This window comes from Pan troglodytes, chromosome 4, assembly GCF_028858775.2.
Source record: "Pan troglodytes isolate AG18354 chromosome 4, NHGRI_mPanTro3-v2.0_pri, whole genome shotgun sequence".
NCBI lineage: Eukaryota > Metazoa > Chordata > Mammalia > Primates > Hominidae > Pan > Pan troglodytes.
In genome coordinates, this window is record NC_072402.2 from 18286427 (window position 1) to 18356995 (window position 70569).

Sequence of the window (70569 nt, forward strand, 5' to 3'; positions counted from 1 at the left end):
GCGCTGGTACCTGACAGCAATGATGGTGGGGCTGTGGACAGGATTCAGCTGCAGGCTCTCCCCTCTCCTTGGGCTGAGCCTGGTCAGCTGCAGGCTACCCTAGCGTCAGAGAGCGAGGGCAGTGGGGCTATGGACAGGATTCAGAGAGCCTGTGAGTTGAGATCCATGAAGAAGATGCACCCACACGCTTAGCCCTTTCCAACCCAGCCCTGGACTTACCAGCTCCCAGGTCTGTGGGTCAGAGGCCCCACTGTTCCTTCTCCCCTGTGGGTTTCAGGCTTCCAAGGTCTACACAGCAGCAGCCAGGAATCTCCCTTCCAAGCTGTCTGGCTCTGGCTGAAGATCTCTGTGGTCTCAGCCAAGTGCAGCCTCTTATAAGGGGTCAGATGATTGCATTAGAACCACCCAGCTACCTTCCATTGTTCTCACTGCTTCACTAGACCCTCAACCTCATCAGGGCTGTGAAAACCTAATCAAATCCTTGGGTTCTGCTCACACCCAATGGAGGGAGGAACCTCTGGACTGTGCCTCATGAGAGGGATGGTAGGTGTGAGTTAGCTGGAATCTGGGTGCGAAAATGATTCTGAAAGTTTACATCTCATGATCATCATGGAAATAGTTACAATGAAAACGACATTTGAATAAAGTCACATGTTCGATGACTTTCATGACTGCTGCAGAACTCCACTGGGTGCCACCATGAGGTGTCTCTCAGATTCTCTGAGGATGAGGTGAAACAGGGAGGGAAAGATGGAAAACCGAAATGGTCACTCCTCTATCAGGGACCCCCCCAGGGACATTTTTCTCCCCAAAAGTGACATTCATGAAAATCTGCCTTGGGGAGAAAGCTGAAGTCTTTTTGATAAAAGTCTTTTTGATAAAAGTCTTTTTGATAAAATGGTCACATGTGCCCGTCACATCATATCATAGAAAAACTTTAGGTTTATGGCAAAATTGGGCAGAAGAAACAGAGGTCCCCTATATCCTCTACCCACTTACACTATCAACTTTCTGCCCTAGTCATTATTCTGACTCCAAGACCATTGCTCTCCTTAGGATTCACTTGTGTGTTGTACATTCTATTGGTTCAAGTAAAGGCATAATTACATGTATCCACCAGTATCGTATCCCAAGGAAGAGTCTTGTGGAGCAGTTTCACTTCCGTCCAAATCCACGGTGTCTTGTCTCTTCACTGCTCCTTCACCTTCCATCCTTTGCAACCACTCAACTATTGATTTATTTATTCATATTTAAATAAACACATCTCATTGTACCTATTTCTTATGTACAAAGTGATGTTTTAAATTATGTACACATTGCCTGATGTCTAAATCTAGGTAACTGAGAGCCATATGACCTCACATATGTACTATACTGGTGAGAACACCGCACATCCATGCTTTTAACATTTTTCAAGAATACGATCTATTGTTAACTAAGTTACCATGTTGTACAATGCTTCTTGAGATTTTTTCCCCTGTGTAACTGAAATGTTGTGTGTTTTGACAAACATCTTCTCAAATCATGCACCTGCAGCCACCCCATCCCCTGACAACCACCATTCTTCTTTTTGACATCTAGTAGATTAACTTTGTGAGACTGCACATACCATTGAGATCATATAGTATTTATATTCCTCTGCCTGGCTTACTTCACTTAGCATGATGCTCTCCAGGTGCACTCATGTGTCATAAATGACAAGATTCCCTTCTTCTTTAAGGCTGCATAGTATTCCCTTATATATATATATATATAAAATATATGATACATATATTATATGATATATAATATATATCGTATATAAATAATATATATCTCATATATACATAATTTTTTCCTCATCTTGTCTTCCACTTTGGACATTTAGGTAAATTCCACATCTTATCTATTGTAAATAGTGCTGCAATCAATGTGGGAGTGCAGATATCTTTTCAATAAAATGATTTCATTTCCTTTGGATATATACCTAGCAGTGTGAGACTGCTGGATCATATGATAGCTCTATTTTTTCACTTTCTGGAGAAATATCTGTAATGTTTTCTTTAATGGCTGTCCTAATTTATGTTCCCAGGAATAGTGCAAGGGTTTCCTTTTCCTTCACATCCTCATCAACAAGTGTTGTTCTTTGGCTTTTTGATCATAACCATTCTAATGAGTGTGAAGTGATACATTATTTCAGTTTCAATTTGTGTTTTGCTGATGATTAGTGATGTTGATATATATATATCAACAGATATATGATGTTTATATATATCAACATATATATGATGTTTATATATATATCAACAGATATATGATGTTTATATATATCAACATACATATGATGTTTATATATATATCAACATATATGATGTTTATATATATCAACATACATATGATGTTTATATATATCAACATATATATGATGTTTATATATATACATATATATATATGTTGGGCACTTGTATATCTTATTGTCAGAAATGTCTATTATTTAGATTCTTTGCCCAGTCTTTAAATTGTGTTGTTTCTTGCTATTGAGTCGTTTGTATTCCTAGTATATTTTGGACAGTAATTAATCCCTTATATAACGTAGGGTTTGCAAATATTTTCTCCATTATGATTTTGTCTCTTCATGATGTTGATTTTTTCCTTTGCTGTGCAGATTTTTCTTTTCCAGTTGGATGCGAGCCACGTGTCTGTTTTCCCTTTTATTGTCTGTGCTTTTGGGTCATAGTCCAAAAATCATTGGCTTTACCAATGGCAGGGAGGATGTTCCCTGTTTTCTTCTATAGGTTCACAGTTTGAAGTTTTTAATATATTATGGTCTATTCTTGTGTATAGTGAAAGATAAGAGTCTAATTTTGTTTTTCTTCATGTAGATACCTAGTTTTCCTATCAGCATTGATGGAAGAGACTGTCCTTTTGTCGTGTGTTGTTTGCACCTTTGTAAACAATCAGTTGGCTGTACGTGTATGGATTGATTTCTGGGTTCTCTGCTCTGTTCCAGTGGCTTAGGAGTCTGTTTTTATGCAAGTGTTATGCCGTTTTGGTTCCTACAACTTGATAGCATACTTTCAAGATAGGAATGTTTTATTTTCTCTACAGTTTGCCCTGTGACATCACCACTCAGTGAGATGTCCAAATAGATATTGATTCTTTACATTTTTAGATTTTACATTTGTTACCATTTGTCTTATATTCAGGGTATTTGATCAATTACATGTCAGTATAATTGCAAATAAGGTTCAATTACACAAAATGCTTAATGCTCCAATTCCACAGTGAGAGGACATTTTATTTTTAACTTCTGTTATTTTGGTACAATAATTTGGAAATAAAGTAAAAATACAATATTATTTAGTATAAAAATACATTATTATTGCATATATTTTTGTTTTAGTAAAGCACAGAATAGTGATCAATATGTTATTTTAGCCATAAACATAGGTTACACTGGAACAAATTCTTTGGAGGTGAAGGCATGGAAATGAATGCAGAGATTGGACAGGGTTTCTGAGGTCCGTGTTTCTCTGACTAGTTTTCCATGCTGCTCCTAGAGTGTGTTACCCTCCTAACATCCTCAAAGATCACTCCCTGACATGAAATAGTCTTGGGAGAAAAGTGAAAAAATAATTTTGTAGGAAAAAGTGGCTTTTAGTTTCATTTTTATGTTTGCAAGCTGGAAAACAGTTTATTGATTCCCTAGGTAAAGTTATGGAAAAATATTAAATGTTTACAAGGGCAACTATTCCAGTGCTCTTAGAAAGCCCAGGGCATTCAGGATAGAGTATTGTAAGGGAAGACTTTTTCTTTATCTCCTAAAAATCACATAGGAGAAAAAACATTGTAAGTCATAGCAACTTCAGGATTCAGTGTGAATGCACAATAGTCTCTTTTAAAAAATTTTTTTCCCATAGGTTATTGGAGTACAGGTGGTATTTGGTTACATGAGTAAGTTCTTTAGTGGTGATCTGTGAGTTTTCGGTGCACCCATTACCTGAACAGTATCTGCTGCACCCTATTTATAGTCTTTCATCCCTTGCCTTCCTCCCACCCTTCCCCTCAAGTCCCCAAAATCCATTGTATCATTCTTATGCCTTTGTGTCTCATAGTTTAGCTCCCACATATCAGTGAGAACATACAATATTTGATTTTCCATTCCTGAGTTACTTCACTTAGAATACTAGTCTCCAATCTCATCCAGGTTGCTGCAAATGATGTTAATTCATTCTTTTTTATGGCGGAGTGGTATTCCATCATATGTATATACCACAGTTTCTTTATCCACTTGTTGAATGATGGACATTTCGATTGGTTCCACGATTTTGCAATTGCGAATTGTGCTGCTATAAACATGTGTGTGCAAATACCTTTTTCATATAATGGCTTCTTTTCCTCTGAGTAGATACCCAGTAGCAGGATTGCTGGATCAAATGGTAGTTCTACTTTTAGTTCTTTAAGGAATCTCCACACTGTTTTCCATAGTGGCTGTACTAGTTTACATTCCCACCAGTGGTGTAGAAGTGTTTCCTGATGACTACATCCACGCCAACATCTACTGTTTTTTGATTTTCTGATTATGACCATTCTTGCAGGAGTAAGGTGGTATCACATTGTGGTTTTGATTTGCATTTCTCTCATTATTAATGATGTTGATCATTTTTTCGTATGTTTGTTGTCCATTTGAATATCTTCTTTTGAGAATTGTTTATTCATATCCTTAGCCCACTTTTTGATGGTATTGTTTGTTTTTTTGTTACTGATTTTTCTGAGTTTATTGTAGATTCTGGATGTTAGTTGTTTGTCAAATTGTATAGATTGTGAAGATTTTCTCCCACTCTGTGAGTTGTCTGTTTACTCTGCTGACTGTTCCTTTTGCTGGCAAAAAAATTAGTTTAATTAAGTCCCAACTAGGTTATCTTTGTTTTCATTGTATTTGCTTTTGGGTTCTTGGTCATGAAATTCTTGCCTAAGCTAATGCCTAGAAGGGTTTTTCCAATGTTATCTTCTAGAATTTTTATAGATTCAGGTCTTAGATTTAAGTCCTTATCCATCTTGAGTTGATTTTTGTAAAAGGTGAGGATCCTCATGTATAAGATAAGGATCCAGCTGGGCGCGGTCACTTATGCCTGTAATCCCAGCACTTTGGGAGGCCGAGGCAGGCGGATCACGAGGTCAGGAGATTGAGACCATCTTGGCTAGCATGGTGAAACCCCTCTCTACTAAAAATACAAAAAATTAGCCAGGTGTGGCGGCAGGCGCCTGTAGTCCCAGCTACTTGGGAGGCTGAGGCAGGAGAATGGCGTGAACCTGAGAGGTGGAGCTTGCGGTGAGCCGAGATATGCCACTGCACTCCAGCCTGGGTGACAGAGCAAGACTCCATCTCAAACATAACAACAACATAGAATTAGTTTTTCTAATTCTATAAATAATGATGGTGGTATTTTGACGGGGATTGCATTGAATTTGTAGATTGCTTTTGGCAGTATGGTCATTTTCACAATATTCTATCCATCCATGAGCATAGATTGTGTTTCCATTTGTTTGTGTCACTTATGATTTCTTTCAGCAGTGTTCTGTAGTTTTCCTTGTAGAGGTCTTTCACTTCCTTGTTTAGGTATATTCCTGAGTATTTAATTTTTTGCAGCTATTGTAAAAGGGGTTGTTATTGATTTGATTCTCTGCTTGGTTGCTGTTGGTGTATAGAAGAGCTGCTGATTTGTGTACATTAATCTTGTATCTGGAAACTTTGCTGAACTATTTTATTAGTTCTAGGAGCTTTCTGAAGGAGTCTTTAGGGTTTTCGAGGTAAATGATCATATCACCTGCAAAGAGTGACAGTGTGACTTCCTGTTTACCAATTTGGATGCCCTTTATTTCTTTCTCTTGACTGATTGCTCTGGCTAGGACTTCCAGTACTATGTTGAAGACGAGTGGTAAGAGTGGGCATCCTTTTCTTGTTCCAGTTCTCAGAGGGAATGCTTTCAACTTTTCCTCATTCAGTATTATGTTGGCTGTTGGCTTGTCATAGATGTCTTTTATTACATTGAAGTGTGTCCCTTGTATGCTGATTTTGCTGACAGTTTTAATCATAAAGGGATGGTGAATTTTGTCAAATGCTTTTTCTGCATCTATTGAGATGATCATGTGATTTTTGTTTTTAATTCTGTTTATGTGGTGTATCACATTTATTGACTTGTGCATAGTAAACCATCTCTGCATCCCTGGTATGAAACTCATTTGATCATGGTGGATTATCTTTTTGATATGTTTATGGATTTGGTTAGCTAATATTTTGTTAAGGATTTTAGCGTCTATGTTCACCAGGGATATCAGTCTGTAGTTTTCTTTTTTGGTTATGTCCTTTCCTGGTATAGTATTAAGGTGATACAAGCTTCATAGAAGGAATTAGGGAGGGTTCCCTCTTTATCCTGTGGAATACTGTCAAAAGGATTGGTACCAATTCTTTTTTGAATGTCTGGTAGAATTCTGCTGTGAATCCATCTGGTCCTGGACTTTTTTTTGGTAATTTTTAAATTACCATTTAAATCTTGCTGCTTGTTATTAGTCTGTTCAGGGCATCTAATTCTTCCTGATTCAAGCTAGGAGGGTTGTATTTTTTCCAGGAATGTATACATTTCTTCTAGGATTTCTAGTTTATGTGCATAAAGGTGTTCATAGTAGCCTTGAATGATCTTTTGTATTTCAGTGGTGTCAGTTGTAATACCTCCTGTTTTGTTTCTTAATGAGGTTATTTGTATTTTCTCTCTTCTTTTCTTGATTAATCTTGTTAATAAGTTTATCAATTTTATTTATCTTTTCAAAGAACCAGCTTTTTATTTCAGTTATCTTTCGTATTTTTTTTTTGTTTCAATTTCATTTAGTTCTGCTCTGATCTTGGTTATTTCCTTTCTTCTTCTGGGTTTGAGTTTAGCTGCTTCTTCTTTCTCTAGTTCCTTGAGGTGTGACATTAGAATGTAAGTTTGTGCTCTTTCAGTCTTTGATGTAGGTGTTTAGGGCTATGAACTTTCCTCTTAGCACCACCTTTGCTGTATCCCAGAGGTTTTGATAGGTTGTTTTATTTTTGTCATTCAGTTCAAAGAATGTTTTAATTTTCATCTTGATTTCGTTTTTGACCCACGGCTGGATTGGGTTAATTCAAGGACCTTGTCTTCAAGCTCTGAATTTCTTTCTTTTACTTGTTGAATTCTATCGCTGAGACTTTCCAGAGCATTTAGCATTTCTATAAGTTTGTTCAATGCTTCCTGAAGTTTTTATTGTTTTTCTGTATGCTATCTATTCCCTTGAATATTTCTCCCCTCACTGCTGGTATCACTTTTTGGATTTCCTTGCATTGGGCTTTGTCTTTCTCTGGTCCCTTGCTGATTAGCTTAATAACTAAACTTCTGAATCTTTTTCAGGTAAATCAGGGATTTCTTCTTGGTTTGGATCCATTGCTGGTGAGCTAGTGTGATTTTTTGCGGGTGTTAAAGAGCCTTGTTTTGTCATATTGCCAGAGTTAGTTTTCTGGTCCCTTCTCATCTGGGTAGGCTCTGCCAGAGGTAACGTATAGGGTTGAAGGCTATTGTTCAGATTATTTTGTCCCACAGGGTGTTCCCTTGATGTAGTACTCTCCTCCTTTTCCTATGGATGTGGCTTCCTGTGAGCCAAGCTGAATTGATTGCTATCTCTCTTCTGGATCCAGCCACCCAGGAAGTCTACCAGGTTCCAGGCTGGTACTGGAAGTTTTCTGCACAAAGTCCTGTGATGTGAACCATCTATAGGTCTCTCAGCTGTGGATACCAGCACAGTATCTGGGGTGTCTTCAGGTCCTGCAGAAGCAGTCCACTTCCTTTAGAGGGTCTGTGGGTCCTCTTGGGATTCCTGGTTTATTTTTGCAGTTGTTCTGGAGCTAAAAATTCCACCATAGTCTCTTAAAAGGGTTTATTTTTTCTCTCTGAAACAGCTCCCTATCCACAGGATGTTCAAGGGCCATACACCTTTCTTCCCTCAACTAGGAAGACCCAGAACAATGCCTGCCCATTCATGGACTTCAGAGATCCAAAGATGATGATGATAATTGTTATTTTTTTTAGACAGAGTCTTGTTCTCTTAGCCTGGTGGGAGGGCAGTGTTGCCATCTCGGCTCACTGCAACCTCCGTCTTCCAAGACTTAAGAAAGATGTTAAATCATGGGTAAATCCAGGATGGGCTGAGGTACTGAAGCTCCAGCCCACAGAGGATCCTGTCATAGAAAGACTGGGATGAGTAATTTCTTCTTTAAGATCAGGCCTTTCTATCTAAGCTGAGGTCCAGAGGGAGATGATTTTTTTTTGTACTCAGTGTTTGGGAAGTGGCCCCTGGGCTGTTGCCTGCTAAAGGCCTCCCTCCAATGCTTGGATTGCAGTGGCGGTATGTCTCCCCACATTGCACACATGTCCACAGTCTTCCCTACCACCTTGATGATCAAAATCTGGGTCATCCCAGCCATTACCTCATTCTAGGGCATCCACCTGCCAGTGATGGACTTCATCAGACTTCTAAAGTGTGCCTCTCTCCCTTTTCCATCCATGAACAGACCTACACTGGGTTTTCTTCCTCCTTTAATGTGATATGACTTTTGGATAGAGACTCTATTCACATTTCAGAAAGTAGAGTTGAATGTATGTTCATAGCCAATTAGCAGGAACAGCCTAGGAAACAGGGAACTTTGAAAACACATAGCTGCATATAGCAAAAGTCAAAGTGTGGATCTCACCTACTGTTTTGTTCAAGTGTAACAAACATTGAGTTGCCATCAAGAAGAAATTTATTTGGTTTGAAGTAGTCTAAATGTAGGCATAGTCCAGTGAAATGGACTATGTGAAAATGAACCGATTTCTTAACAATTGATGTAAACTTCTGAAACTCACTCACTGAGACACATCCACTTGACACTAGTGCCTTACAACCCTGGGGTTTCTTTGCTCCGACATTTAAGTTGTCTAATATGCAACTTCATAAAATATGTAATTTTTGCTGTCAATGTTTTCTTTATTGTTGTGAAATGTAAACTTTGAGATTCTGTGAGGCACACAGAATTCTTAAATGCCCCACACATTTCCTGCCCCTTGGAGACACACCCTACATCTGACCGTCCCTTGAGTGTGGGTGGAATCATGAATTGATGAGCCCACAAATCCCTGATTAGATTAGGGATACCCTGAACCAATGGACATTAAGTGCTGGGCCTGATCCAATCATCTGAGCTCTTTATAAGGAACTGAACCTCCCTAAGATCACAGAGATCTCCAGGCAGAGAGAAATTTTTCCCCACTGGAGAGTCCCCAGCGGTGGCTGTGCAGATCCAGAGATCCCCACAGCCCACACCTGAGTGACACCTCTAGGAGTGAGAATTTATTATGCATTGATCTAAAACTAATATACTCTCCATACACAAGTTTCTTCACATTGTGGAAGTCAGAAAAACCAGTGTGTATTTTTGTATGGGGGAGGGGGAGGCAGGGAGCTGTGCCTAGTTGTGGCTGAACTATGGCTCAGAAGAAACACAGTAGCTAAAATCTTTGAAAGGTTCTCATTGCAGATCCATAATCAAACCACCTTAGCTGGAACTTCTGCCTCTACAGCGCTGCCATGGACTAGATCTGCATCTAGCCCATGGTGACAGGCAGACAAACAGGTGTGTCTGCTGAGATGTTCACCATGCCCCGAGGTCTGAAGGGCAGCAACAAGGATGGAATCCCAGAGGACCTAGATGGGAACTTGGAAGAACCCAGGGATCAGGAAGGTGAGCTCAGGAGTCAGGACATCTTGGTTCTCAGAGCAGGTGACAAAGAAGCCTCAGCCTCAGCTCCTCCTGCAGCCAAAAAATGGAAAACAGATACCAAAGGAAAGAAGGAGAGGAAGCCCACCGTGGATGCAGAGGAGGCTCAGAGGATGACAACCCTGCTTTCTGCCACGTCTGAGGAGCAGCTGGCCCGCTACAAAGTGTGTCGCCGGTCAGCTTTCCCAAAAGCACGCATTGCGGGTCTGATGCAGTCTATCACTGGCAGATCGGTGTCTGAGAACGCGGCCATTGCCATGGCTGGAATAGCCAAGGTCTTGGTTGGAGAGGTGGTGCAAGAGGCCCTGGACATGTGTGAGATGGGGGAGAAATGCCCCCGCTGCATCCCAAGCATTTAAGGGAGGCTGTTCACAGGTTAAAGCCCAAGGGCCTCTTCCCCAATAGCAACTACAAAAAAAAAAATATGTTCTTTTAGGCCCAAGGCCAGAGGGAAAGGTCTGTTTGTGCAGGAATAAGTATTGCATTCGTCTTCCAATGACAGGACTGTGTTTGCTGGAGCTTCTGCATCTCAGTCCACCCTGGATTTACCCACGACTTTAATGTCTTTCTCAAACTCTGACATTGGCCTTCCCTAGATGAAGACAGTGGCTTGTTTCATAATCACTTCGACTCAATATTTGGGCTTCCTAGGGCATATAGAGGCATTTTTCTGGGTCTGCCTAGTTGGAAGAAGATGGGTACATGGGCCTTGAGTTTTTTGTGGGCAGGGAGATGCTTTCAGAGAGGGAAATCTCTTCCAGGGGACTTGTATGGTTTTATACTGAAGCCTGGAGTTGCTGTGTCTTAGCTTTTATGATTATGTCTGGTATCAATAAATGAAGCCTGCAGAGACTTTTCTCTTGTGTTCTTCTGCCCTGAAGGCTGTGTCTGAGCAGGAGCACTGCAATTGTTGTCCTTGTATGTATTTTAAATACTTTTATGGATTTTTTTGGGTCATCATTGAACTGTTTCCAACCTGAGGAAATAAAAACAAAATCACAAAGCATTATTTTCTCTTATTTGACTGTTCTCATAGGTATTCCTCCCTACTTTGCTTTATGTCAGCAAGTTGATTGTCTACATTATTGGAAATTAACATAGTATAGGAGAATCTTATAAGACTAGAGAGAGAGAAACAGATTCCAAAAACCACCTGTCTGTGAACACCCATTTGTAATGATCATCCACAGTTTAAAAGACACATATAGAGAGAGCCTATTGATCCTGCAGGTTTGCTTCACGTGGTAATATTACCAGTGCTTCTATAGGCACCCAAATTTAGTTTAAAACACTGTTACAGAGTATTCTTGATTTTATGCTTTCTAGAGGCAATCTGCTCATAGAATCGAACCTGAGTACAGCAACATAAAAAATAAATTATTGAGATATGGAACAAAGTAGGTTCATCAGGAGTTATAAAGTTATCCCATAGTCTCCTTGTACATACTCTACTTTACCTTTATTATGGCAAAGAAGACTTTTCCATCATAAAATAAAGACCTGAGATTTATTATCAAATCATTGTGAACATTCCCAGCACAACTCGCAGATATTGACGGTGCTAGTTCAGCCTGTTTACCTTTGCCCTGTGCCCCCTAAATCACAGAATATGAGCAAAAAGGATCTAAAACCCCTTCCAGTTCAGTTCTAATATTGAACAGAGAGTAACATCAATTATTTTTTCCTGAAGCCAAATAGACCCCCTCAAAACTGTTACTTTGTTTATTTTTAAACTTAGCTTTTGCTCTTAAAATGGTACTTATGGTACATAGAACCTATCTTTGATTGGGTGAGTATTACAGAAACTTTTAAACTTTAACAAGGATGGGGAAATTCTGTTTCACACCACCATATTTTGACATTACATAGCTTTCATTTTATTTTACCAACTTCCTTGTAAAGGCATATAACAAGTTAGACTACTGGGTCTAAGGGAGGGATATGGAGGGTACAGATTCTTGGAAGAACTCATGGAGTTGGGAGGGCTCTCTCAGAAATTAAAGTGCTTGAGCAACCAAAATAAGGAAGATCCAAGGGTCTCAATATCACCCAGGCTTTATACTGCTGTCAGCTCATTCCTTTTTCCATGGCACTGGGGAGTCTTGGAAGCTGTGTTCTGGCAGATGTGGCAGGCCTAGTGCTCTCTGAACACTAGAAGTAAAGAGAACCTTGCCCAAGCAACCTGAGGTGGGACAAAAATCTACAGATAGCAGTGAGAGTAGTGATTGGACACACAAGGTTAGAATGTTTTTCTGGCCCCCACGTAGAACTCAATGCTTTTCGTGGTCTGAGTAAAGCTGAACTGCTGAAGACAGAAACAAGATCCCATCAAGGTCTCAGAGGTCAGGTCAGTTCAGGAGCAGAAACACAGTGTTGTTTTTTCAAAGAGGAAAAATGGATTCGCTGAGAAGGTTCAGTGCCCCTACACATTCTAAATCTTCTCAATATGTAATATCATATAGCCACAGTTCTCAAGAAGAAAATTTGTAGAAAGTGATATCTTTCCAGGAAAAATCTTTGACAGCTTTCATGGCTGGTTGTATTACATGTTAATAACAATGTAAGTTTTCCTGGAGCTTCACTGCCATTATTAAAGTCTATCTCATAATGTGCATTTGGAGACTGCCTAGAAAAATGTGGCCTCTGGTTGGAACTGGTGAGGTAGTGAGGAGATGACTAACAAATGAAGGGACTGCACTTCACAGCTTCTTTCTCTTTCTTTCCTTTCTTTCTTTCCTTTTCTTTCTTTCTTTCTTTCTTTCTTTCTTTCTTTCTTTCTTTCTTTCTTTCCTTTCTTCTGTCTTTCCTTCTTTCTTTCCTTCCTTTTTCCCTTCCCTTCCCCTCCCCTTCCCTCCCCTCCCCCTTCCTCTCACCTCCCCCTCCCTTCCTCTCCCCTCCCCCTCCCTTCCCCTCCCCTCCCCTTCCCTTCCTTCCCTCCTTTCTTTTTCTTTTTCTTTTTTTTTTTGATGGAGACTTGCTCGGTTGCCCAGGCTGGCATACAGTAGCATGATCTTGGTTCACTGCAACCTCTGCCTTCCAGGTTCAAACAATTCTCCTGCCTCAGCCTCCAGAGTAGCTGGGATTACAGTCATGTGCCACCACACTGGTTAATTTTTGTATTTTTAGTAGAGATGGAGTTTCACCATGTTGGCTAAGCTGGTCTTGAACCCCTGACTTCAAGAGATCCACCCGCCTCGCCTCTCAAAGTGCTGGGATTACAGGTGTGACCCACCGCATATGGCCTACAACTTCACAGTTATTTTCAATAATTTAGGATCACTCTGGAATAACCTTAACATCCGCCCTGCCTGCCTTTGCCCCAGAAAAGTACTTAGTCTGTGCCCAAATAAAGTTTAAACAATCTAGCTGCACTGTTTCCAAGTGTGTAGTATCTAGGGTCTGGTCTTCAAAAGTACAACTAAACAAACTGTTGTACCCCAATTAGACAAGTTTAAATAATAATTTGATGGTGTTATGTTTTCTATGAAGAAGGATACAAAGTAGAGTGGTAACTTTCATATATGGCGGAGAAGGGGGCCATGCTCTCACAAAATGAATGGAGTCAGATCTTTGTAAGAGTTTAATAACTATCATGAATATTGGAGAGACACATCATATAATTTCGAGTTAGTGCCGAGTATAGGAATATCTAGCAGTCTATTTTATAAGAAAATATTTTCTTTTATATGAACCTATTAATGAGATAGATGAAGTTTTTTTGTTTTTAATTCATTTTTCTTAGGCATATATTCAAGGGAGCATACTAGTGTTTGGTAAAACGAGATGATTCTGCATCAGGTTTTTGTTTTTAAAGATGAAAGAGCTAAAAATCCTTGTTTTGTCACAGCAATGCCATCCAGTTATTCAAATTTTTTGAGATCGTAATTCAAAAATTACATTGTGATTTAGCTTCAGATTTTTTTTTTTGTAATGACCTTTGAATTGACAACTCATTAAAATCTTCTGTAGTTTGGATAAAAACAAAACATTTGAAATCATCTAAATTGAAAAAATCGTGTTTGTCAAAATCTACCTCCTACTCCCTCACCTACCATGCCATGTTCAACTCTTGTACTTGAAAAGCATTGAAAAATTTAAGTTCTGTTAATTTCAATCCACTTTCACCAAAGTAATATTTTTTGTGAGAAAGCCATAATCTCATCAATAATGCCTTTAAAAAAATTCAACAGAAAATATGAACTAGTAACTGATCTTGATAAGAAAATAAAACCCAGAAAAAGCAAAGTCCTAAGGCAGAGCAACTTCTGTCTTCAATGTGAAATCACCATAGTCTCTTGGAAGTGGTTTCTCTTTCAAAGCAGTTTGCTGTCCAGAGGGTGCAAAAGGCCCATACAAGTTTATTCTTCCAAATAGGAGGATGTAGAAAAAACTCAGATGTCAGAAACGATCCAAATATTTAGTCAAAGTGATTATGAAATAGGTTGCCTCCTTCATCCAGGTGTGGCCAATTTAAGAGTTTGAGGAAGATATTAAAATTGTGGGTAAATTCAGGGTAGATTGAGACACTGAAGCTCTGGCACACAAAGTCTTCTGTCATAGGGAACATGGAACAAGTACGTTTCCCCCCAGGATTTCTTTTCTGGCCTTGAGTCTAAAATCACATGATTTTTTGGTACTTGTTAAAAATGTGGCCCTCTGTAATCCCAGTACTTTGGGAGGCCGAGGTAGGCAGATCACGAGGTCAGGAGATCGAGACCATCTTGGCCAACATGGTGAAACCCCGTCTTTACTAAAAGTACAAAAATTAGCTGTGCATGGTGGCGCGTGGCTGTAGTCCCAGCTACTCGGGAGGCTGAGGCAGGAGAATCGCTTGAACCAGGGAGTCAGAGATTGCAGTGAGTCGAGATCGCGCCACTGCACTCCAGCCTGGCGACAGAGCGAGAGTCCATCCCAAAAAAAGAAAAAAATTGGTTGAGCATGGTGGCTCACGCCTGTAATCCCAGCACTTTGGGAAGACAAGGTGGGTAGATCTCGAGGTCAGGAGATCGAGATCATCTTGGCTAACATGGTGAAACCCTGTCTCTACTAAAAATACAAAAATTAGCTGTGCATGGTGGCGGGCGCCTGTAGTCCCAGCTACTCAGGAGCCTGAGGCAGGAGAATGGCGTGAACCCGGGAGGCGGAGCTTGCAGTGAGCTGAGATCGCGCCACTGCACTCCAGCCTGGGAGACAGTGAGACTCCATCTCCAAAAAATAAAATAAAATAACATAATAAAAAAAGTAATAATAATAATAATAATAAGTGGCCCTTAAACTTGAACTTGCAGACAGCCTGCCTCAAATGGTTGGGCTGCAGCGGGGGCGTGTCTCCCCACGTCTCATACACTTCCAAGGCCTCTCCTACTACCTCCCCTACTAAGACCTGGGTCACTTCAGTCATGGCCATGGATGCGACCATATTCTAGGACGCTGAACTGCCAGAGATGGACGGTATCAGACTTCTAAAGGCTGCCTCTTTCCCTTTCCTACCCACGAACACACCCACACTGCCTCCCATAATGTGAAGTGACTTGTGGATACAGTCTATTCGTATTTTAGAAAGTGGAGTTGAATGTGTGTTCATAGCGAACTAGTAGAAACAGCCCACGACACAGGGAACATTGCAAACACAGAGGTGCATACAGGAAAAGTCGAAGTGTGGATCTCATCTACTGATCAAGTTAAACAAACATCACTGAGTTGCCATCAGGAAGAGATTTATTTGGTTTGAAGTAGTCTAAACACAGGCATAGTCCAGTGAAAATGAACAGGTTTCTTGAAAATTGATGTAGAGCTGAAGTGCTGAAACTCGCTCACTGAAACATTCCCACCTGACACTAGTGCCTTATGACCCTCAAGGTAGATTAGACATTAACAAACAAAAGCACACAGAAACACCACCAAGACCTGATTTCTGCCTGTTTCCACTCCCAATCCTATGCTTAGCTACCTTCGGGCTCTTAAGGACCCTCTCTGCGGAGGCGGCGGGCCAGCTGCATGTCTCGGGGCATAATTGTGACGCGCCTGGCATGGATGGCACACAGGTTGGTGTCTTCAAAGAGCTGCACCAGGTAGGCCTCGCTGGCCTCCTGCAGGGCGCCAATGGCCGCACTCTGGAAGCGCAGGTCCGGGCTGATGGCCTGGGCGATCTCGCGCACCAGGCGCTGGAAGGGCAGCTTGCGCAGGAGCAGCTGCGTGGACTTCTGGTACTTTCTGATTTCCCGCAGCGCCAGGGTGCCAGGCTTGTAGCGGTGAGGCTTCTTGATCCCTCCTGTAGGCGGCGCCCTTTTTCCAGCGGCTTTGGTGGCCAGGGGCTTCCTGGGGGCCTGCCAGGCGGTGGCTTTGCGGGCGGTCTGCTTGGTGCGCGCCATGTCGCGGGGCCTTAGCCTCTCCCCTGTCCTTGGGCTGAGCCTGGCCGGCTGCAGGCGGTGCTGGCGTCAGAGAGCGAGGGCAGTGGTGCTGTGGACAGGATTCAGAGAGCCTGTGAGTTGAGATCCATGCGCATGACTCTCCCACACACTTAGCCCCTGCCAACCCAGCCCCACACTTACCAGCTCTCAGGTCTGTGGGTCGGAGGCCACGCTGCTTAGTCTTCCCGGAGGGTCCTGGGTTTCCTTGGTCTACAAAGCAGCAGCCAGGAATCTCCCTCGCAGGCAGTCTCTTTCTGACTGGAGATCTCTGTGGTCTCAGTAAAACCCTGCCTCTTATAAGGAGCTCAGATGATTGGATTAGACCCACCCAGCTCCCTTCCATTGTACTTCCTGCTTCACTAGATCCTCAACCTAATCAGGGCTGTGAAAACCCAATCAAGTCCCCGGGTTCTGCACACGCCCAATGGAGAACGAACCTTCTGGAGTGCGCCTTGTGGGAGGGATGGTAGGTGGGTGGGTCACCTAAAGTTCTAGGTGTGAAAGAGAGTCTGAAAGTCTACATTTCTCCATCATCATGGAAATATTGACAGTGAAAAATTTTTTTTAATAAAGTCGAAAGTTAGCCAACTTGCACATCTGCTTCAAAACACCAATGCATGAGATCATGAGATTTTATCAGTTCCTTTGAGAATGAAGTGTTCCGGGAGCGGGGTGGGCGGGGGGCTATGGAAATTTGAAAAATTTGAAATGGTCACTTCTCTGTCAGGGATTCTCCTCTGACATTTTCTCCCCAAAAGTGACACTCGTGAAAATCTCGTAGCCTCCAGCAGGTTTGGCTCCGGATAAGCCAAAGCTTTCCTGAGAAAAGAATCACGTGACTGTCGCTGGTGCTCCCCCTCAGCCCCCTCAAGCTCCTTTTCCCCTATGAAGGTGGAAGGGACACCTGAGCTGAGCTATCCTGCCGTTGCCCATGATGGGAATGCCACGAGGTCCTGAGAAGCCAGCTTTGACCTCACTGACCTGCTGACCCGAGGTCACAGCAGAGCTAAGAAAACATTGAATATATTTTGTTATTTCAATATTTGTAGGGGTACCTGTGGTTTCAGGTTCCATGGATAAATTGTGTAGTTGTGAATTCTATTCAAATATACTGCTAAAAGACTTTAGTGATACCTATAGTAGAAATTAGTGCCCAATTCAATGTAGGTATGGCACACAGAACAATAGTTTCCATGTTATCAGTACTTACAAAATAAGTTCGTATTAGTGTTTTAAGATTCGAGCTTATTATTATTATTATTTTGTTGTTAAATTTTTAAAAATGTGTTTCAATAGCTCTAGGAGTACAAGTTGTCTTTCGTTCCGTAGATGAATTGTATAGTGCTGAAGTCTGGGATTTTAGTGCACTTATCACTCAGTTTACATTTTACTCAACAGGCAGTTTCTTCCTCCATCACCCTCCTCTCACCTTCCCCACTTCTGAGTCTCTAATGTTTAGTATACTACACTGCATGCTTTTGTGGACCCATAGCTTAGCTTTCACTTCTAGGTGAGATGGTGCACTATTTGCTTGTAGATTGCTGAGTTACTTTACGGAGAATAATGGCCTCCAGTTCCATCCAAGTTGCTGAAATGACATAGTTTCATTCCTGTTTATGGCTGAGTAGCAGTCCATGGTGTATATGTTCCTGTTTTCTTTTTGTTTGTTTTCTTTTGTTTTATTATTATTTCAATAGTTTTTGGGGAGCAGGTGGTGCTTGGTTACACGGATAAGTGATTTAATGGTGATTTCTGAAATTTTGGTGTGCCCATCACCTGAGCAGTGTACACTGTACCCAATGTGTAGTCTTTTATTCCTCACCCCTTTCCACCCTTCCATCTAAGTTCCACAAGGTCCACTGTAACATTCTTATGTTTTTGTGTTGTCATAGCTTAGCTCCTGTTTATAAGTGAGAACATATGATGTTTGATTTTCCATTCTTGAGTTACTTCACTTAAAGTAATGGTCTCCAATTCCATCCAGGCTGCTGGGAATACCATTATTTCTTTCCTATTTTTGGCTGAGTTGTATTCAGTGGTATATCTATACACACACACACACACATCTATATAACATTTATATATATATATATAACATTTTCTGTATCAACCCGATGATGGGCATTGGTTGTTTTTTTTTTTTTTTTTTTTTTTTTTGAGATGTAGTCTCACTCTGTCACCCAGGCTGGAGTGCAGTGGCACGATCTTGGCTCACTGCAAGCTCCACCTCCCGGGTTCACGCCATTCTCCTGCCTCAGCCTCCCTAATAGCTGGGACTACAGGTGCCTGCCACCACGCCTGGCTAATTTTTTGTATTTTTAGTAGAGGCAGGGTTTCACCATGTTAGCCAGGATGGTCTCGATCTCCTGACTTCATGATCCACCCACCTCGGCCTCCCAAAGTGCTGGGATTACAGGTGTGAGCCACTGTGCCCAGCCTGGTTTCATATTTTTGCAATTGTGAATTGTGCTGCTATAAACACGTGTGTGCAAGAGTTTTTTTCATATAATGACTTATTTTTCTCTGGGCAGATACCCAGTAGTGGGATTGGTGGATCAAATGATAGACCTCCTTTTAGTCCTTTAAGGAATCTCCACCCTGTTTTCCATAGTGGTTGTGCTAGTTTACATTCCTATCAGCAGTGAAAAAGTGTCCCTCACCTCATCCACCATAACATCTACTATTTTTTGATTTTTTTAATTATGGCGTTCTTGCAGGCGTAAGGTGGCATTGCATTGTGGTTTTGATTTACATTTCCGTGATCATTATTGAACATTTTTTTCATATGTTTGGTGGCCATTTGTATATCTTCTTTTGAAAATTGCCTGTTTATGTTTTAGCCCACTTTTTGATGGGATTGTTTGTTCTTTTCCTTGAGGCTTTGTTTTAGTTCCTTGTAGATTCTGAATATTAGTCCTTTGTAAGATACACAGTATGTGAATATTTTCTCCCACTCTATAGGTTGTTTACTCTGCTGATTCTTACTAAGTTTTTTTGCTGTGCAGAAACTTTTTAGTTTAATTAAGTCCTATCTATTTATATTTGTTTTTCTTGCATTTGCTTTTGGGTTCTTCTTGGTCATGAACTCTTTGCCTAAGCTAATGTCTAGAAGAGTTTTTCTGATGTTATCTTCTAGAATTTTTATGGTTTCAGGTCTTAGATTTAAAGTCTTTCATCCATCTTGAGTTGATTTTTGTATAAGGTGAGAGTTGAGGATCTGCTTTCATCCTTCTATATGAGGCTTGCCAATTATCCTGGCACTATTTGTTGAATAGGGTGTCCTTTCGCTCCTTTATGTTTTTGTTTGCTTTGTCGAAGATCAGTTGGCTGTAAGTATTTGGCTTTATTTCTGGATTATCTATTTTGTTTCATTGGTCTATATGCCTATTTTTATACCAGTAGCATGCTGTTTTGGTAACTATAGCCTTGTAGTATAATTTGAAGTTGGGTAATGTGATGCCTCTATATTCCTTCTTTGTGCTCAGCCTTACTTTGTCTATGCAGGCTCTTTTATACCTCCATATAAATTTTAGAACAGTTTTTTTCTAGTTCTGCGAAGAATGATAATGGAATATTGATGGAAATTGCATTGAATTTGTAGATTGCTTTTGGCAGTATGGTCATTTTTACAATATTGATTCTACCCCTCCATAAGCATGGGATGATTTTATGTTTGTTTCATCTATGATTTCTTTCAGCAGTATTTTGCACTTTTCCTTGTAGAGGTCTTTCACATCCTTGGATAGGTATATTCCTAAGTATTTTACTTTATTTTTTGCAGCTATTATAAAAGGGGCTGAGTTCTTGATTTGATTCTCAGCTTGGTCACTGTTGGTTTATAGCAGTGCTATTGATTTGTATACACTGATTTTGTATCCTTAAACTTTGCTGAATTCATTTAACAGATCTAGGAGCTTTCTACATGAGTCTTTAGATTTTCTAGGTATACAATCATACCATTGGAGACAGTGACAGTTTAACTTCCTCTTTAACAATTTGGATGCCCTTTATTTCTTTCTCTTGTCTGATTACTCTGGCTAAGACTTCCAGTACTATGTTGAATAGGAGTGGTGAGAAAGGGCAAACTTGTCTTGTGCCAGTTTACACAGGAAGTGCTTCCAGCCCTTGACCATTCAGTATGATATTGGCTGTGGATTTATCATACACGGCTCTTATTATTTTGAGGTATGTTCCTTTGATACCTAGTTTATTGAGAGTTTTTAACATGAAGTGATGTTGAATTTTATGAAAGGCCTTTTCTACATCTATTGAGATAATCACGTGGTTTTTGTCTTTAGTTCTGTTTACGTGATGAATCACATTTATTGATTTGTATATGTTGAACAAACCTTGCATCACAGGGATGAAGCCTACTTGATTGTGGTGGATAAGCTTTTTGATATGCTGCTGGATTTGGTTTGCCAGCATTTTGTTGAAGAATTTTGCATCAATGTTCATCAAGGATATTAGCCTGAAGTTTTCTTTTTTTGTTGTATCTCTGCCAGGTTTTGGTATCAGAATGATGCTGGCCTAATATTTTGGAATAGTTTCTGTAGGAATGGTGCCAGCTCCCTTTTTTTTTTTTTTACTTCTGGTAGAACTCAACTGTGAATCCTCTGGTCCTGGGCCTTTTTTTGGTTGGTAGGCTATTAATTACTGCTTCAATTTTAGAACTTATTGGTCTATTTGAGGATTTGATTTCTTTCTGGATCAGTCTTGGTAGGGTATACGTGTCCAGGAATTTATCTATTTCTTCTAATTTTCTAGTTTATGTGCATGGAGGTGTTGTTTATAGTCTCTGATGGTTGTGTGTATTTCTGTGGGGTTAGTGGTGATATCCCCCGTATTTCTGATTTTGTGTGTGTGTGTGTGTTTTTTTTTTTTTTTGAGACGGAGTCTGTATCACCATACTGGAGTGCAGTGGCGCTATCTCGGCTCACTGCAACCTCCACCTCCCGGGTTCCAGCGATTCTCCTGCCTCAGCCTCCCGAGTAGCTGGGACTACAGGTGCACGTCGCCATGCCCAGCTAATTTTTGTATTTTTAGTAGAGACAGAGTTTCACCATTTTGGATCAGGATGGTCTTGATCTCTTGACCTTGTGATCCACCCGCCTCGGCCTCCCAAAGTGCTGGGATTACAGGCGTGAGCCACTGCACCCAGCCTGATTGTGTTTATTTTAATCTTCTCTTTTTCTTCTTTATTAGCCTAGCTAGAAGTTTATCTATTTTATTAATTTTTTCAAAACACCTGCTACTGAATTCATTGATTTTTTGAAGGGTTTTTTTGTGTCTCTATCTCCTTCAGTTCAGCTGTGATCTTGGTTATTTACTATCTTCTGTTAGCTTTGGCATTTGTTTGCTCCTGTCCTCTAGATCTTTAGTTGTGATGTTAGGTTTTTAACAAGTCCTTTCTAACTTTTTGATGTGGGTGTTTAGTGCAACAAATTTCCCTCTAACCCTGCTTTAGCTGCATCCCAGAGATTCTGGTACATTTTTATCTTCATTCTCATTAGTTTCAAAGAACTTCTTGATTTCTGCCTTAATTGCGTTATTTACCCAAAAGTCATTCCAGTGCGGGTTGTTCAGTTTCCACGTAGTTGTACGGTTTTGAGTGAATTTCTTAATTTTGAGTTCTAATTTGATTGTGCTGTGGTCCAAGAGACTGTTATAATTTCAGTTCTTTTGCATTTGGTGAAAAGTGTTTTACTTCCAATTATGTGATTAATTTTAGAGTAACTGCTGTGTGGTGATGAGAAGAACGTATATTCTATTGTTTTTGGGTGGAGAGTTTTGTTGATATCTATGAGGTCCATTTGATCCAGAGCTGAGTTCAGGTCCTGAATATCTGTTAATTTTCTGTCTTGATGATCTGTCTAATATTGTCAGTGGGGTGTTAAAGTCTCTCATTATTATTGTGTGGGAGTCTAAGTCCGCATTGTTTTATCATTATTCTTAGCTTCTTTCCATTGGGTTACAACATGATCTTTTAGGTCAGCGAAGTTTATTTTTATCCACATCCTGTAATTTTTTTATTTTTAAATTAAAAAAATTTTTTTTATTATACTTTATGTTCTAGGGTACATGTGCACATTGTGCAGGTTAGTTACATATGTATACATGTGCCATGCTGGTGCACTGCACCCACTAACTCGTCATCTAGCATTAGGTATATCTCCCAGTGCTATCCCTCCCCCCTCCCCCCACCCCACAACAGTCCCCAGAGTGTGATATTCCCCTTCCTGTGTCCATGTGATCTCATTGTTCAATTCCCACCTATGAGTGAGAATATGCAGTGTTTGGTTTTCTGTTCTTATGATAGTTTACTGGGAATGATGTTTTCCAATTTCATCCATGTCCCTACAAAGGACATGATGGCAAATTTTAGCCATCTCAGTCTCAGCCAATTTCTGAGCCCTTGGTGGAGAGGTGTTGTGGTCATTTGGAGGAAAAGGGGCACTCTGGGTTTTTGAGTTTTCAGGGTTTTTTTGTGCTAATTCTTTCTTTTCTTTTTTTTTTTTTAAGAATAAAAAGAAGCAACATGAATTTCTTTTTTTTTTTCAGAATTGAAACTGATGAATATCAACATCACTTAGTAAAGTTCAGGAGAAAAAAATCAAGTTAGATATGCAAAAATGTGATATGAATGTGATAGAAGATGTTATTCTCTGAAGCTTAATTTCATCTGAAAGAAATGTAAGAGAAAATAAAAAGCATTGTCAAATTCTTTCTTATCTTTGTGGGTTTATCTAGCTTTAAGCTTTGAGGTTGCTGACCTTTAGATGGGGGTTTTGGTTTTGTTGTGGTTGTTTGCTGTTTGATTTTTTTTTTTTTTAAACACTCTGGCCACTCTTCTGTAGGGCTGCTGCAGTTTGCTGGGTGTCTGCTCCGGATTGTAGTCACCTGGGTTTTTCCCATACTTGGAATTATCACCCTTGAAAACTGCAAAACAGCACAGATGGCATCTTGCTTCTTCCTCTGGAAACTTTGTCCCAGGAGGGTACTAAACTTGTTACTGGCTTGAATGTATATGTAGGAGGTGGCTGGTTACACTGCTTGGGAAAATCTCATGCAGTTGAGGGGAATAGGATCAGGGACATACTTAAGCAATCTAACTGCTTTTTGGTGGAGCAGCTGTGCTGTATTGGGGATCCCTTCAGCCCCTGATCCATTAAGGCTCTCCAAGGCCCACAGGCTGGACCAGCTGAGATGCCTGAACAGTCATGGTGGCAGCAGGCCCTACTTCATGGGCACTTAGACTCAGGGAGAAATTAGAACTCTGTCAGCTGTAGAACAGAGGCAGGTATGGCTGGAGGCCCTGGCTGGGAGGACCCACCCCACAAGGAGCAGTGGATTGAGGTCCTGCTTAAAGAAGCAGTCTGGCCACATTCTGGGAAAGCAGCTGTGCTGTGCTGGGGGTACTCTACCTCATCCCGACCATTTGGACTCTCCAAAGCCCACAGACCGAAACAGCCGAGTTGACCAAACAGCATAGATAGCAGCTTGGCCCTTTCCTGGGGTCTCTGTCCTGTCTCAGGCAGGCTCCACCTTGTTTCTTGTGGCTGGCTAGAATTCCAAGCCAGTGGATCCTATCTTGTGAGTTGCCATGTAAGTGGGGCCTGCAGATTGAAGCTGCTCAGCCCCCAGGATTTAGCCCCCTTCCTAGGGTTATGCACAGACCTTCTGCCTTGCCTGAGCTGCAGATGCCCTTGCCAGGGATCCCGAGGCCAGAATATGTAAAGCTCCTGGGTCTCTGTACATGTTCGAGCAGCTGCTCTGTGGAGACTCCACACAGCTGTGTGCATCAGATCCAAGGCGCTGGAGACACGGGCCTATAAGGGGACCTCCTGATCCACAGATTGCAAAGATCCACGGGAGAAGTGTGGTTTCCCGGGGGCACGCAATCACTCACTGCTTCCCTCCACCGGGGGTGCGGGTTCCCTTGGCTCTGTGTTGCTCCAGGGTGGACCGTTTCTCCACCCTGTTTTTCTTTTTCTTTTTCTTTCCTATTTTTGGCTGAGTTGTATTCAGTGGTGTATATACATATATATAAACATTTTCTTTATCGACCCGATTGATGGGCATTGGCTGGTTTCTTTCTTTCTTTTTTTTTTTGGGACGGAGTCTCCCTCTGTCGCCCAGGCTGGAGTGCAGTGGCGCAATCTCGGCTCACTGCAAGCTCCGCCTCCCAGGTTCACGCCATTCTCCTGCCTCAGCCTTCCGAGTAGCTGGGACTACAGGCGCCCGTCACCACGCCCGGCTAATTTTTTCTATTTTTTAGTAGAGATGGGGCTTCATCGTGTTAGCAAGGATGGTCTCGATCTCCTGACCTCGTGATCCGCCCGCCTCGGCCTCCCAAAGTGCTGGGATTAGAGGCGTGGGCCACCGCGCCCGGCCCATCCTGCTTTTCTTCATTCTCCATGGCTCAGGTTGTTTTCCTACATAGTCTCAATGTGAGTACGTGGATATTTCAGTTAAAGGTGCTGCATTCACTCGCCTCTCTTCCTCTCTGTGAGTGCCACAGACCAAAGCTGCTTCCGATTGGCCATCTTGGGGCCCACTCGTCAGTTGATGGGCACTTAGGTTGATTTTATATCTTTGCAATTGTGAATTGTGCTGTGATAAAAATATGTGTGCAGGTTTCTTTGATATAATGACTTCTTTTTTTTAGGTGTGTACCCAGTAGTGGGATTGCTGGATGGAATGGTAGATCTACTTTGAGTTCCTTGTGAAATCTCTACACTGTTTTCTGCAGAGGTTGTACTAATTTACATTCCACCAGCAATGCCTAAACGTTTCCTTTTCACCACATTTACGCCAACACCTGCTGTTCTTTGACTATTGAATAATGGCCATTCTCGCTGGGGTAAGGTGGGTGAGAAACTCAGCTGTTTTTCATTGTGGCTTTAATTTGCATTTCCCTGATAATTAGAGATGTGAAGCATTTTCCCCTGTTTATTAGTTATTTGTGTGTCTTCTTTTGAGAAACGTCTATGCATGTTGTTTGCTCACTTTTTAATGGGATTATTTGTGTTTTCTTTGATTTGTTTCAATTTCTTGTAGATTCTGGATCTATCAGTCCTTTGCCAGAGGCATAATTTGCAAATAGTTTCTCCCATTCTGTAGGTTGTTTGTTTACTCTGATGATTTATTTTGCTTTGGAGAAGCTTTTTCTTTTCATTAGCTCCCACTGATTTATTTTTGCTTTTTTTGAATTTGCTTTTGGGGTCTTTGTTATAAGTTCTTTGCCTAGGCCAATGTCTAGAAGAGTTTTCCTGGTTTTCTTCTAGAGTTTTTATTGTTTCAGGACCTAGATTTAAGTCTTGAAGTCACCTTAAGTAAATTTTTGTGTATGATGAAAGATAGGGATCCAGTTTCCTTCTTCTGTGTGTGGCTATTCAATGTTCCCATCACCATTTATTCAATAGGGTGTTATTTCCCCAGTCGATGTTTCTGTATGCTTTGTCAAAATCAGTTGGCTTTATTTTTGTTTTCTCTATTTTGTTTCATTGGTCTGTGGATCTACTTTTATGCCAATACCACATTGTTTGGCATAGCCTTTTGGGATACTTTGAAGTCCGGTAATGTGATGCCTCCATATTTATTCCTTTTCCTTAGGATGGCTTGGCTATCCTAGCTGTTTTTGGTTCCATATGAATTTTAGAATTTTTTTTTTTCTAACTCTGCATAAAATGACATTGTTTTTTGGGAAGAAATTGCATCGAATCTGTAGTTTGCTTTGGGCTGCATGGTTTTTTTTTTTTTTTTTTTAAACAATACTGTTTTTTCTAATCCACGGGCATGGAAAGTATTTCTGCTCATTTGTACCATCTATTACTTCTTTCAGCAGTGCCTTGTAGTTCTCCTTGTTGGGATCTTTCACTTTCTTTCTAAAGTATATTCCCATATACATATGTAGCTACTGTAAGAGGGATTGAGGTTTTGATTTAATTCTCATCTTGGTTGTTGTTGGTGTATAGCATGCTATTAATTTGTGTGCATGACTTTTGTAACCTGAGATTTCACTGAATTTACCTATAAGGTCTGGCTGTCTTTTGTAGGAGTGTTTAAGGTTTGCTGTGTATACCATCAGATCACCAGGCAACAGAGATAGTCTGAGTTGCTCTTTTCCAATGTTAATACCTTTTATTTCTTCCTCTTGCCTGATGGCTCTAGCTAAGAATTTTGTGCTCAATTTATAGAAAAGTTTTAGTTTTATGCAAAATCGGGCAAAAATTAGAGAGTTCCCCTATATCCTTTCCCCCACATAGGCATAGCCTCCCTCCGGTATCAACTCTCTATCCCAGATTGTATGTGAGTTACAATCATTGAACCCACATTGACCTATTATTATCACTCAAAGTCTGTAGCTTACATTAGGGTTCACTATGTTTTTGTTGTACATTCTATGGGTTTGGACAGATGCATCATGACAGGCATCCGCAACCATAGTGTCCTATGAAATAGTTTCACTTCTCTAAAAATCTTTTGTCTCTAGCTTCTCTATTCCTTCTTTCAACACCAACCCCTTCCAACCATGGATCTCTGTATTTATTTATTGGTAAATCTTGTCTACTGACATTTCATATTGTATATACTTGTTAGGTACAACATGATGTATTATATACATTTTACAATGTCAAAATCTAGCTAATTTTTACATAGTTATTGTAGTTTTGTCAAGAACACTTCACATTCACTCTTAGCATTTTTCAAGAGCACGGTATATTGTTAGGTGGAGTCACCACGCTGTAAAATAGATCTCTTGAACTTATTCCTCCCACGTGACTGAAATTTTGTATAGTTTGACTGTCTCCTCAAATACCCCACCCCTGCCACCCCAACCCATGGTAACTACCATGCTACTGTCTACTTCTATAAGATCAACTTTTTTAGATTCTACGTAAGATTGAGGTCAAGTAGTATTTGTCTTTCTATGCCTTGCGTATTTCACATAGCATAACTTAGCATAAGGATCTCCAGGTTCATCTATGTGTCCTTATTTTTTTAGGCTATTCCATAAGTAGCCTTAAAATATAAGAACACATAGATGAACCTGGAGATGTATTTTGTTGTGTATACATATCACATCTTCTTTATCCAATCATCTTTTTTTGGACACTTATGTTGATTTTATATCTTAGCTATTGTAAATACTGCTGCAATAGACATGAGCATACAGATAGCTCTTCAGTATACTAATTTTATTTCCTCTGGATATATATTTAGCAGTGTGGCATTGGTGGAACATATCGTAGCTCTATTTTTAGTTTTTGGAGGAACTGCCATACTAGTTTCTGTAGTGGTTGTACTAATTTGCATTCTCACCAACAGGGCAAGCGGTTTCCCTTTTCTTCGCATCTTCATCTACAATTGTTATCTCTTGACATTTTCATAACAGTTATTCTAATGGGTGTGATGTAATATTTTATTTTGGTTGTAGTTTGCATTTCTGTGATGGTTAGTGATGTGGAGCATTTTTCCATACACCCACTGGCCATACCTTTCTGTCTTTTTTTTAATAAATGTCTCTTTAGGTCTTTTGGTTATTTTTATTTTGGATTTTTGTTTTCTTCCTATTGAGTTGTTTGAGTTTCTTAGGTATTTTGGAAATTTATTCCTATCAGATATATGGTGTGCAAATATTTTGTTCCATTCTGCTGATTTCCTCTTCACTCTGATGATTGTTTCCTTTATTGTGCAGAAACTTGTTAGATGTAATTCCTTTTGTCTACTTTGCTTTCGTTGTCTGTGTTTTTGGGTTATATCTAAAAGATCACTGGCCTAACCAGCGTTGGGGATGTTTTTCCCTACGTTTCTTGTAGTAGGGTCATAGTTGAGGGTCCTGCTCTGAAGTTTGAAAGAGATTTTAGTGTATTTTTGTATATGCTAAGAGAAAACGGTGTAATTTGATTATTTTGCATGTGGATATCTAGTTTTCCTGTCACCATTGATTGAAAAGACAGTCATTTCTCCATTGTTGTTGTCACCTTTGTGTAAACTCCGTAGGCCGTACATGTCTGGATTGACTTCTGTGGCCTCTATTCTGTTCCAGTGGTCTAAGTGTCTGTTTTTAAGCCAGTGTTATTCTGCTTGGGTTACTATCATTTTATAGAATACTTTGAAGTGAGGAAAGCACAGATCTTTTTATTTTCTCCGCAGTTTGCCCTGTGACCTCACTACTCAGACAAATGTCAAAAGAGATGTTGATTTTTCACTTTTTTTTTGAGACAGAGTTTCACTCTTGTTGCCCAGGCTGGAGTGCAATGGTGCGATCTTGGCTCACCGCAACCTCCACCTCCTAGGTTCAAGCGATTCTCCTACCTCAGCCTCTCGAGTAGCTGGGATTATAGGCATGCGTCACCATGCCCGGCTAATTTTTGTATTTTTTTTTTTTTTTTTTTTTTTTTTTAGTAGAGATGGGGTTTCTCCATGTTGGCCAGGCTGGTCTTGAACTTCCGACCTCAGGTGATTTGCCTGCCTCAGCCTCCCAAAGTGCTGGGATTACCGGCATGAACCAGCATGCCTGGCCAATTTTGCACTTTTTAAATTTTATGCTTGTTGTTAGGGCAGAGTGATGACGACTAAGCTCCATCCACGCCACCGTGAACACTGGAAGTTCATTTGATTTTTTATTATACATTTGTTCCCATTTCTCTTATATTCAGAGTATTTGATGAATTATATGTCAGTGTAATTAGAAAGAGTGTTTTATTTTAATGAAAATATTTAATGCTTAAATCTTATAATCATAGGAATTTTCTCTTTAATTTTTGCATTTTAACACCATAATATAACATTAAAATATGTGAGAATTCTTATGTACTATAAAATTACATGTCAGATGTATTTTTCTTTCTCAGAAGGACAACAGAGAGATCAGTATATTACCTTAGCTATAAAAATAGTTTACAGTAAAACCGATTCTTCAGAGCTGAAGGCATGGAAATGAGTGCAGAGACTAGACAGTGTTTCTAGGGTCTGTTTTCTCTCTGAAGTTTTCCATGCAGCTTCTAGAATACTTTACCATTTTAATATTATCAAAGAGCCCTCCCTGACATAAAACAATCTTGGTAGCAATGTGAGTAAAGTCATTTTAGACAACAATTTGGTGTGTAATTTTAATTTCATTCTTGCAAAAGTCAGAAAATAGTTCAGTGGATGACAAATGAAAATTCAATTTTCATTCATTCAAATCAATTCCAGTCTCTTGGTCAGGACACAGCCTTCTGGATAGACTACCATAAGGAAATAGTTTCTGGAGGCTTCACCTGTTGAAATCAAGCAACAAGCATAAAAGCTAAGACATTGCAACTCCAGGCTTCAGTATGAAAACACATAAGTCTCTTGAAAGCGTTTTTCTCTCTGAAAGTAGCTTCCTGTCCCCAGGATGCTTTGGACTCACACAACTTTTTTCTTCCAGGTAGAAAGAAACAGAAAAATGTGTCTATATGCCCTTAGAAGCACAAATATTTAGTCAAAGCAATTATGAAAGAAGCTGCTGCCTTCATCTACATGAGATCAATGACACAGTTGGAGAAAGACTTTAAAATCATGGGTCAATTCAGCCTAGACTAAAACACAGAAGGTGCAGGGCACAGGCAGTCCTGTCATAGAAACAGTGGATTCAGTTCTTTGTCCTTTAAGAACAGGCCTTTCTATCTAGACTGGGGCCCAGAAGAAGATAGTTATTTTGTACTAGGTGTTGAGGAAGTGGCCCTTGGGTTTTCATCTGCGAACAGCCTCCTTCTAATGCTTGGGCTGCAGCGGGGCGTCTGATTCCCCATCTCACACACACCCAGGGCTGCTTCTACCACCTCCCTGAATAAGACCCCGGTCATTCCAGCCATGTGCATGGCCATGACCATGTTCTAGAACGCTGACCTACCAGTGACAGACTGCATTAGAAACTTCTAATAAGTGTCTCTCTCTTTCCTACCCATAAACAGACCCACGTTGGCTGTTCTGCCTCCTGTAACGTGTACCCTTTCAGCTACCATGCCACGTTCAACTATTGTACTTGATAAGTATTGGAAACTGAAGGTACTGATAATTTCAATACAGTTTCACCAAAGTAGTATTTCTTGTGAGAAAGCCATAATCTCATCAGTAATGCCTTTCTAGAAGATCCAACAGGAAAGATGAACTAGCAACTCATCCTGACAAGAAAGTAAAACTCAGGAAAAATCCTAAGGCAGAGCAGCTTCGGGCTTCAGCGTGAAACTATCATAGTCTGGGCGCGGTGGCTCACGCCTATAGTCCCTTCTCTTTGGGAAGCGAAAGTGGGGCAGATCACCTGAAGTCAGCAGTTCAAGACCAGCCTGGCCAAAATGGTGAAACCTCGTCTCTACTTGAAAAGATACAAAAATTTGCCTGGCGTCGTAGCGCGCACATTTAGTCCCAGCCGCTCTGGAGGCTGAGGCGGGAGAATCCGTTGAGCCTAGGATGCCGAGGCTGCAGTGGGCTGAGAGCAGGCCGCTGTAATCCAGCCTGGGGGACAGAGCGAGACTCTGTCTCAGAAATAAACAAATAAACCAAACTAAACTAAGATAAAATGACGTAAAATAAAATTGAAATAATATTTTCACGTTTCCCTCACCCAGCCCATTTTGTTTTCAGAGTATTTGATAAACCGCTTGTTTCCCCGTGCGTTAGAGAGTTTTTTTCTCAGACATCGAAGTTTTCTAATGCTCAACTTCGTAAAATGTCTCATTTTTTACTGTAGATAGTTTCTTTATTGTTGTGAAATGTGAACTTTGCGATTCTGTGAAGGAGACTGAATTCTGAAATGCCCCCTGCATTTCCCGCCCCTCAGAGACTCGCCCTGTGTCTGCCCCTCCCTTGGGTGTGGGCGGAAGCATGAATTGATGTGCCGGCCCAACTTCCTGATTAGATTAGGGCTGTCCTGAACCAATGGCTGCTAAGGGCTGGGTCTAATTCAGTCATCTGAGCCCTTTGTAAGGGACGACTGAACCCCCCTGTGATTACGCTCCCCTGTGGGAGATTCCCCAGCACTGGCTGTGCACACCCAGGGAGCCTCACAGCCGAGACCTGGGCAACACGGGTAGGAGCTGAGAGCCTCCTCACGGCAGCCGGCAGAACCAACAAGTGGGCCTGGGGCTCACAACCCTAAGGCATTGTTGAATTCTGCCACCAACTCGAATCGGATCGAAGCCAGACCCTTCTCGGGTGGAGGCGACGACCACACAGCCAGACCCATCCTGGAGGTCCCTCGTGTGACTCTGAGCAGGAGGCGGTCACTTGGCCTAGCAGAACTTCTGACCTGTGAGCTGGTGTTTGTTTTAAGTATCCCAAATTGGTGAGAATTCGTTCTGCATTGACCTAAAACTAACATACTCTCCTTCCACAAGTTTCTTCACATTGTGGAAGTGAGAAAATTCAGTGTGTGTGTGTTTGTGTGTGGGAAGGGGAGGCCGGGAGCCGTGTCCGGTTACGGCGAAACTGGCTCAGCAGAAGCACAGCAGCTAAAATCTTTGAAAGGTTCTCATCGCAGATCCAGAATCAAACCACCCCAGCCGGAACTTCTGCCTGTACAGCTGCTGTCACGGAGCAGGCTTGAATCTCACCCATGGAGACCGGCAGGCAAACAGGTGTGTCTGCTGAGATGCTCGCCATGCCCCGAGGTCTGAAGGGCAGCAAGAAGGATGGAATCCCTGAGGAGCTAGATGGGAACTCGGAAGAACCCAGGGATCAGGAAGGTGAGCTCAGGAGTGAGGATGTCATGGACCTCCCAGAAGGTGACAATGAGGCCTCAGCCTCAGCTCCTCCTGCAGCCAAAAGACGGAAAACACATACGAAAGGCAAGAAGGAGAGGAAGCCCACCGTGGATGCAGAGGAGGCTCAGAGGATGACAACCCTGCTGTCTGCCATGTCTGAGGAGCAGCTGTCCCGCTACGAAGTGTGTCGCCGGTCAGCTTTCCCGAGAGCACGCATTGCGGGTCTGATGCGGGCTATCACTGGCAGTTCGGTGTCTGAGAACGCGGCCATTGCCATGGCTGGAATAGCCAAGGTCTTTGTCGGAGAGGTGGTGGAAGAGGCCCTGGACGTGTGTGAGATGTGGGGAGAGACGCCCCCGCTGCAGCCCAAGCATTTAAGGGAGGCCGTTCGCAGGTTAAAGCCCAGGGGCCTCTTCCCCAACAGCAACTGCAAAAGAATCATGTTCTAGGCCCGAGGCCAGAGGGCAGGGTCTGTTTGTGCAGGAAGAAGTACCGCGTTCATCTTCCAATGACAGGAGTGTGTGTGCTGGAGCTCCTGCATCTCAGTCCCACCTGGATTTACCCACGATCTCAGTGTCTTAAAATGTGCAGTTGCCCTTACCTGGATGAAGACAGCAGATCGTTTCATAGGAGCCTTGGCTAAATCTTTGGGCATTTTAATGGGATGTGGAGGCGTTTTTCTATGTCTTTCCAGTTGGAGGACTCGAGGTGCCTGGGCCCAGAGCATCCCGTGGACAGGCAGCCGCATTCAGAGAGGGAAGCCCTTCCCAGGAGATCTGTATGGTTTCCCGCTGAAGCCTGGTGTAGCTGTCTCTTAGCTTGTATGCTTCTGTCTGGGTTCCGGTGATTGGAGCTTGCAGAAATGTTTCCCCGATTGTTGTTCTTCTGTACATTTTCAATGCTCATATGTAATTTTGTGAGCCATCACGAGAACAGTTAAACTGAGCAACTGATTTCCAAACTGCAGACATCAAAATGAAATCACAAAGCACTTTTTTTCCCCCTAAGTTGACTCTTCTATTCCTGCCTGCTGTGCTTTATGTCAGCAAGTGACCCTTTCCTGCATTATAATGCAATAGAGTATAGACACATCATGTAAGACTAGAGAGAAACCAATTCCAAAACCACCTTTCCTCAAGCCGCCATTTGTAAGGATCATATGGGCGGTTTAAAGGACACAGAGAGAGCCCATTGATACTTCACTGTCGCTACACGTGGTGATTTTTCCAGTGCTTCCGGAGACACTGAAATTTAGTTCCAAACATCGCCTTAGAGGATTCTTGATTTTATTCATTCTACCGATGATCCGCTCAGAAAATCAAACCTGAGTACGGAGACATTGGAGAAGTCGTTAAAGTATTGGACCAAGTCGGTTCGTCACGAGTGACAAAGTTATTCCACACTCTACTTGTACATACTCTGCTTCACCTTCGTGATGGAAAAGAGTAATTTTTCGCTATAGAGTAAAAACCCGAGATTTATTATGGAATCAGCGTGAACCTTCCCAGCACAGCTCACAGATCGTACGCCAAAAATTACCCTGTGATTCCGTCTCAAAAATTCTCTGTGGTGACCTGTGAATTGACAGCTCGTGAGGACATTCTTTAGTTTGGCTGAATCAAAAAAACCTGAAACCATCGAAACTGAAAAAAATGGAGTCTGCCAAACTCTGCCTCTTACCCTTTCAGCTACCATGCCACGTTCAACTATTGTACTTGATAAGTATTGGAAACTGAAGGTACTGATAATTTCAATAGAGTTTCACCAAAGTAGTATTTCTTGTGAGAAAGCCATAATCTCATCAGTAATGCCTTTCTAGAAGATCCAACAGGAAAGATGAACTAGCAACTCATCCTGACAAGAAAGTAAAACTCAGGAAAAATCCTAAGGCAGAGCAGCTTCGGGCTTCAGCGTGCAACTATCATAGTCTGGGCGCGGTGGCTCACGCCTATAGTCCCTTCTCTTTGGGAAGCCAAAGTGGGGCAGATCACCTGAAGTCAGCAGTTCAAGACCAGCCTGGCCAAAATGGTGAAACCTCGTCTCTACTTGAAAAGATACAAAAATTTGCCCGGCGTGGCAGCGCGCACATTTAGTCCCAGCCGCTCTGGAGGCCGAGGCAGGAGAATCCGTTGAGCCTAGGATGCCGAGGCTGCAGTGGGCTGAGAGCAGGCCGCTGTAATCCAGCCTGGGGGACAGAGCGAGACTCTGTCTCAGAAATAAACAAATAAACCAAACTAAACTAAGATAAAATGACGTAAAATAAAAATTGAAATAATAATTTCACGTTTCCCTCACCCAGCCCATTTTGTTTTCAGAGTATTTGATAAACCGCTTGTTTCCCCGTGCGTTAGAGAGTTTTTTTCTCAGACATCGAAGTTTTCTAATGCTCAACTTCGTAAAATGTCTCATTTTTTACTGTAGATAGTTTCTTTATTGTTGTGAAATGTGAACTTTGCGATTCTGTGAAGGAGACTGAATTCTGAAATGCCCCCTGCATTTCCCGCCCCTCAGAGACTCGCCCTGTGTCTGCCCCTCCCTTGGGTGTGGGCGGAAGCATGAATTGATGTGCCGGCCCAACTTCCTGATTAGATTAGGGCTGTCCTGAACCAATGGCTGCTAAGGGCTGGGTCTAATTCAGTCATCTGAGCCCTTTGTAAGGGACGACTGAACCCCCCTGTGATTACGCTCCCCTGTGGGAGATTCCCCAGCACTGGCTGTGCACACCCAGGGAGCCTCACAGCCGAGACCTGGGCAACACGGGTAGGAGCTGAGAGCCTCCTCACGGCAGCCGGCAGAACCAACAAGTGGGCCTGGGGCTCACAACCCTAAGGCATTGTTGAATTCTGCCACCAACTCGAATCGGATCGAAGCCAGACCCTTCTCGGGTGGAGGCGACGACCACACAGCCAGACCCATCCTGGAGGTCCCTCGTGTGACTCTGAGCAGGAGGCGGTCACTTGGCCTAGCAGAACTTCTGACCTGTGAGCTGGTGTTTGTTTTAAGTATCCCAAATTGGTGAGAATTCGTTCTGCATTGACCTAAAACTAACATACTCTCCTTCCACAAGTTTCTTCACATTGTGGAAGTGAGAAAATTCAGTGTGTGTGTGTTTGTGTGTGGGAAGGGGAGGCCGGGAGCCGTGTCCGGTTACGGCGAAACTGGCTCAGCAGAAGCACAGCAGCTAAAATCTTTGAAAGGTTCTCATCGCAGATCCAGAATCAAACCACCCCAGCCGGAACTTCTGCCTGTACAGCTGCTGTCACGGAGCAGGCTTGAATCTCACCCATGGAGACCGGCAGGCAAACAGGTGTGTCTGCTGAGATGCTCGCCATGCCCCGAGGTCTGAAGGGCAGCAAGAAGGATGGAATCCCTGAGGAGCTAGATGGGAACTCGGAAGAACCCAGGGATCAGGAAGGTGAGCTCAGGAGTGAGGATGTCATGGACCTCCCAGAAGGTGACAATGAGGCCTCAGCCTCAGCTCCTCCTGCAGCCAAAAGACGGAAAACACATACGAAAGGCAAGAAGGAGAGGAAGCCCACCGTGGATGCAGAGGAGGCTCAGAGGATGACAACCCTGCTGTCTGCCATGTCTGAGGAGCAGCTGTCCCGCTACGAAGTGTGTCGCCGGTCAGCTTTCCCGAGAGCACGCATTGCGGGTCTGATGCGGGCTATCACTGGCAGTTCGGTGTCTGAGAACGCGGCCATTGCCATGGCTGGAATAGCCAAGGTCTTTGTCGGAGAGGTGGTGGAAGAGGCCCTGGACGTGTGTGAGATGTGGGGAGAGACGCCCCCGCTGCAGCCCAAGCATTTAAGGGAGGCCGTTCGCAGGTTAAAGCCCAGGGGCCTCTTCCCCAACAGCAACTGCAAAAGAATCATGTTCTAGGCCCGAGGCCAGAGGGCAGGGTCTGTTTGTGCAGGAAGAAGTACCGCGTTCATCTTCCAATGACAGGAGTGTGTGTGCTGGAGCTCCTGCATCTCAGTCCCACCTGGATTTACCCACGATCTCAGTGTCTTAAAATGTGCAGTTGCCCTTACCTGGATGAAGACAGCAGATCGTTTCATAGGAGCCTTGGCTAAATCTTTGGGCATTTTAATGGGATGTGGAGGCGTTTTTCTATGTCTTTCCAGTTGGAGGACTCGAGGTGCCTGGGCCCAGAGCATCCCGTGGACAGGCAGCCGCATTCAGAGAGGGAAGCCCTTCCCAGGAGATCTGTATGGTTTCCCGCTGAAGCCTGGTGTAGCTGTCTCTTAGCTTGTATGCTTCTGTCTGGGTTCCGGTGATTGGAGCTTGCAGAAATGTTTCCCCGATTGTTGTTCTTCTGTACATTTTCAATGCTCATATGTAATTTTGTGAGCCATCACGAGAACAGTTAAACTGAGCAACTGATTTCCAAACTGCAGACATCAAAATGAAATCACAAAGCACTTTTTTTCCCCCTAAGTTGACTCTTCTATTCCTGCCTGCTGTGCTTTATGTCAGCAAGTGACCCTTTCCTGCATTATAATGCAATAGAGTATAGACACATCATGTAAGACTAGAGAGAAACCAATTCCAAAACCACCTTTCCTCAAGCCGCCATTTGTAAGGATCATATGGGCGGTTTAAAGGACACAGAGAGAGCCCATTGATACTTCACTGTCGCTACACGTGGTGATTTTTCCAGTGCTTCCGGAGACACTGAAATTTAGTTCCAAACATCGCCTTAGAGGATTCTTGATTTTATTCATTCTACCGATGATCCGCTCAGAAAATCAAACCTGAGTACGGAGACATTGGAGAAGTCGTTAAAGTATTGGACCAAGTCGGTTCGTCACGAGTGACAAAGTTATTCCACACTCTACTTGTACATACTCTGCTTCACCTTCGTGATGGAAAAGAGTAATTTTTCGCTATAGAGTAAAAACCCGAGATTTATTATGGAATCAGCGTGAACCTTCCCAGCACAGCTCACAGATCGTAGGCCAAAAATTACCCTGTGATTCCGTCTCAACAATTCTCTGTAGTGACCTGTGAATTGACAGCTCGTGAGGACATTCTTTAGTTTGGCTGAAACCAAAAAACCTGAAACCATCGAAACTGAAAAAAATGGAGTCTGCCAAACTCTGCCTCTTACCCTTTCAGCTACCATGCCACGTTCAACTATTGTACTTGATAAGTATTGGAAACTGAAGGTACTGATAATTTCAATAGAGTTTCACCAAAGTAGTATTTCTTGTGAGAAAGCCATAATCTCATCAGTAATGCCTTTCTAGAAGATCCAACAGGAAAGATGAACTAGCAACTCATCCTGACAAGAAAGTAAAACTCAGGAAAAATCCTAAGGCAGAGCAGCTTCGGGCTTCAGCGTGCAACTATCATAGTCTGGGCGCGGTGGCTCACGCCTATAGTCCCTTCTCTTTGGGAAGCCAAAGTGGGGCAGATCACCTGAAGTCAGCAGTTCAAGACCAGCCTGGCCAAAATGGTGAAACCTCGTCTCTACTTGAAAAGATACAAAAATTTGCCCGGCGTGGCAGCGCGCACATTTAGTCCCAGCCGCTCTGGAGGCCGAGGCAGGAGAATCCGTTGAGCCTAGGATGCCGAGGCTGCAGTGGGCTGAGAGCAGGCCGCTGTAATCCAGCCTGGGGGACAGAGCGAGACTCTGTCTCAGAAATAAACAAATAAACCAAACTAAACTAAGATAAAATGACGTAAAATAAAAATTGAAATAATATTTTCACGTTTCCCTCACCCAGCCCATTTTGTTTTCAGAGTATTTGATAAACCGCTTGTTTCCCCGTGCGTTAGAGAGTTTTTTTCTCAGACATCGAAGTTTTCTAATGCTCAACTTCGTAAAATGTCTCATTTTTTACTGTAAATAGTTTCTTTATTGTTGTGAAATGTGAACTTTGCGATTCTGTGAAGGAGACTGAATTCTGAAATGCCCCCTGCATTTCCCGCCCCTCAGAGACTCGCCCTGTGTCTGCCCCTCCCTTGGGTGTGGGCGGAAGCATGAATTGATGTGCCGGCCCAACTTCCTGATTAGATTAGGGCTATCCTGAACCAATGGCTGCTAAGGGCTGGGTCTAATTCAGTCATCTGAGCCCTTTGTAAGGGACGACTGAACCCCCCTGTGATTACGCTCCCCTGTGGGAGATTCCCCAGCACTGGCTGTGCACACCCAGGGAGCCTCACAGCCGAGACCTGGGCAACACGGGTAGGAGCTGAGAGCCTCCTCACGGCAGCCGGGAGAACCAACAAGTGGGCCTGGGGCTCACAACCCCAAGGCACTGTTGAATTCTGCCACCAACTCGAATCGGATCGAAGCCAGACCCTTCTCGGGTGGAGGCGACGACCACACAGCCAGACCCATCCTGCAGGTCCCTCGTGTGACTCTGAGCAGGAGGCGGTCACTTGGCCTAGCAGAACTTCTGACCTGTGAGCTGGTGTTTGTTTTAAGTATCCCAAATTGGTGAGAATTCGTTCTGCATTGACCTAAAACTAACATACTCTCCTTCCACAAGTTTCTTCACATTGTGGAAGTGAGAAAATTCAGTGTGTGTGTGTTTGTGTGTGGGAAGGGGAGGCCGGGAGCCGTGTCCGGTTATGGCGAAACTGGCTCAGCAGAAGCACAGCAGCTAAAATCTTTGAAAGGTTCTCATCGCAGATCCAGAATCAAACCACCCCAGCCGGAACTTCTGCCTGTACAGCTGCTGTCACGGAGCAGGCTTGAATCTCACCCATGGAGACCGGCAGGCAAACAGGTGTGTCTGCTGAGATGCTCGCCATGCCCCGAGGTCTGAAGGGCAGCAAGAAGGATGGAATCCCTGAGGAGCTAGATGGGAACTCGGAAGAACCCAGGGATCAGGAAGGTGAGCTCAGGAGTGAGGATGTCATGGACCTCCCAGAAGGTGACAATGAGGCCTCAGCCTCAGCTCCTCCTGCAGCCAAAAGACGGAAAACACATACGAAAGGCAAGAAGGAGAGGAAGCCCACCGTGGATGCAGAGGAGGCTCAGAGGATGACAACCCTGCTGTCTGCCATGTCTGAGGAGCAGCTGTCCCGCTACGAAGTGTGTCGCCGGTCAGCTTTCCCGAGAGCACGCATTGCGGGTCTGATGCGGGCTATCACTGGCAGTTCGGTGTCTGAGAACGCGGCCATTGCCATGGCTGGAATAGCCAAGGTCTTTGTCGGAGAGGTGGTGGAAGAGGCCCTGGACGTGTGTGAGATGTGGGGAGAGACGCCCCCGCTGCAGCCCAAGCATTTAAGGGAGGCCGTTCGCAGGTTAAAGCCCAAGGGCCTCTTCCCCAACAGCAACTGCAAAAGAATCATGTTCTAGGCCCGAGGCCAGAGGGCGGGGTCTGTTTGTGCAGGAGGAAGTGCCGCGTTCATCTTCCAATGACAGGAGTGTGTGTGCTGGAGCTCCTGCGTCTCAGTCCCACCTGGATTTACCCACGATCTCAGTGTCTTAAAATGTGCAGTTGCCCTTACCTGGATGAAGACAGCAGATCGTTTCATAGGAGCCTTGGCTAAATCTCTGGGCATTTTAATGGGATGTGGAGGCGTTTTTCTATGTCTTTCCAGTTGGAGGAATCAAGGTGCCTGGGCCCAGAGCATCCCGTGGACAGGCAGCTGCATTCAGAGAGGGAAGCCCTTCCCAGGAGATCTGTATGGTTTCCCGCTGAAGCCTGGTGTAGCTGTCTCTTAGCTTGTATGCTTCTGTCTGGGTTCCAGTGATTGGAGCTTGCAGAAATGTTTCCCCGATTGTTGTTCTTCTGTACATTTTCAATGCTCATATGTAATTTTGTGAGCCATCACGAGAACAGTTAAACTGAGCAACTGATTTCCAAACTGCAGACATCGAAATGAAATCACAAAGCACTTTTTTTCCCCCTAAGTTGACTCTTCTATTCCTGCCTGCTGTGCTTTATGTCAGCAAGTGACCCTTTCCTGCATTATAATGCAATATAGTATAGATACATCATGTAAGACTAGAGAGAAACCAATTCCAAAACCGCCTTTCCTCAAGCCGCCATTTGTAACGATCATATGGGCGGTTTAAAGGACACAGAGAGAGCCCATTGATACTTCACTGTCGCTACACGTGGTGATTTTTCCAGTGCTTCCGGAGACACTGAAATTTAGTTCCAAACATTGCCTTAGAGGATTCTTGATTTTATTCATTCTACCGATGATCCGCTCAGAAAATCAAACCTGAGTACGGAGACATTGGAGAAGTCGTTAAAGTATTGGACCAAGTCGGTTCGTCACGCGTGACAAAGTTATTCCACACTCTACTTGTACATACTCTGCTTCACCTTCGTGATGGAAAAGAGTAATTTCTCGCTATAGAGTAAAAACCCGAGATTTATTATGGAATCAGCGTGAACCTCCCCAGCACAGCTCACAGATCATACGCCAAAAATTACACTGTGATTCCGTCTCAACAATTCTCTGTAGTGACCTGTGAATTGACAGCTCGTGAGGACATTCTTTAGTTTGGCTGAATCCAAAAAACCTGAAACCATCGAAACTGAAAAAAATGGAGTCTGCCAAACTCTGCCTCTTACCCTTTCAGCTACCATGCCACGTTCAACTATTGTACTTGATAAGTATTGGAAACTGAAGGTACTGATAATTTCAATAGAGTTTCATCAAAGTAGTATTTCTTTTGAGAAAGCCATAATCTCATCAGTATTGCCTTTCTAGAAGATCCCACAGGAAAGATGAACTAGCAACTCATCCTGACAGGAAAGTAAAACTCAGGAAAAATCCTAAGGCAGAGCAGCTTCGGCCTTCAGCGTGAAACTATCATAGTCTGGGCGCGGTGGCTCACGCCTATAGTCCCTTCTCTTTGGGAAGCCAAAGTGGGGCAGATCACCTGAAGTCAGCAGTTCAAGACCAGCCTGGCCAAAATGGTGAAACCTCGTCTCTACTTGAAAAGATACAAAAATTTGCCCGGCGTGGCAGCGCGCACATTTAGTCCCAGCCGCTCTGGAGGCCGAGGCAGGAGAATCCGTTGAGCCTAGGATGCCGAGGCTGCAGTGGGCTGTGATCAGGCCGCTGTAATCCAGCCTGGGGGACAGAGCGAGACTCTGTCTCAGAAATAAACAAATAAACCAAACTAAACTAAGATAAAATGACGTAAAATAAAATTGAAATAATATTTTCACGTTTCCCTCCCCCAGCCCATTTTATTTTCAGAGTATTTGATAAACCGCTTGTTTCCCCGTGCGTTAGAGAGTTTTTTTCTCAGACATCGATGTTTTCTAATGCTCAACTTCGTAAAATGTCTCATTTTTTACTGTAAATAGTTTCTTTATTGTTGTGAAATGTGAACTTTGCGATTCTGTGAAGGAGACTGAATTCTGAAATGCCCCCTGCATTTCCCGCCCCTCAGAGACTCGCCCTGTGTCTGCCCCTCCCTTGGGTGTGGGCGGAAGCATGAATTGATGTGCCGGCCCAACTTCCTGATTAGATTAGGGCTATCCTGAACCAATGGCTGCTAAGGGCTGGGTCTAATTCAGTCATCTGAGCCCTTTGTAAGGGACGACTGAACCCCCCTGTGATTACGCTCCCCTGTGGGAGATTCCCCAGCACTGGCTGTGCACACCCAGGGAGCCTCACAGCCGAGACCTGGGCAACACGGGTAGGAGCTGAGAGCATCCTCACGGCAGCCGGCAGAACCAACAAGTGGGCCTGGGGCTCACAACCCCAAGGCATTGTTGAATTCTGCCACCAACTCGAATCGGATCGAAGCCAGACCCTTCTCGGGTGGAGGCGACGACCACACAGCCAGACCCATCCTGGAGGTCCCTCGTGTGCCTCTGAGCAGGAGGCGGTCACTTGGCCTAGCAGAACTTCTGACCTGTGAGCTGGTGTTTGTTTTAAATATCCCAAATTGGTGAGAATTCGTTCTGCATTGACCTAAAACTAACATACTCTCCTTCCACAAGTTTCTTCACATTGTGGAAGTGAGAAAATTCAGTGTGTGTGTGTTTGTGCGTGGGAAGGGGAGGCCGGGAGCCGTGTCCGGTTACGGCGGAACTGGCTCAGCAGAAGCACAGCAGCTAAAATCTTTGAAAGGTTCTCATCGCAGATCCAGAATCAAACCACCCCAGCCGGAACTTCTGCCTGTACAGCTGCTGTCACGGAGCAGGCTTGAATCTCACCCATGGAGACCGGCAGGCAAACAGGTGTGTCTGCTGAGATGCTCGCCATGCCCCGAGGTCTGAAGGGCAGCAAGAAGGATGGAATCCCTGAGGAGCTAGATGGGAACTCGGAAGAACCCAGGGATCAGGAAGGTGAGCTCAGGAGTGAGGATGTCATGGACCTCCCAGAAGGTGACAATGAGGCCTCAGCCTCAGCTCCTCCTGCAGCCAAAAGACGGAAAACACATACGAAAGGCAAGAAGGAGAGGAAGCCCACCGTGGATGCAGAGGAGGCTCAGAGGATGACAACCCTGCTGTCTGCCATGTCTGAGGAGCAGCTGTCCCGCTACGAAGTGTGTCGCCGGTCAGCTTTCCCGAGAGCACGCATTGCGGGTCTGATGCGGGCTATCACTGGCAGTTCGGTGTCTGAGAACGCGGCCATTGCCATGGCTGGAATAGCCAAGGTCTTTGTCGGAGAGGTGGTGGAAGAGGCCCTGGACGTGTGTGAGATGTGGGGAGAGACGCCCCCGCTGCAGCCCAAGCATTTAAGGGAGGCCGTTCGCAGGTTAAAGCCCAAGGGCCTCTTCCCCAACAGCAACTGCAAAAGAATCATGTTCTAGGCCCGAGGCCAGAGGGCGGGGTCTGTTTGTGCAGGAGGAAGTACCGCGTTCATCTTCCAATGACAGGAGTGTGTGTGCTGGAGCTCCTGCATCTCAGTCCCACCTGGATTTACCCACGATCTCAGTGTCTTAAAATGTGCAGTTGCCCTTACCTGGATGAAGACAGCAGATCGTTTCATAGGAGCCTTGGCTAAATCTCTGGGCATTTTAATGGGATGTGGAGGCGTTTTTCTATGTCTTTCCAGTTGGAGGAATCAAGGTGCCTGGGCCCAGAGCATCCCGTGGACAGGCAGCTGCATTCAGAGAGGGAAGCCCTTCCCAGGAGATCTGTATGGTTTCCCGCTGAAGCCTGGTGTAGCTGTCTCTTAGCTTGTATGCTTCTGTCTGGGTTCCAGTGATTGGAGCTTGCAGAAATGTTTCCCCGATTGTTGTTCTTCTGTACCTTTTCAATGCTCATATGTATTTTTGTGAGCCATCACGAAAACAGCTAAACTGATCAACTGTTTTCCAAACTGCAGACATCGAAATGAAATCACAAAGCACTTTTTTTCCCCCTAAGTTGACTCTTCTATTCCTGCCTGCTGTGCTTTATGTCAGCAAGTGACCCTTTCCTGCATTATAATGCAATATAGTATAGATACATCATGTAAGACTAGAGAGAAACCAATTCCAAAACCGCCTTTCCTCAAGCCGCCATTTGTAACGATCATATGGGCGGTTTAAAGGACACAGAGAGAGCCCATTGATACTTCACTGTCGCTACACGTGGTGATTTTTCCAGTGCTTCCGGAGACACTGAAATTTAGTTCCAAACATTGCCTTAGAGGATTCTTGATTTTATTCATTCTACCGATGATCCGCTCAGAAAATCAAACCTGAGTACGGAGACATTGGAGAAGTCGTTAAAGTATTGGACCAAGTCGGTTCGTCACGCGTGACAAAGTTATTCCACACTCTACTTGTACATACTCTGCTTTACCTTCGTGATGGAAAAGAGTAATTTCTCGCTATAGAGTAAAAACCCGAGATTTATTATGGAATCAGCGTGAACCTCCCCAGCACAGCTCACAGATCATACGCCAAAAATTACACTGTGATTCCGTCTCAACAATTCTCTGTAGTGACCTGTGAATTGACAGCTCGTGAGGACATTCTTTAGTTTGGCTGAATCCAAAAAACCTGAAACCATCGAAACTGAAAAAAATGGAGTCTGCCAAATTCTGCCTCTTACCCTTTCAGCTACCATGCCACGTTCAACTATTGTACTTGATAAGTATTGGAAACTGAAGGTACTGATAATTTCAATAGAGTTTTACCAAAGTAGTATTTCTTGTGAGAAAGCCATAATCTCATCAGTAATGCCTTTCTAGAAGATCCCACAGGAAAGATGAACTAGCAACTCATCCTGACAGGAAAGTAAAACTCAGGAAAAATCCTAAGGCAGAGCAGCTTCGGACTTCAGCGTGAAACTATCATAGTCTGGGCGCGGTGGCTCACGCCTATAGTCCCTTCTCTTTGGGAAGCCAAAGTGGGGCAGATCACCTGAAGTCAGCAGTTCAAGACCAGCCTGGCCAAAATGGTGAAACCTCGTCTGTACTTGAAAAGATAGAAAAATTTGCCCGGCGTGGCAGCGCGCACATTTAGTCCCAGCCGCTCTGGAGGCCGAGGCAGGAGAATCCGTTGAGCCTAGGATGCCGAGGCTGCAGTGGGCTGTGATCAGGCCGCTGTAATCCAGCCTGGGGGACAGAGCGAGACTCTGTCTCAGAAATAAACAAATAAACCAAACTAAACTAAGATAAAATGACGTAAAATAAAATTGAAATAATATTTTCACGTTTCCCTCACCCAGCCCATTTTATTTTCAGAGTATTTGATAAACCGCTTGTTTCCCTGTGCGTTAGAGAGTTTTTTTCTCAGACATCGAAGTTTTCTAATGCTCAACTTCGTAAAATGTCTCATTTTTTACTGTAAATAGTTTCTTTATTGTTGTGAAATGTGAACTTTGCGATTCTGTGAAGGAGACTGAATTCTGAAATGCCCCCTGCATTTCCCGCCCCTCAGAGACTCGCCCTGTGTCTGCCCCTCCCTTGGGTGTGGGCGGAAGCATGAATTGATGTGCCGGCCCAACTTCCTGATTAGATTAGGGCTATCCTGAACCAATGGCTGCTAAGGGCTGGGTCTAATTCAGTCATCTGAGCCCTTTGTAAGGGACGACTGAACCCCCCTGTGATTACGCTCCCCTGTGGGAGATTCCCCAGCACTGGCTGTGCACACCCAGGGAGCCTCACAGCCGAGACCTGGGCAACACGGGTAGGAGCTGAGAGCATCCTCACGGCAGCCGGCAGAACCAACAAGTGGGCCTGGGGCTCACAACCCCAAGGCATTGTTGAATTCTGCCACCAACTCGAATCGGATCGAAGCCAGACCCTTCTCGGGTGGAGGCGACGACCACACAGCCAGACCCATCCTGGAGGTCCCTCGTGTGCCTCTGAGCAGGAGGCGGTCACTTGGTCTAGCAGAACTTCTGACCTGTGAGCTGGTGTTTGTTTTAAATATCCCAAATTGGTGAGAATTCGTTCTGCATTGACCTAAAACTAACATACTCTCCTTCCACAAGTTTCTTCACATTGTGGAAGTGAGAAAATTCAGTGTGTGTGTGTTTGTGCGTGGGAAGGGGAGGCCGGGAGCCGTGTCCGGTTACGGCGGAACTGGCTCAGCAGAAGCACAGCAGCTAAAATCTTTGAAAGGTTCTCATCGCAGATCCAGAATCAAACCACCCCAGCCGGAACTTCTGCCTGTACAGCTGCTGTCACGGAGCAGGCTTGAATCTCACCCATGGAGACCGGCAGGCAAACAGGTGTGTCTGCTGAGATGCTCGCCATGCCCCGAGGTCTGAAGGGCAGCAAGAAGGATGGAATCCCTGAGGAGCTAGATGGGAACTCGGAAGAACCCAGGGATCAGGAAGGTGAGCTCAGGAGTGAGGATGTCATGGACCTCCCAGAAGGTGACAATGAGGCCTCAGCCTCAGCTCCTCCTGCAGCCAAAAGACGGAAAACACATACGAAAGGCAAGAAGGAGAGGAAGCCCACCGTGGATGCAGAGGAGGCTCAGAGGATGACAACCCTGCTGTCTGCCATGTCTGAGGAGCAGCTGTCCCGCTACGAAGTGTGTCGCCGGTCAGCTTTCCCGAGAGCACGCATTGCGGGTCTGATGCGGGCTATCACTGGCAGTTCGGTGTCTGAGAACGCGGCCATTGCCATGGCTGGAATAGCCAAGGTCTTTGTCGGAGAGGTGGTGGAAGAGGCCCTGGACGTGTGTGAGATGTGGGGAGAGACGCCCCCGCTGCAGCCCAAGCATTTAAGGGAGGCCGTTCGCAGGTTAAAGCCCAAGGGCCTCTTCCCCAACAGCAACTGCAAAAGAATCATGTTCTAGGCCCGAGGCCAGAGGGCGGGGTCTGTTTGTGCAGGAAGAAGTGCCGCGTTCATCTTCCAATGACAGGAGTGTGTGTGCTGGAGCTCCTGCGTCTCAGTCCCACCTGGATTTACCCACGATCTCAGTGTCTTAAAATGTGCAGTTGCCCTTACCTGGATGAAGACAGCAGATCGTTTCATAGGAGCCTTGGCTAAATCTCTGGGCATTTTAATGGGATGTGGAGGCGTTTTTCTATGTCTTTCCAGTTGGAGGAATCAAGGTGCCTGGGCCCAGAGCATCCCGTGGACAGGCAGCTGCATTCAGAGAGGGAAGCCCTTCCCAGGAGATCTGTATGGTTTCCCGCTGAAGCCTGGTGTAGCTGTCTCTTAGCTTGTATGCTTCTGTCTGGGTTCCAGTGATTGGAGCTTGCAGAAATGTTTCCCCGATTGTTGTTCTTCTGTACCTTTTCAATGCTCATATGTATTTTTGTGAGCCATCACGAAAACAGCTAAACTGATCAACTGTTTTCCAAACTGCAGACATCGAAATGAAATCACAAAGCACTTTTTTTCCCCCTAAGTTGACTCTTCTATTCCTGCCTGCTGTGCTTTATGTCAGCAAGTGACCCTTTCCTGCATTATAATGCAATATAGTATAGATACATCATGTAAGACTAGAGAGAAACCAATTCCAAAACCGCCTTTCCTCAAGCCGCCATTTGTAACGATCATATGGGCGGTTTAAAGGACACAGAGAGAGCCCATTGATACTTCACTGTCGCTACACGTGGTGATTTTTCCAGTGCTTCCGGAGACACTGAAATTTAGTTCCAAACATTGCCTTAGAGGATTCTTGATTTTATTCATTCTACCGATGATCCGCTCAGAAAATCAAACCTGAGTACGGAGACATTGGAGAAGTCGTTAAAGTATTGGACCAAGTCGGTTCGTCACGCGTGACAAAGTTATTCCACACTCTACTTGTACATACTCTGCTTTACCTTCGTGATGGAAAAGAGTAATTTCTCGCTATAGAGTAAAAACCCGAGATTTATTATGGAATCAGCGTGAACCTCCCCAGCACAGCTCACAGATCATACGCCAAAAATTACACTGTGATTCCGTCTCAACAATTCTCTGTAGTGACCTGTGAATTGACAGCTCGTGAGGACATTCTTTAGTTTGGCTGAATCCAAAAAACCTGAAACCATCGAAACTGAAAAAAATGGAGTCTGCCAAATTCTGCCTCTTACCCTTTCAGCTACCATGCCACGCTCAACTATTGTACTTGATAAGTATTGGAAACTGAAGGTACTGATAATTTCAATAGAGTTTCACCAAAGTAGTATTTCTTGTGAGAAAGCCATAATCTCATCAGTAATGCCTTTCTAGAAGATCCCACAGGAAAGATGAACTAGCAACTCATCCTGACAGGAAAGTAAAACTCAGGAAAAATCCTAAGGCAGAGCAGCTTCTGACTTCAGCGTGCAACTATCATAGTCTGGGCGCGGTGGCTCACGCCTATAGTCCCTTCTCTTTGGGAAGCCAAAGAGGGGCAGATCACCTGAAGTCAGCAGTTCAAGACCAGCCTGGCCAAAATGGTGAAACCTCGTCTGTACTTGAAAAGATACAAAAATTTGCCCGGCGTGGCAGCGCGCACATTTAGTCCCAGCCGCTCTGGAGGCTGAGGCAGGAGAATCCGTTGAGCCTAGGATGCCGAGGCTGCAGTGGGCTGAGAGCAGGCCGCTGTAATCCAGCCTGGGGGACAGAGAGAGACTCTGTCTCAGAAATAAACAAATAAACCAAACTAAACTAAGATAAAATGACGTAAAATAAAATTGAAATAATATTTTCACGTTTCCCTCACCCAGCCCATTTTATTTTCAGAGTATTTGATAAACCGCTTGTTTCCCTGTGCGTTAGAGAGTTTTTTTCTCAGACATCGAAGTTTTCTAATGCTCAACTTCGTAAAATGTCTCATTTTTTACTGTAAATAGTTTCTTTATTGTTGTGAAATGTGAACTTTGCGATTCTGTGAAGGAGACTGAATTCTGAAATGCCCCCTGCATTTCCCGCCCCTCAGAGACTCGCCCTGTGTCTGCCCCTCCCTTGGGTGTGGGCGGAAGCATGAATTGATGTGCCGGCCCAACTTCCTGATTAGATTAGGGCTATCCTGAACCAATGGCTGCTAAGGGCTGGGTCTAATTCAGTCATCTGAGCCCTTTGTAAGGGACGACTGAACCCCCCTGTGATTACGCTCCCCTGTGGGAGATTCCCCAGCACTGGCTGTGCACACCCAGGGAGCCTCACAGCCGAGACCTGGGCAACACGGGTAGGAGCTGAGAGCATCCTCACGGCAGCCGGCAGAACCAACAAGTGGGCCTGGGGCTCACAACCCCAAGGCATTGTTGAATTCTGCCACCAACTCGAATCGGATCGAAGCCAGACCCTTCTCGGGTGGAGGCGACGACCACACAGCCAGACCCATCCTGGAGGTCCCTCGTGTGCCTCTGAGCAGGAGGCGGTCACTTGGTCTAGCAGAACTTCTGACCTGTGAGCTGGTGTTTGTTTTAAATATCCCAAATTGGTGAGAATTCGTTCTGCATTGACCTAAAACTAACATACTCTCCTTCCACAAGTTTCTTCACATTGTGGAAGTGAGAAAATTCAGTGTGTGTGTGTTTGTGCGTGGGAAGGGGAGGCCGGGAGCCGTGTCCGGTTACGGCGGAACTGGCTCAGCAGAAGCACAGCAGCTAAAATCTTTGAAAGGTTCTCATCGCAGATCCAGAATCAAACCACCCCAGCCGGAACTTCTGCCTGTACAGCTGCTGTCACGGAGCAGGCTTGAATCTCACCCATGGAGACCGGCAGGCAAACAGGTGTGTCTGCTGAGATGCTCGCCATGCCCCGAGGTCTGAAGGGCAGCAAGAAGGATGGAATCCCTGAGGAGCTAGATGGGAACTCGGAAGAACCCAGGGATCAGGAAGGTGAGCTCAGGAGTGAGGATGTCATGGACCTCCCAGAAGGTGACAATGAGGCCTCAGCCTCAGCTCCTCCTGCAGCCAAAAGACGGAAAACACATACGAAAGGCAAGAAGGAGAGGAAGCCCACCGTGGATGCAGAGGAGGCTCAGAGGATGACAACCCTGCTGTCTGCCATGTCTGAGGAGCAGCTGTCCCGCTACGAAGTGTGTCGCCGGTCAGCTTTCCCGAGAGCACGCATTGCGGGTCTGATGCGGGCTATCACTGGCAGTTCGGTGTCTGAGAACGCGGCCATTGCCATGGCTGGAATAGCCAAGGTCTTTGTCGGAGAGGTGGTGGAAGAGGCCCTGGACGTGTGTGAGATGTGGGGAGAGACGCCCCCGCTGCAGCCCAAGCATTTAAGGGAGGCCGTTCGCAGGTTAAAGCCCAAGGGCCTCTTCCCCAACAGCAACTGCAAAAGAATCATGTTCTAGGCCCGAGGCCAGAGGGCGGGGTCTGTTTGTGCAGGAAGAAGTGCCGCGTTCATCTTCCAATGACAGGAGTGTGTGTGCTGGAGCTCCTGCGTCTCAGTCCCACCTGGATTTACCCACGATCTCAGTGTCTTAAAATGTGCAGTTGCCCTTACCTGGATGAAGACAGCAGATCGTTTCATAGGAGCCTTGGCTAAATCTCTGGGCATTTTAATGGGATGTGGAGGCGTTTTTCTATGTCTTTCCAGTTGGAGGAATCAAGGTGCCTGGGCCCAGAGCATCCCGTGGACAGGCAGCTGCATTCAGAGAGGGAAGCCCTTCCCAGGAGATCTGTATGGTTTCCCGCTGAAGCCTGGTGTAGCTGTCTCTTAGCTTGTATGCTTCTGTCTGGGTTCCAGTGATTGGAGCTTGCAGAAATGTTTCCCCGATTGTTGTTCTTCTGTACCTTTTCAATGCTCATATGTATTTTTGTGAGCCATCACGAAAACAGCTAAACTGATCAACTGTTTTCCAAACTGCAGACATCGAAATGAAATCACAAAGCACTTTTTTTCCCCCTAAGTTGACTCTTCTATTCCTGCCTGCTGTGCTTTATGTCAGCAAGTGACCCTTTCCTGCATTATAATGCAATATAGTATAGATACATCATGTAAGACTAGAGAGAAACCAATTCCAAAACCGCCTTTCCTCAAGCCGCCATTTGTAACGATCATATGGGCGGTTTAAAGGACACAGAGAGAGCCCATTGATACTTCACTGTCGCTACACGTGGTGATTTTTCCAGTGCTTCCGGAGACACTGAAATTTAGTTCCAAACATTGCCTTAGAGGATTCTTGATTTTATTCATTCTACCGATGATCCGCTCAGAAAATCAAACCTGAGTACGGAGACATTGGAGAAGTCGTTAAAGTATTGGACCAAGTCGGTTCGTCACGCGTGACAAAGTTATTCCACACTCTACTTGTACATACTCTGCTTTACCTTCGTGATGGAAAAGAGTAATTTCTCGCTATAGAGTAAAAACCCGAGATTTATTATGGAATCAGCGTGAACCTCCCCAGCACAGCTCACAGATCATACGCCAAAAATTACACTGTGATTCCGTCTCAACAATTCTCTGTAGTGACCTGTGAATTGACAGCTCGTGAGGACATTCTTTAGTTTGGCTGAATCCAAAAAACCTGAAACCATCGAAACTGAAAAAAATGGAGTCTGCCAAATTCTGCCTCTTACCCTTTCAGCTACCATGCCACGTTCAACTATTGTACTTGATAAGTATTGGAAACTGAAGGTACTGATAATTTCAATAGAGTTTCACCAAAGTAGTATTTCTTGTGAGAAAGCCATAATCTCATCAGTAATGCCTTTCTAGAAGATCCCACAGGAAAGATGAACTAGCAACTCATCCTGACAGGAAAGTAAAACTCAGGAAAAATCCTAAGGCAGAGCAGCTTCGGACTTCAGCGTGAAACTATCATAGTCTGGGCGCGGTGGCTCACGCCTATAGTCCCTTCTCTTTGGGAAGCCAAAGTGGGGCAGATCACCTGAAGTCAGCAGTTCAAGACCAGCCTGGCCAAAATGGTGAAACCTCGTCTGTACTTGAAAAGATAGAAAAATTTGCCCGGCGTGGCAGCGCGCACATTTAGTCCCAGCCGCTCTGGAGGCCGAGGCAGGAGAATCCGTTGAGCCTAGGATGCCGAGGCTGCAGTGGGCTGTGATCAGGCCGCTGTAATCCAGCCTGGGGGACAGAGCGAGACTCTGTCTCAGAAATAAACAAATAAACCAAACTAAACTAAGATAAAATGACGTAAAATAAAATTGAAATAATATTTTCACGTTTCCCTCCCCCAGCCCATTTTATTTTCAGAGTATTTGATAAACCGCTTGTTTCCCTGTGCGTTAGAGAGTTTTTTTCTCAGACATCGAAGTTTTCTAATGCTCAACTTCGTAAAATGTCTCATTTTTTACTGTAAATAGTTTCTTTATTGTTGCGAAATGTGAACTTTGCGATTCTGTGAAGGAGACTGAATTCTGAAATGCCCCCTGCATTTCCCGCCCCTCAGAGACTCGCCCTGTGTCTGCCCCTCCCTTGGGTGTGGGCGGAAGCATGAATTGATGTGCCGGCCCAACTTCCTGATTAGATTAGGGCTATCCTGAACCAATGGCTGCTAAGGGCTGGGTCTAATTCAGTCATCTGAGCCCTTTGTAAGGGACGACTGAACCCCCCTGTGATTACGCTCCCCTGTGGGAGATTCCCCAGCACTGGCTGTGCACACCCAGGGAGCCTCACAGCCGAGACCTGGGCAACACGGGTAGGAGCTGAGAGCATCCTCACGGCAGCCGGCAGAACCAACAAGTGGGCCTGGGGCTCACAACCCCAAGGCATTGTTGAATTCTGCCACCAACTCGAATCGGATCGAAGCCAGACCCTTCTCGGGTGGAGGCGACGACCACACAGCCAGACCCATCCTGGAGGTCCCTCGTGTGCCTCTGAGCAGGAGGCGGTCACTTGGCCTAGCAGAACTTCTGACCTGTGAGCTGGTGTTTGTTTTAAATATCCCAAATTGGTGAGAATTCGTTCTGCATTGACCTAAAACTAACATACTCTCCTTCCACAAGTTTCTTCACATTGTGGAAGTGAGAAAATTCAGTGTGTGTGTGTTTGTGCGTGGGAAGGGGAGGCCGGGAGCCGTGTCCGGTTACGGCGGAACTGGCTCAGCAGAAGCACAGCAGCTAAAATCTTTGAAAGGTTCTCATCGCAGATCCAGAATCAAACCACCCCAGCCGGAACTTCTGCCTGTACAGCTGCTGTCACGGAGCAGGCTTGAATCTCACCCATGGAGACCGGCAGGCAAACAGGTGTGTCTGCTGAGATGCTCGCCATGCCCCGAGGTCTGAAGGGCAGCAAGAAGGATGGAATCCCTGAGGAGCTAGATGGGAACTCGGAAGAACCCAGGGATCAGGAAGGTGAGCTCAGGAGTGAGGATGTCATGGACCTCCCAGAAGGTGACAATGAGGCCTCAGCCTCAGCTCCTCCTGCAGCCAAAAGACGGAAAACACATACGAAAGGCAAGAAGGAGAGGAAGCCCACCGTGGATGCAGAGGAGGCTCAGAGGATGACAACCCTGCTGTCTGCCATGTCTGAGGAGCAGCTGTCCCGCTACGAAGTGTGTCGCCGGTCAGCTTTCCCGAGAGCACGCATTGCGGGTCTGATGCGGGCTATCACTGGCAGTTCGGTGTCTGAGAACGCGGCCATTGCCATGGCTGGAATAGCCAAGGTCTTTGTCGGAGAGGTGGTGGAAGAGGCCCTGGACGTGTGTGAGATGTGGGGAGAGACGCCCCCGCTGCAGCCCAAGCATTTAAGGGAGGCCGTTCGCAGGTTAAAGCCCAAGGGCCTCTTCCCCAACAGCAACTGCAAAAGAATCATGTTCTAGGCCCGAGGCCAGAGGGCGGGGTCTGTTTGTGCAGGAAGAAGTGCCGCGTTCATCTTCCAATGACAGGAGTGTGTGTGCTGGAGCTCCTGCGTCTCAGTCCCACCTGGATTTACCCACGATCTCAGTGTCTTAAAATGTGCAGTTGCCCTTACCTGGATGAAGACAGCAGATCGTTTCATAGGAGCCTTGGCTAAATCTCTGGGCATTTTAATGGGATGTGGAGGCGTTTTTCTATGTCTTTCCAGTTGGAGGAATCAAGGTGCCTGGGCCCAGAGCATCCCGTGGACAGGCAGCTGCATTCAGAGAGGGAAGCCCTTCCCAGGAGATCTGTATGGTTTCCCGCTGAAGCCTGGTGTAGCTGTCTCTTAGCTTGTATGCTTCTGTCTGGGTTCCAGTGATTGGAGCTTGCAGAAATGTTTCCCCGATTGTTGTTCTTCTGTACCTTTTCAATGCTCATATGTATTTTTGTGAGCCATCACGAAAACAGCTAAACTGATCAACTGTTTTCCAAACTGCAGACATCAAAATGAAATCACAAAGCACTTTTTTTCCCCCTAAGTTGACTCTTCTACTCCTGCCTGCTGTGCTTTATGTCAGCAAGTGACCCTTTCCTGCATTATAATGCAATATAGTATAGATACATCATGTAAGACTAGAGAGAAACCAATTCCAAAACCGCCTTTCCTCAAGCCGCCATTTGTAACGATCATATGGGCGGTTTAAAGGACACAGAGAGAGCCCATTGATACTTCACTGTCGCTACACGTGGTGATTTTTCCAGTGCTTCCGGAGACACTGAAATTTAGTTCCAAACATCGCCTTAGAGGATTCTTGATTTTATTCATTCTACCGATGATCCGCTCAGAAAATCAAACCTGAGTACGGAGACATTGGAGAAGTCGTTAAAGTATTGGACCAAGTCGGTTCGTCACGCGTGACAAAGTTATTCCACACTCTACTTGTACATACTCTGCTTTACCTTCGTGATGGAAAAGAGTAATTTCTCGCTATAGAGTAAAAACCCGAGATTTATTATGGAATCAGCGTGAACCTCCCCAGCACAGCTCACAGATCATACGCCAAAAATTACACTGTGATTCCGTCTCAACAATTCTCTGTAGTGACCTGTGAATTGACAGCTCGTGAGGACATTCTTTAGTTTGGCTGAATCCAAAAAACCTGAAACCATCGAAACTGAAAAAAATGGAGTCTGCCAAATTCTGCCTCTTACCCTTTCAGCTACCATGCCACGTTCAACTATTGTACTTGATAAGTATTGGAAACTGAAGGTACTGATAATTTCAATAGAGTTTCACCAAAGTAGTATTTCTTGTGAGAAAGCCATAATCTCATCAGTAATGCCTTTCTAGAAGATCCCACAGGAAAGATGAACTAGCAACTCATCCTGACAGGAAAGTAAAACTCAGGAAAAATCCTAAGGCAGAGCAGCTTCGGACTTCAGCGTGAAACTATCATAGTCTGGGCGCGGTGGCTCACGCCTATAGTCCCTTCTCTTTGGGAAGCCAAAGTGGGGCAGATCACCTGAAGTCAGCAGTTCAAGACCAGCCTGGCCAAAATGGTGAAACCTCGTCTGTACTTGAAAAGATAGAAAAATTTGCCCGGCGTGGCAGCGCGCACATTTAGTCCCAGCCGCTCTGGAGGCCGAGGCAGGAGAATCCGTTGAGCCTAGGATGCCGAGGCTGCAGTGGGCTGTGATCAGGCCGCTGTAATCCAGCCTGGGGGACAGAGCGAGACTCTGTCTCAGAAATAAACAAATAAACCAAACTAAACTAAGATAAAATGACGTAAAATAAAATTGAAATAATATTTTCATGTTTCCCTCCCCCAGCCCATTTTATTTTCAGAGTATTTGATAAACCGCTTGTTTCCCTGTGCGTTAGAGAGTTTTTTTCTCAGACATCGAAGTTTTCTAATGCTCAACTTCGTAAAATGTCTCATTTTTTACTGTAAATAGTTTCTTTATTGTTGCGAAATGTGAACTTTGCGATTCTGTGAAGGAGACTGAATTCTGAAATGCCCCCTGCATTTCCCGCCCCTCAGAGACTCGCCCTGTGTCTGCCCCTCCCTTGGGTGTGGGCGGAAGCATGAATTGATGTGCCGGCCCAACTTCCTGATTAGATTAGGGCTATCCTGAACCAATGGCTGCTAAGGGCTGGGTCTAATTCAGTCATCTGAGCCCTTTGTAAGGGACGACTGAACCCCCCTGTGATTACGCTCCCCTGTGGGAGATTCCCCAGCACTGGCTGTGCACACCCAGGGAGCCTCACAGCCGAGACCTGGGCAACACGGGTAGGAGCTGAGAGCATCCTCACGGCAGCCGGCAGAACCAACAAGTGGGCCTGGGGCTCACAACCCCAAGGCATTGTTGAATTCTGCCACCAACTCGAATCGGATCGAAGCCAGACCCTTCTCGGGTGGAGGCGACGACCACACAGCCAGACCCATCCTGGAGGTCCCTCGTGTGCCTCTGAGCAGGAGGCGGTCACTTGGCCTAGCAGAACTTCTGACCTGTGAGCTGGTGTTTGTTTTAAATATCCCAAATTGGTGAGAATTCGTTCTGCATTGACCTAAAACTAACATACTCTCCTTCCACAAGTTTCTTCACATTGTGGAAGTGAGAAAATTCAGTGTGTGTGTGTTTGTGCGTGGGAAGGGGAGGCCGGGAGCCGTGTCCGGTTACGGCGGAACTGGCTCAGCAGAAGCACAGCAGCTAAAATCTTTGAAAGGTTCTCATCGCAGATCCAGAATCAAACCACCCCAGCCGGAACTTCTGCCTGTACAGCTGCTGTCACGGAGCAGGCTTGAATCTCACCCATGGAGACCGGCAGGCAAACAGGTGTGTCTGCTGAGATGCTCGCCATGCCCCGAGGTCTGAAGGGCAGCAAGAAGGATGGAATCCCTGAGGAGCTAGATGGGAACTCGGAAGAACCCAGGGATCAGGAAGGTGAGCTCAGGAGTGAGGATGTCATGGACCTCCCAGAAGGTGACAATGAGGCCTCAGCCTCAGCTCCTCCTGCAGCCAAAAGACGGAAAACACATACGAAAGGCAAGAAGGAGAGGAAGCCCACCGTGGATGCAGAGGAGGCTCAGAGGATGACAACCCTGCTGTCTGCCATGTCTGAGGAGCAGCTGTCCCGCTACGAAGTGTGTCGCCGGTCAGCTTTCCCGAGAGCACGCATTGCGGGTCTGATGCGGGCTATCACTGGCAGTTCGGTGTCTGAGAACGCGGCCATTGCCATGGCTGGAATAGCCAAGGTCTTTGTCGGAGAGGTGGTGGAAGAGGCCCTGGACGTGTGTGAGATGTGGGGAGAGACGCCCCCGCTGCAGCCCAAGCATTTAAGGGAGGCCGTTCGCAGGTTAAAGCCCAAGGGCCTCTTCCCCAACAGCAACTGCAAAAGAATCATGTTCTAGGCCCGAGGCCAGAGGGCGGGGTCTGTTTGTGCAGGAAGAAGTGCCGCGTTCATCTTCCAATGACAGGAGTGTGTGTGCTGGAGCTCCTGCGTCTCAGTCCCACCTGGATTTACCCACGATCTCAGTGTCTTAAAATGTGCAGTTGCCCTTACCTGGATGAAGACAGCAGATCGTTTCATAGGAGCCTTGGCTAAATCTCTGGGCATTTTAATGGGATGTGGAGGCGTTTTTCTATGTCTTTCCAGTTGGAGGAATCAAGGTGCCTGGGCCCAGAGCATCCCGTGGACAGGCAGCTGCATTCAGAGAGGGAAGCCCTTCCCAGGAGATCTGTATGGTTTCCCGCTGAAGCCTGGTGTAGCTGTCTCTTAGCTTGTATGCTTCTGTCTGGGTTCCAGTGATTGGAGCTTGCAGAAATGTTTCCCCGATTGTTGTTCTTCTGTACCTTTTCAATGCTCATATGTATTTTTGTGAGCCATCACGAAAACAGCTAAACTGATCAACTGTTTTCCAAACTGCAGACATCGAAATGAAATCACAAAGCACTTTTTTTCCCCCTAAGTTGACTCTTCTATTCCTGCCTGCTGTGCTTTATGTCAGCAAGTGACCCTTTCCTGCATTATAATGCAATATAGTATAGATACATCATGTAAGACTAGAGAGAAACCAATTCCAAAACCGCCTTTCCTCAAGCCGCCATTTGTAACGATCATATGGGCGGTTTAAAGGACACAGAGAGAGCCCATTGATACTTCACTGTCGCTACACGTGGTGATTTTTCCAGTGCTTCCGGAGACACTGAAATTTAGTTCCAAACATCGCCTTAGAGGATTCTTGATTTTATTCATTCTACCGATGATCCGCTCAGAAAATCAAACCTGAGTACGGAGACATTGGAGAAGTCGTTAAAGTATTGGACCAAGTCGGTTCGTCACGCGTGACAAAGTTATTCCACACTCTACTTGTACATACTCTGCTTTACCTTCGTGATGGAAAAGAGTAATTTCTCGCTATAGAGTAAAAACCCGAGATTTATTATGGAATCAGCGTGAACCTCCCCAGCACAGCTCACAGATCATACGCCAAAAATTACACTGTGATTCCGTCTCAACAATTCTCTGTAGTGACCTGTGAATTGACAGCTCGTGAGGACATTCTTTAGTTTGGCTGAATCCAAAAAACCTGAAACCATCGAAACTGAAAAAAATGGAGTCTGCCAAATTCTGCCTCTTACCCTTTCAGCTACCATGCCACGTTCAACTATTGTACTTGATAAGTATTGGAAACTGAAGGTACTGATAATTTCAATAGAGTTTCACCAAAGTAGTATTTCTTGTGAGAAAGCCATAATCTCATCAGTAATGCCTTTCTAGAAGATCCCACAGGAAAGATGAACTAGCAACTCATCCTGACAGGAAAGTAAAACTCAGGAAAAATCCTAAGGCAGAGCAGCTTCGGACTTCAGCGTGAAACTATCATAGTCTGGGCGCGGTGGCTCACGCCTATAGTCCCTTCTCTTTGGGAAGCCAAAGTGGGGCAGATCACCTGAAGTCAGCAGTTCAAGACCAGCCTGGCCAAAATGGTGAAACCTCGTCTGTACTTGAAAAGATAGAAAAATTTGCCCGGCGTGGCAGCGCGCACATTTAGTCCCAGCCGCTCTGGAGGCCGAGGCAGGAGAATCCGTTGAGCCTAGGATGCCGAGGCTGCAGTGGGCTGTGATCAGGCCGCTGTAATCCAGCCTGGGGGACAGAGCGAGACTCTGTCTCAGAAATAAACAAATAAACCAAACTAAACTAAGATAAAATGACGTAAAATAAAATTGAAATAATATTTTCATGTTTCCCTCCCCCAGCCCATTTTATTTTCAGAGTATTTGATAAACCGCTTGTTTCCCTGTGCGTTAGAGAGTTTTTTTCTCAGACATCGAAGTTTTCTAATGCTCAACTTCGTAAAATGTCTCATTTTTTACTGTAAATAGTTTCTTTATTGTTGCGAAATGTGAACTTTGCGATTCTGTGAAGGAGACTGAATTCTGAAATGCCCCCTGCATTTCCCGCCCCTCAGAGACTCGCCCTGTGTCTGCCCCTCCCTTGGGTGTGGGCGGAAGCATGAATTGATGTGCCGGCCCAACTTCCTGATTAGATTAGGGCTATCCTGAACCAATGGCTGCTAAGGGCTGGGTCTAATTCAGTCATCTGAGCCCTTTGTAAGGGACGACTGAACCCCCCTGTGATTACGCTCCCCTGTGGGAGATTCCCCAGCACTGGCTGTGCACACCCAGGGAGCCTCACAGCCGAGACCTGGGCAACACGGGTAGGAGCTGAGAGCATCCTCACGGCAGCCGGCAGAACCAACAAGTGGGCCTGGGGCTCACAACCCCAAGGCATTGTTGAATTCTGCCACCAACTCGAATCGGATCGAAGCCAGACCCTTCTCGGGTGGAGGCGACGACCACACAGCCAGACCCATCCTGGAGGTCCCTCGTGTGCCTCTGAGCAGGAGGCGGTCACTTGGCCTAGCAGAACTTCTGACCTGTGAGCTGGTGTTTGTTTTAAATATCCCAAATTGGTGAGAATTCGTTCTGCATTGACCTAAAACTAACATACTCTCCTTCCACAAGTTTCTTCACATTGTGGAAGTGAGAAAATTCAGTGTGTGTGTGTTTGTGCGTGGGAAGGGGAGGCCGGGAGCCGTGTCCGGTTACGGCGGAACTGGCTCAGCAGAAGCACAGCAGCTAAAATCTTTGAAAGGTTCTCATCGCAGATCCAGAATCAAACCACCCCAGCCGGAACTTCTGCCTGTACAGCTGCTGTCACGGAGCAGGCTTGAATCTCACCCATGGAGACCGGCAGGCAAACAGGTGTGTCTGCTGAGATGCTCGCCATGCCCCGAGGTCTGAAGGGCAGCAAGAAGGATGGAATCCCTGAGGAGCTAGATGGGAACTCGGAAGAACCCAGGGATCAGGAAGGTGAGCTCAGGAGTGAGGATGTCATGGACCTCCCAGAAGGTGACAATGAGGCCTCAGCCTCAGCTCCTCCTGCAGCCAAAAGACGGAAAACACATACGAAAGGCAAGAAGGAGAGGAAGCCCACCGTGGATGCAGAGGAGGCTCAGAGGATGACAACCCTGCTGTCTGCCATGTCTGAGGAGCAGCTGTCCCGCTACGAAGTGTGTCGCCGGTCAGCTTTCCCGAGAGCACGCATTGCGGGTCTGATGCGGGCTATCACTGGCAGTTCGGTGTCTGAGAACGCGGCCATTGCCATGGCTGGAATAGCCAAGGTCTTTGTCGGAGAGGTGGTGGAAGAGGCCCTGGACGTGTGTGAGATGTGGGGAGAGACGCCCCCGCTGCAGCCCAAGCATTTAAGGGAGGCCGTTCGCAGGTTAAAGCCCAAGGGCCTCTTCCCCAACAGCAACTGCAAAAGAATCATGTTCTAGGCCCGAGGCCAGAGGGCGGGGTCTGTTTGTGCAGGAAGAAGTGCCGCGTTCATCTTCCAATGACAGGAGTGTGTGTGCTGGAGCTCCTGCGTCTCAGTCCCACCTGGATTTACCCACGATCTCAGTGTCTTAAAATGTGCAGTTGCCCTTACCTGGATGAAGACAGCAGATCGTTTCATAGGAGCCTTGGCTAAATCTCTGGGCATTTTAATGGGATGTGGAGGCGTTTTTCTATGTCTTTCCAGTTGGAGGAATCAAGGTGCCTGGGCCCAGAGCATCCCGTGGACAGGCAGCTGCATTCAGAGAGGGAAGCCCTTCCCAGGAGATCTGTATGGTTTCCCGCTGAAGCCTGGTGTAGCTGTCTCTTAGCTTGTATGCTTCTGTCTGGGTTCCAGTGATTGGAGCTTGCAGAAATGTTTCCCCGATTGTTGTTCTTCTGTACCTTTTCAATGCTCATATGTATTTTTGTGAGCCATCACGAAAACAGCTAAACTGATCAACTGTTTTCCAAACTGCAGACATCAAAATGAAATCACAAAGCACTTTTTTTCCCCCTAAGTTGACTCTTCTACTCCTGCCTGCTGTGCTTTATGTCAGCAAGTGACCCTTTCCTGCATTATAATGCAATATAGTATAGATACATCATGTAAGACTAGAGAGAAACCAATTCCAAAACCGCCTTTCCTCAAGCCGCCATTTGTAACGATCATATGGGCGGTTTAAAGGACACAGAGAGAGCCCATTGATACTTCACTGTCGCTACACGTGGTGATTTTTCCAGTGCTTCCGGAGACACTGAAATTTAGTTCCAAACATCGCCTTAGAGGATTCTTGATTTTATTCATTCTACCGATGATCCGCTCAGAAAATCAAACCTGAGTACGGAGACATTGGAGAAGTCGTTAAAGTATTGGACCAAGTCGGTTCGTCACGCGTGACAAAGTTATTCCACACTCTACTTGTACATACTCTGCTTTACCTTCGTGATGGAAAAGAGTAATTTCTCGCTATAGAGTAAAAACCCGAGATTTATTATGGAATCAGCGTGAACCTCCCCAGCACAGCTCACAGATCATACGCCAAAAATTACACTGTGATTCCGTCTCAACAATTCTCTGTAGTGACCTGTGAATTGACAGCTCGTGAGGACATTCTTTAGTTTGGCTGAATCCAAAAAACCTGAAACCATCGAAACTGAAAAAAATGGAGTCTGCCAAATTCTGCCTCTTACCCTTTCAGCTACCATGCCACGTTCAACTATTGTACTTGATAAGTATTGGAAACTGAAGGTACTGATAATTTCAATAGAGTTTCACCAAAGTAGTATTTCTTGTGAGAAAGCCATAATCTCATCAGTAATGCCTTTCTAGAAGATCCCACAGGAAAGATGAACTAGCAACTCATCCTGACAGGAAAGTAAAACTCAGGAAAAATCCTAAGGCAGAGCAGCTTCGGACTTCAGCGTGAAACTATCATAGTCTGGGCGCGGTGGCTCACGCCTATAGTCCCTTCTCTTTGGGAAGCCAAAGTGGGGCAGATCACCTGAAGTCAGCAGTTCAAGACCAGCCTGGCCAAAATGGTGAAACCTCGTCTGTACTTGAAAAGATACAAAAATTTGCCCGGCGTGGCAGCGCGCACATTTAGTCCCAGCCGCTCTGGAGGCCGAGGCAGGAGAATCCGTTGAGCCTAGGATGCCGAGGCTGCAGTGGGCTGAGATCAGGCCGCTGTAATCCAGCCTGGGGGACAGAGCGAGACTCTGTCTCAGAAATAAACAAATAAACCAAACTAAACTAAGATAAAATGACGTAAAATAAAATTGAAATAATATTTTCACGTTTCCCTCCCCCAGCCCATTTTATTTTCAGAGTATTTGATAAACCGCTTGTTTCCCTGTGCGTTAGAGAGTTTTTTTCTCAGACATCGAAGTTTTCTAATGCTCAACTTCGTAAAATGTCTCATTTTTTACTGTAAATAGTTTCTTTATTGTTGTGAAATGTGAACTTTGCGATTCTGTGAAGGAGACTGAATTCTGAAATGCCCCCTGCATTTCCCGCCCCTCAGAGACTCGCCCTGTGTCTGCCCCTCCCTTGGGTGTGGGCGGAAGCATGAATTGATGTGCCGGCCCAACTTCCTGATTAGATTAGGGCTATCCTGAACCAATGGCTGCTAAGGGCTGGGTCTAATTCAGTCATCTGAGCCCTTTGTAAGGGACGACTGAACCCCCCTGTGATTACGCTCCCCTGTGGGAGATTCCCCAGCACTGGCTGTGCACACCCAGGGAGCCTCACAGCCGAGACCTGGGCAACACGGGTAGGAGCTGAGAGCATCCTCACGGCAGCCGGCAGAACCAACAAGTGGGCCTGGGGCTCACAACCCCAAGGCATTGTTGAATTCTGCCACCAACTCGAATCGGATCGAAGCCAGACCCTTCTCGGGTGGAGGCGACGACCACACAGCCAGACCCATCCTGGAGGTCCCTCGTGTGCCTCTGAGCAGGAGGCGGTCACTTGGCCTAGCAGAACTTCTGACCTGTGAGCTGGTGTTTGTTTTAAATATCCCAAATTGGTGAGAATTCGTTCTGCATTGACCTAAAACTAACATACTCTCCTTCCACAAGTTTCTTCACATTGTGGAAGTGAGAAAATTCAGTGTGTGTGTGTTTGTGCGTGGGAAGGGGAGGCCGGGAGCCGTGTCCGGTTACGGCGGAACTGGCTCAGCAGAAGCACAGCAGCTAAAATCTTTGAAAGGTTCTCATCGCAGATCCAGAATCAAACCACCCCAGCCGGAACTTCTGCCTGTACAGCTGCTGTCACGGAGCAGGCTTGAATCTCACCCATGGAGACCGGCAGGCAAACAGGTGTGTCTGCTGAGATGCTCGCCATGCCCCGAGGTCTGAAGGGCAGCAAGAAGGATGGAATCCCTGAGGAGCTAGATGGGAACTCGGAAGAACCCAGGGATCAGGAAGGTGAGCTCAGGAGTGAGGATGTCATGGACCTCCCAGAAGGTGACAATGAGGCCTCAGCCTCAGCTCCTCCTGCAGCCAAAAGACGGAAAACACATACGAAAGGCAAGAAGGAGAGGAAGCCCACCGTGGATGCAGAGGAGGCTCAGAGGATGACAACCCTGCTGTCTGCCATGTCTGAGGAGCAGCTGTCCCGCTACGAAGTGTGTCGCCGGTCAGCTTTCCCGAGAGCACGCATTGCGGGTCTGATGCGGGCTATCACTGGCAGTTCGGTGTCTGAGAACGCGGCCATTGCCATGGCTGGAATAGCCAAGGTCTTTGTCGGAGAGGTGGTGGAAGAGGCCCTGGACGTGTGTGAGATGTGGGGAGAGACGCCCCCGCTGCAGCCCAAGCATTTAAGGGAGGCCGTTCGCAGGTTAAAGCCCAAGGGCCTCTTCCCCAACAGCAACTGCAAAAGAATCATGTTCTAGGCCCGAGGCCAGAGGGCGGGGTCTGTTTGTGCAGGAGGAAGTGCCGCGTTCATCTTCCAATGACAGGAGTGTGTGTGCTGGAGCTCCTGCGTCTCAGTCCCACCTGGATTTACCCACGATCTCAGTGTCTTAAAATGTGCAGTTGCCCTTACCTGGATGAAGACAGCAGATCGTTTCATAGGAGCCTTGGCTAAATCTCTGGGCATTTTAATGGGATGTGGAGGCGTTTTTCTATGTCTTTCCAGTTGGAGGAATCAAGGTGCCTGGGCCCAGAGCATCCCGTGGACAGGCAGCTGCATTCAGAGAGGGAAGCCCTTCCCAGGAGATCTGTATGGTTTCCCGCTGAAGCCTGGTGTAGCTGTCTCTTAGCTTGTATGCTTCTGTCTGGGTTCCAGTGATTGGAGCTTGCAGAAATGTTTCCCCGATTGTTGTTCTTCTGTACCTTTTCAATGCTCATATGTATTTTTGTGAGCCATCACGAAAACAGCTAAACTGATCAACTGTTTTCCAAACTGCAGACATCAAAATGAAATCACAAAGCACTTTTTTTCCCCCTAAGTTGACTCTTCTATTCCTGCCTGCTGTGCTTTATGTCAGCAAGTGACCCTTTCCTGCATTATAATGCAATATAGTATAGATACATCATGTAAGACTAGAGAGAAACCAATTCCAAAACCGCCTTTCCTCAAGCCGCCATTTGTAACGATCATATGGGCGGTTTAAAGGACACAGAGAGAGCCCATTGATACTTCACTGTCGCTACACGTGGTGATTTTTCCAGTGCTTCCGGAGACACTGAAATTTAGTTCCAAACATCGCCTTAGAGGATTCTTGATTTTATTCATTCTACCGATGATCCGCTCAGAAAATCAAACCTGAGTACGGAGACATTGGAGAAGTCGTTAAAGTATTGGACCAAGTCGGTTCGTCACGCGTGACAAAGTTATTCCACACTCTACTTGTACATACTCTGCTTTACCTTCGTGATGGAAAAGAGTAATTTCTCGCTATAGAGTAAAAACCCGAGATTTATTATGGAATCAGCGTGAACCTCCCCAGCACAGCTCACAGATCATACGCCAAAAATTACACTGTGATTCCGTCTCAACAATTCTCTGTAGTGACCTGTGAATTGACAGCTCGTGAGGACATTCTTTAGTTTGGCTGAATCCAAAAAACCTGAAACCATCGAAACTGAAAAAAATGGAGTCTGCCAAATTCTGCCTCTTACCCTTTCAGCTACCATGCCACGTTCAACTATTGTACTTGATAAGTATTGGAAACTGAAGGTACTGATAATTTCAATAGAGTTTCACCAAAGTAGTATTTCTTGTGAGAAAGCCATAATCTCATCAGTAATGCCTTTCTAGAAGATCCCACAGGAAAGATGAACTAGCAACTCATCCTGACAGGAAAGTAAAACTCAGGAAAAATCCTAAGGCAGAGCAGCTTCGGACTTCAGCGTGAAACTATCATAGTCTGGGCGCGGTGGCTCACGCCTATAGTCCCTTCTCTTTGGGAAGCCAAAGTGGGGCAGATCACCTGAAGTCAGCAGTTCAAGACCAGCCTGGCCAAAATGGTGAAACCTCGTCTGTACTTGAAAAGATAGAAAAATTTGCCCGGCGTGGCAGCGCGCACATTTAGTCCCAGCCGCTCTGGAGGCCGAGGCAGGAGAATCCGTTGAGCCTAGGATGCCGAGGCTGCAGTGGGCTGTGATCAGGCCGCTGTAATCCAGCCTGGGGGACAGAGCGAGACTCTGTCTCAGAAATAAACAAATAAACCAAACTAAACTAAGATAAAATGACGTAAAATAAAATTGAAATAATATTTTCACGTTTCCCTCACCCAGCCCATTTTATTTTCAGAGTATTTGATAAACCGCTTGTTTCCCTGTGCGTTAGAGAGTTTTTTTCTCAGACATCGAAGTTTTCTAATGCTCAACTTCGTAAAATGTCTCATTTTTTACTGTAAATAGTTTCTTTATTGTTGTGAAATGTGAACTTTGCGATTCTGTGAAGGAGACTGAATTCTGAAATGCCCCCTGCATTTCCCGCCCCTCAGAGACTCGCCCTGTGTCTGCCCCTCCCTTGGGTGTGGGCGGAAGCATGAATTGATGTGCCGGCCCAACTTCCTGATTAGATTAGGGCTATCCTGAACCAATGGCTGCTAAGGGCTGGGTCTAATTCAGTCATCTGAGCCCTTTGTAAGGGACGACTGAACCCCCCTGTGATTACGCTCCCCTGTGGGAGATTCCCCAGCACTGGCTGTGCACACCCAGGGAGCCTCACAGCCGAGACCTGGGCAACACGGGTAGGAGCTGAGAGCATCCTCACGGCAGCCGGCAGAACCAACAAGTGGGCCTGGGGCTCACAACCCCAAGGCATTGTTGAATTCTGCCACCAACTCGAATCGGATCGAAGCCAGACCCTTCTCGGGTGGAGGCGACGACCACACAGCCAGACCCATCCTGGAGGTCCCTCGTGTGCCTCTGAGCAGGAGGCGGTCACTTGGCCTAGCAGAACTTCTGACCTGTGAGCTGGTGTTTGTTTTAAATATCCCAAATTGGTGAGAATTCGTTCTGCATTGACCTAAAACTAACATACTCTCCTTCCACAAGTTTCTTCACATTGTGGAAGTGAGAAAATTCAGTGTGTGTGTGTTTGTGCGTGGGAAGGGGAGGCCGGGAGCCGTGTCCGGTTACGGCGGAACTGGCTCAGCAGAAGCACAGCAGCTAAAATCTTTGAAAGGTTCTCATCGCAGATCCATAATCAAACCACCCCAGCCGGAACTTCTGCCTGTACAGCTGCTGTCACGGAGCAGGCTTGAATCTCACCCATGGAGACCGGCAGGCAAACAGGTGTGTCTGCTGAGATGCTCGCCATGCCCCGAGGTCTGAAGGGCAGCAAGAAGGATGGAATCCCTGAGGAGCTAGATGGGAACTCGGAAGAACCCAGGGATCAGGAAGGTGAGCTCAGGAGTGAGGATGTCATGGACCTCCCAGAAGGTGACAATGAGGCCTCAGCCTCAGCTCCTCCTGCAGCCAAAAGACGGAAAACACATACGAAAGGCAAGAAGGAGAGGAAGCCCACCGTGGATGCAGAGGAGGCTCAGAGGATGACAACCCTGCTGTCTGCCATGTCTGAGGAGCAGCTGTCCCGCTACGAAGTGTGTCGCCGGTCAGCTTTCCCGAGAGCACGCATTGCGGGTCTGATGCGGGCTATCACTGGCAGTTCGGTGTCTGAGAACGCGGCCATTGCCATGGCTGGAATAGCCAAGGTCTTTGTCGGAGAGGTGGTGGAAGAGGCCCTGGACGTGTGTGAGATGTGGGGAGAGACGCCCCCGCTGCAGCCCAAGCATTTAAGGGAGGCCGTTCGCAGGTTAAAGCCCAAGGGCCTCTTCCCCAACAGCAACTGCAAAAGAATCATGTTCTAGGCCCGAGGCCAGAGGGCGGGGTCTGTTTGTGCAGGAAGAAGTGCCGCGTTCATCTTCCAATGACAGGAGTGTGTGTGCTGGAGCTCCTGCGTCTCAGTCCCACCTGGATTTACCCACGATCTCAGTGTCTTAAAATGTGCAGTTGCCCTTACCTGGATGAAGACAGCAGATCGTTTCATAGGAGCCTTGGCTAAATCTCTGGGCATTTTAATGGGATGTGGAGGCGTTTTTCTATGTCTTTCCAGTTGGAGGAATCAAGGTGCCTGGGCCCAGAGCATCCCGTGGACAGGCAGCTGCATTCAGAGAGGGAAGCCCTTCCCAGGAGATCTGTATGGTTTCCCGCTGAAGCCTGGTGTAGCTGTCTCTTAGCTTGTATGCTTCTGTCTGGGTTCCAGTGATTGGAGCTTGCAGAAATGTTTCCCCGATTGTTGTTCTTCTGTACCTTTTCAATGCTCATATGTATTTTTGTGAGCCATCACGAAAACAGCTAAACTGATCAACTGTTTTCCAAACTGCAGACATCAAAATGAAATCACAAAGCACTTTTTTTCCCCCTAAGTTGACTCTTCTATTCCTGCCTGCTGTGCTTTATGTCAGCAAGTGACCCTTTCCTGCATTATAATGCAATATAGTATAGATACATCATGTAAGACTAGAGAGAAACCAATTCCAAAACCGCCTTTCCTCAAGCCGCCATTTGTAACGATCATATGGGCGGTTTAAAGGACACAGAGAGAGCCCATTGATACTTCACTGTCGCTACACGTGGTGATTTTTCCAGTGCTTCCGGAGACACTGAAATTTAGTTCCAAACATCGCCTTAGAGGATTCTTGATTTTATTCATTCTACCGATGATCCGCTCAGAAAATCAAACCTGAGTACGGAGACATTGGAGAAGTCGTTAAAGTATTGGACCAAGTCGGTTCGTCACGCGTGACAAAGTTATTCCACACTCTACTTGTACATACTCTGCTTTACCTTCGTGATGGAAAAGAGTAATTTCTCGCTATAGAGTAAAAACCCGAGATTTATTATGGAATCAGCGTGAACCTCCCCAGCACAGCTCACAGATCATACGCCAAAAATTACACTGTGATTCCGTCTCAACAATTCTCTGTAGTGACCTGTGAATTGACAGCTCGTGAGGACATTCTTTAGTTTGGCTGAATCCAAAAAACCTGAAACCATCGAAACTGAAAAAAATGGAGTCTGCCAAATTCTGCCTCTTACCCTTTCAGCTACCATGCCACGCTCAACTATTGTACTTGATAAGTATTGGAAACTGAAGGTACTGATAATTTCAATAGAGTTTCACCAAAGTAGTATTTCTTGTGAGAAAGCCATAATCTCATCAGTAATGCCTTTCTAGAAGATCCCACAGGAAAGATGAACTAGCAACTCATCCTGACAGGAAAGTAAAACTCAGGAAAAATCCTAAGGCAGAGCAGCTTCGGACTTCAGCGTGAAACTATCATAGTCTGGGCGCGGTGGCTCACGCCTATAGTCCCTTCTCTTTGGGAAGCCAAAGTGGGGCAGATCACCTGAAGTCAGCAGTTCAAGACCAGCCTGGCCAAAATGGTGAAACCTCGTCTGTACTTGAAAAGATAGAAAAATTTGCCCGGCGTGGCAGCGCGCACATTTAGTCCCAGCCGCTCTGGAGGCCGAGGCAGGAGAATCCGTTGAGCCTAGGATGCCGAGGCTGCAGTGGGCTGTGATCAGGCCGCTGTAATCCAGCCTGGGGGACAGAGTGAGACTCTGTCTCAGAAATAAACAAATAAACCAAACTAAACTAAGATAAAATGACGTAAAATAAAATTGAAATAATATTTTCACGTTTCCCTCCCCCAGCCCATTTTATTTTCAGAGTATTTGATAAACCGCTTGTTTCCCTGTGCGTTAGAGAGTTTTTTTCTCAGACATCGAAGTTTTCTAATGCTCAACTTCGTAAAATGTCTCATTTTTTACTGTAAATAGTTTCTTTATTGTTGTGAAATGTGAACTTTGCGATTCTGTGAAGGAGACTGAATTCTGAAATGCCCCCTGCATTTCCCGCCCCTCAGAGACTCGCCCTGTGTCTGCCCCTCCCTTGGGTGTGGGCGGAAGCATGAATTGATGTGCCGGCCCAACTTCCTGATTAGATTAGGGCTATCCTGAACCAATGGCTGCTAAGGGCTGGGTCTAATTCAGTCATCTGAGCCCTTTGTAAGGGACGACTGAACCCCCCTGTGATTACGCTCCCCTGTGGGAGATTCCCCAGCACTGGCTGTGCACACCCAGGGAGCCTCACAGCCGAGACCTGGGCAACACGGGTAGGAGCTGAGAGCATCCTCACGGCAGCCGGCAGAACCAACAAGTGGGCCTGGGGCTCACAACCCCAAGGCATTGTTGAATTCTGCCACCAACTCGAATCGGATCGAAGCCAGACCCTTCTCGGGTGGAGGCGACGACCACACAGCCAGACCCATCCTGGAGGTCCCTCGTGTGCCTCTGAGCAGGAGGCGGTCACTTGGCCTAGCAGAACTTCTGACCTGTGAGCTGGTGTTTGTTTTAAATATCCCAAATTGGTGAGAATTCGTTCTGCATTGACCTAAAACTAACATACTCTCCTTCCACAAGTTTCTTCACATTGTGGAAGTGAGAAAATTCAGTGTGTGTGTGTTTGTGCGTGGGAAGGGGAGGCCGGGAGCCGTGTCCGGTTACGGCGGAACTGGCTCAGCAGAAGCACAGCAGCTAAAATCTTTGAAAGGTTCTCATCGCAGATCCAGAATCAAACCACCCCAGCCGGAACTTCTGCCTGTACAGCTGCTGTCACGGAGCAGGCTTGAATCTCACCCATGGAGACCGGCAGGCAAACAGGTGTGTCTGCTGAGATGCTCGCCATGCCCCGAGGTCTGAAGGGCAGCAAGAAGGATGGAATCCCTGAGGAGCTAGATGGGAACTCGGAAGAACCCAGGGATCAGGAAGGTGAGCTCAGGAGTGAGGATGTCATGGACCTCCCAGAAGGTGACAATGAGGCCTCAGCCTCAGCTCCTCCTGCAGCCAAAAGACGGAAAACACATACGAAAGGCAAGAAGGAGAGGAAGCCCACCGTGGATGCAGAGGAGGCTCAGAGGATGACAACCCTGCTGTCTGCCATGTCTGAGGAGCAGCTGTCCCGCTACGAAGTGTGTCGCCGGTCAGCTTTCCCGAGAGCACGCATTGCGGGTCTGATGCGGGCTATCACTGGCAGTTCGGTGTCTGAGAACGCGGCCATTGCCATGGCTGGAATAGCCAAGGTCTTTGTCGGAGAGGTGGTGGAAGAGGCCCTGGACGTGTGTGAGATGTGGGGAGAGACGCCCCCGCTGCAGCCCAAGCATTTAAGGGAGGCCGTTCGCAGGTTAAAGCCCAAGGGCCTCTTCCCCAACAGCAACTGCAAAAGAATCATGTTCTAGGCCCGAGGCCAGAGGGCGGGGTCTGTTTGTGCAGGAAGAAGTGCCGCGTTCATCTTCCAATGACAGGAGTGTGTGTGCTGGAGCTCCTGCGTCTCAGTCCCACCTGGATTTACCCACGATCTCAGTGTCTTAAAATGTGCAGTTGCCCTTACCTGGATGAAGACAGCAGATCGTTTCATAGGAGCCTTGGCTAAATCTCTGGGCATTTTAATGGGATGTGGAGGCGTTTTTCTATGTCTTTCCAGTTGGAGGAATCAAGGTGCCTGGGCCCAGAGCATCCCGTGGACAGGCAGCTGCATTCAGAGAGGGAAGCCCTTCCCAGGAGATCTGTATGGTTTCCCGCTGAAGCCTGGTGTAGCTGTCTCTTAGCTTGTATGCTTCTGTCTGGGTTCCAGTGATTGGAGCTTGCAGAAATGT

The 70569-nt window shown here is 45.6% G+C and overlaps 4 protein-coding genes and 1 pseudogene across 4 annotated transcripts; 3 read left to right on the forward strand and 2 right to left on the reverse strand.

Moving 5' to 3' along the window:
* Positions 1 to 112, reverse strand: part of LOC129144129 (histone H3.Y-like) — a 677-nt pseudogene extending 565 nt beyond the window's left edge.
* A 9527-nt stretch (positions 113 to 9639) lies between these two features.
* Positions 9640 to 10164, forward strand: LOC129144130 (TATA-box binding protein associated factor 11 like protein 2-like). Its single transcript, XM_054685355.1, has one exon. It carries the CDS (start codon positions 9640 to 9642, stop codon positions 10162 to 10164), a length of 525 nt encoding a protein of 174 aa, XP_054541330.1.
* Positions 10165 to 15505: 5341 nt separating this feature from the next.
* On the reverse strand, positions 15506 to 16484 carry LOC129143931 (histone H3.Y). The gene is made up of 2 exons (XM_054684190.2): positions 16357 to 16484; positions 15506 to 16264 (listed from the first exon to the last, which is right to left on the reverse strand). The coding sequence occupies exon 2, from the start codon at positions 16174 to 16176 to the stop codon at positions 15766 to 15768; it is 411 nt and encodes a 136-aa protein (XP_054540165.1). The 5' UTR covers positions 16177 to 16264; positions 16357 to 16484; the 3' UTR covers positions 15506 to 15765.
* Positions 16175 to 32489, forward strand: LOC129144149 (TATA-box-binding protein-associated factor 11-like protein 5). The gene is made up of 2 exons (XM_054685370.2): positions 16175 to 16288; positions 32042 to 32489. Exons 1-2 carry the CDS (start codon positions 16175 to 16177, stop codon positions 32396 to 32398), a joined length of 471 nt encoding a protein of 156 aa, XP_054541345.2. The 3' UTR covers positions 32399 to 32489.
* Positions 32490 to 32811: 322 nt separating this feature from the next.
* Positions 32812 to 35922, forward strand: LOC134810147 (TATA-box-binding protein-associated factor 11-like protein 5). Its single transcript, XM_063811800.1, has 2 exons — positions 32812 to 32865; positions 35475 to 35922. Exons 1-2 carry the CDS (start codon positions 32812 to 32814, stop codon positions 35829 to 35831), a joined length of 411 nt encoding a protein of 136 aa, XP_063667870.1. The 3' UTR covers positions 35832 to 35922.
* Positions 35923 to 70569: the final 34647 nt, after the last annotated feature.

Coding starts and splice junctions, on each gene's coding strand:
- LOC129143931 (XM_054684190.2), bottom strand. CDS start 16,176: ATGGCGCGCACCAAGCAGACCGCCCGCAAAGCCACCGCCTGGCAGGCC.
- LOC129144149 (XM_054685370.2), top strand. CDS start 16,175: ATGTCGCGGGGCCTTAGCCTCTCCCCTGTCCTTGGGCTGAGCCTGGCC. Junction 16,289..32,041: donor GGACAGGATTCAGAGAGCCT/GTGAGTTGAGAT, acceptor AAAGGCAAGAAG/GAGAGGAAGCCCACCGTGGA.
- LOC134810147 (XM_063811800.1), top strand. CDS start 32,812: ATGTTTCCCCGATTGTTGTTCTTCTGTACATTTTCAATGCTCATATGT. Junction 32,866..35,474: donor CAATGCTCATATGTAATTTT/GTGAGCCATCAC, acceptor AAAGGCAAGAAG/GAGAGGAAGCCCACCGTGGA.
- LOC129144130 (XM_054685355.1), top strand. CDS start 9,640: ATGGTGACAGGCAGACAAACAGGTGTGTCTGCTGAGATGTTCACCATG.